The sequence below is a fragment of the Crinia signifera genome, chromosome 6 (assembly GCF_055691185.1).
Source record: "Crinia signifera chromosome 6, ASM5569118v1, whole genome shotgun sequence".
In the NCBI taxonomy this organism is placed as follows: Eukaryota; Metazoa; Chordata; class Amphibia; order Anura; family Myobatrachidae; genus Crinia; species Crinia signifera.
The window spans coordinates 27,267,832-27,339,920 of record NC_139222.1 but is presented as its reverse complement, the minus strand read 5'-3'; the positions used below and the strand labels follow the sequence as shown (position 1 = coordinate 27,339,920).

The window sequence follows — 72,089 nt, the reverse complement described above, 5'->3', positions numbered from 1 at the left end:
ACATGGGCATGTGTGTTCTCTATCCTCTTCTCTTCTCCGCTTCCTGCTTATGGCTTGTTAACAAAAACTGGCTGTATGAGCCTGGAGGCGGGGTTGTAGGGGAGAGGGCCCGGGCATTCTGGGAAAACTTAAAGAGCTTCGCTGATTGGTGCCTCGGACCCCCTGGATCCGCCTACAACCTGATGTCCCCTGTGGTTCCAATGGACTTTAAGGAAAGGGAGTTAACAGAGGTAAGTCTACCATAACTCTCCTTTTCGTCACATTCAACAATCAATCCTGGTCCACCGATGCAGTGCTGTGGCTGCGCCATTATATCCAGGGCACACGCCTCCCTCATCCAGCGGTTGTACAGCACTGTTGTTTTTTTGGAGATGTGGAGCTGCTGCGCACAATACTCTATAGACGTCAGCTCCTGTGCCCACAAGTACAAGAAACGCACCAACGTAAGAAATGGTAAGCGGCAGCCTGGGAACCAGTGCGCCACTCTCAGGCTCACCTTAAGTCAGCAGACCTTTACGTGGCACTGCCACATCGCCTCCTTAACTGCGAGGCGCATTATGTGCCCGTTTGTGCAATTCTGCGCGACTGGAAGAAGTCCGTGGTCTTGAAAAAACCTTTATGGCCTCCTCCTCGGACTGAGGCAACGTAAATCTGTCCAATGATGCTGCCATATCAATTGATTTCAATATCGGATCAATAAAACACCAGGAGCTCTGAGTGATGCTTCCAGTACTCACAGAAAATCACCTCAGAGTGATTCTGAGAGAATCCAACAGGGGGCGGGAATGACAGTGAGCGGGAACGGACTTGGTACTGAAATCGTACGCATCGCATGCCACTATAATTCGGCATGTGATTTCAGTACGGTACCGTACGTAGAAAATCTGGGCGCCGTGCTAGGAAACAAGTACCGGGAAATGTTTTACACTTAAATCCAGTCTTGTTATACACGAGAGGGTACATAGAGGTGAGAAACTATTTTCATGTTCTGAGAGTGGGAAATGTTTTACCAATAAAGTTCATCTAGTTAGACATCAGAGACACCTTTTCCATGCTTGCAGTGTGGGAAATGTTTTATAAATAAATGTATACTTTGTAAATACCAGAATAATAACATTTTGATGAGCTGATCTGCAGTAAAAATGACCATTGATGTGAGGATACCCCTGTTGCCTGCACAGGGATCATCTGAGCGTAGTCTCCACTAAACAATGCAGGCTCTATGCCCCCACTGGAAACTGCGGGGGCATCCATGTTCATCCACAACCAGCCCCCTCTCCAGAGCTGGGCAACAGTGACCCTCCAGCTGTTGATGAACTACACATCCCAGGATTCTTTGCATTCATTAGTTTTGCTATGTGGCCATGCTGAAACTGATGCAAGGCATGCTGGGATGTGTAGTTCATCAACATCTGGAGGCCGCTATTGCCCAGCGCTGCTCTAATCATACTACAGACTCTCAGGCACCAGCTCAGCAGGAAGCCAGGCTACTTCTTGGACATTTACATCCTGGGATACAAACATCCGCCCAATCGCTGCCCAGATCTTATTTTTATTCAGTATTTCTTCTTATTACAATATGCATATGATACAGAGATAAGATGTTACATCCCATCCTTTCCCCTACCTTATATCTGTGCAGTGTATATGTGCTTTATGTCTGACAAGTGATGCCATTATACCGATTATACTAAACTTACATTGTGCCTCATCTATCTCACCTTCTGTATACGGCCATTTATAATAAAGCTATTCCTGTGTAATAGTGTGGATTTGTATAATGTATATGTATTGTTGTGTATACTCCTGTATAAGCCTCATAGAATTCTGACAGCGTCCATCTCTCCCACGTTTGATGACACTTTCTTACATTATTACTGTTGGTGTATGTGTACTTCTCATTATCTACTGTATGGTTTACCAGATGGATCCAGTGGTATAAATCCGGTGCCTCATGCGCCTCCATTTCCCTGCTATTATTACTTTTGCCAGAGCAGCTAGGTTCTCCACCAGCGGTATAAACGGGTCATTGCCCTTACCTGTGGGTTTATGCCCAAAATACATAGTTACATCCAGATATTGTACCGGTAGTCCCACCTTGACCATTATATTTTGGACTTACTCCCCAAATCTCCTTCGCCTATGACACTGCCAAATCCTATGCATACATGTACCCTGCTGTATACTGCATTTTGGGCATAAATCTTTTTTTGTTGTTATCATACTTCCTAAGTGTAGCTGGGGTTACATAGACCCTATGTAGGATACAGAGCTGTACCTGTTGGAATTTTATAGCCATTGTGGCCCTAGTGGATGAAGTGCCCCTTCCCATTCTCTATCCTGGAGGACCTCAATATCTTCTTCCTATGGTTTCCAAATTATGTCTATTTCTTCTTCGGATTCCATGGTTCCCACAGGGTGACATCGGGGTTGTAGGCGGATCCAGAGGACCGTGGCACCAATCAGCAAAGCTTTGGAAGTTTCCCAGGATGCCTGGTCCCTCTCCCCTATAACCCCGCCTCCATGTTCAGCTCCTCAGTTTGTGTTGGTGCCAGCAGGAAGCTGGAGCACCATTTAATTCAGCTGGGTTTACCTCAGGGAGGGAAGCCCAAAGAAGCTTTTATTTTTATTGCTTATTCTTTTTTTTTTTTTTTATAAACTTTTTTATTAAGACATTGCTTTTCATGGTAATTTGCACGTTACATTTGCGTATTGTATACAAATTGCATAAATATTACAAATAAAAACATGAACCATTAATATTTTAAGTCCAATCATCATACAAATCAGAGGAGTAACAAATACGTTTTTGATGGTTAATTTGTAGAGACATTCATTTAAGAGAACAGGAGGGTCTTGGGCAGCCATCCTAGTAAGGTACCATGTTGTAGACTGTAAGCTATCGTGTATCATTTGTATTGAGAGGGAGAGTTGGTATAGAAAAAATTACACATGTTTCCCTCTGTCTACAATTGCATCTAGCCAATCCATGCTAAATAGAAATTGAAGTTTAGTTAGAAATAGGGTGAGTTGTGGTGGTGTAGGGTCAATCCAGCTTTGCAAAATGGTTTTTTTGCCTGCTGCACTCATAGCTAGTAGCAGTTTTGTATTTTCCTTCGTCATCCGTATATTGGGGTCAAAGATGCCCAATATTGCCCATTCTGGACAATGTCTCTGCGGGTGAGGGAAGCAGCGCTGAGAGGACTAGAGGTTGACTGAGTGGAAGGCACACAGCACCCATAGTGCCGGCTGTATCGGGACTTGAACCGCAAGCTGAGCCTGTGCGGACACTTAGCCGGTAAGAGCGCTTGCTTCAATACCCGAATCGTTTTTTTTATTTTTTGAATCGTATCCAATAATATGCCCTCGCATTACTGCTTTGGAGGTGTCCCATAAAAGTTCTGGACGATCCCAGTGTTCTATATTTTCATCTACATTATTCGTCCAGTGATATACAAGGTACGACTTAAAATCCTCTGAAGAGGAGAAATATGGGGAATCTCCAAGTGGCCAGTGGTCAGGGAACTCGGTCCTCATTACCCCACACAGTGCATGTTTTTCTGGTAACCCAGCAGGTGCACAGGTGTACTAATTACTCACAGACACATTTTATAAGGTCCGCAGGTGGAGTTAATTATTTCCCTTGTGATTCTGTGAGGAGACCTGCAAAACATGCACCGCGTGGGGTAATGAGGACCGAGTTCCCTGACCACTGGGTTAGGCAATGGTTAAGATAGATTACATTCATCGCCAGTTGGCAAATAAGTGACTGTACAAAATATACACATATCGAAGAGTGAATTATGCATCTACAATGTCTCACAATAATATTTGTACATTTTTTCCTCAACATCTGAAAAGTTTTGCAATATTTGATGACTGGATAACAATATGAAAAGTATACATAATGTAGGATGAGTTATCCTACAGGATGAGGATGAGTTATCCGTGCAGGATGTAGGATGAGTTATATACGTGCAATGTCTTACATCAACATTTTCAAACTTTTTCTCAAAAACCAAAAAGGGAACTGTGTGCGCCATCTTCATGCAGAGACTCACACCGTGAACTTATCAATCAACAGTTTTAATAAACCTAGACCAGTAGAGGGTCAATAATCTAAATTTTCCCCGCCCGGGGGATGTGATATCAGGAAACAGTTCGTGCTTGTGGTAAAGAAGAGGTTTGCCTATTAGGGGACCTTCTGGGTGATCTATCAGACATGAAGTGAGTTTTTGCTTCTGGATCAGTAAAGAACAAAGACGTACCATTTTCTACCACTCCCAGTTTTGCTAGGTAAAGAAGTGCAAATCGTAAATTATGCCTATTCAGATAAGTACAAATTTCGGAAAATTATTTTCTTTTTGAGCGACTGCTGCTGAAAAGTCTTGAAAAATTAAGATTTTATAATCTCCTACTTTCAATTCTTTAGTTTTGCGATATGCAGTCAGTATACTTTCCTTCATCCTGTAGTCTAAGTAACGGGCAATTACAGGTCGAGAACGGGTGGAGGGTATCTTCACGTAATGCTCCTAACTTGTGTGCCCATTCTATATATGGCAGGTCAATATTTTCTGTTACACCTAGGGCCCTAGGTAGGTCTGTACTAAGGAAGGAAAGAGAGCCTGGCCTGTTATAGATTCAGGGACGCAGATGAATCGTAGATTATTTCTACGTGGTCTGTTTTCCAGATCTTCAAGCTTCTCCTGAAGCTGTTGTATGATCCCCTCCTGAGTACTAGTCTCATCACCATACTTCTGCAAGTCATCCTCCACATCACTGACTCGTGTTTCTATGGCCTTTATATGTGATGCATTAGCTTCTATACGTGCTAATCCTGCATCTACACTGGCTTGTAAATTGTTAAACCTTTGGTCTAAGAGAGGCATCATGAAATCTGAGATCTCTTTGGCTGTGAGGGTGGTGGGACGATCCTCAGGCAGTTCAGAGGTGTCACCCGTAATACTGGGGGAAGGAGGGCCCGATCTTTGGGTAGTTCCCTTGTTTTTCCCTGATTTGCTGGAGGATGCAGGCTGTTTTACAGGCATGTTTTATTACACAAATGTATCCATGCCCCTAAGGCATGGACAATGCAGGGAGATAAGTTGCACTATTAGGTATTTATATTGCAGTAGTCTTAGTTCAAAAAGCCAAGCACAGTGTTGGTCCTGGGCTGGGTAAAAGAAAGGGTATCAAATAAACATAGTTATGTCTAAGACATAGTAATTTGAAATTAAATGAGTTTAAGTTTAGTAATTAGATCTTTAACCACTAGATGTCAGCAGAGAGTCACATACAATAACCCCACACTTCAATCTCTTATATATTTGGCTACATCTGTCACTCAAAGTGTGTCTGGAGATGTAATGCTGGGTGGAGCCTCTGACTCACATGACAGAGAACCAGCCCAGTGAGCCCACAGACAGTGCCAGACACCCTCTGCCTCTCCATGTTACACAGCAAAGACACAGCTACTCACCAGGTGAGCGCCCCACACCTCCATACCTCCCAACATGACCCTCTCCAGGAGGGACAGAATGCTCTGTTTGTGGACTTCCATCTTAATTTATGATTGTCATCACCTGTTTTAAACAGGGTAATTGATAAGAAAGCTGTTTAAGCACAGGTGATGGTAATCCATAAATTAAGAAGAAAGTCCAGAAACAGAGCAATGTGTCCCTCCTGGAGAGGCTCATGTTGGGTATGCACCTCCCTCCCCCCCCCCCATTCACGGCATCCCCACGATTAAATGGCACATGCAAAACACTGACATGGCTATGGTCGACAATGAAAAAGGTTGACAAGATTTATTTTTCACTTTTTCAATGTTTTCATATTCATTCTCATGTGTCGACATGGACACCAATGAAGTGCCACACTTATGTCAACATTTACATATGTTGACCTTTCTGTGTTGATTTTGTCTTGTGGTGATTCGCGGCACCTCCCGCGACCCCCCTCCCGCGATTTGCAGCACACCCCCGGTGACTCCCGCGATTCGCGGCCCCACCCCGTGACACACCCCCCCTCCTGCGATTCGTGGCACCCCGCGACCCCCCCTCCTACGATTCGCGCCAACCCCCGGTCCCCCCTCCCGCGGTTCACGGTGCCCCCCACGACCCCCCCTACCGCGATTCCCCACCCCTGACCCCCCCTCCTGTCATTGCGGCAACCCCCCGCCCCCGCGACCCACCCTCCCGCGATTCACTGCAACCCCCCGCGCCCCCCCTCCCACGATTCGTGGCACCCACACCCCCCCCCCTCCCGCAATTCACAGCATCCACCCACGACCCCTCCTCCCGTGATTCGCGGACACCCCTCACCTCTATGAGGCTATGGTCGACAATGAAAAAGGTTGACATGAGTTTTTGAAGATTTATTTTTCTTTTTTTGAATGTTTTCATATTCATTCTCATGTGTCGACATGGACACCGATGAAGTGCCACACTTATGTCAACATTTACATGTGTTGACCTTTCTGTGTTGATTTTTTTCTTGTAGCAATTTTTTTCCAGTCACAACTATGAACTATGTGCACGTCAACCTACACATCATCAACCAATTCTTTGTATAATATATAACACCTGTTCTGTTTTACTGTAGGTGTTTTAAGTCAGACCTTTTACTGCTACTATTACTGTTTATGTAAATGCATTCTGAATGACAGCAACATCCTACCATCCTTCTACAAGAATATATAACCAACTAGGTGATTCATCGCGCCCCGTGCCCCCCCCCTCCTGCAATTCGCGGACCCCCCTCCCGCGATTTGCAACCCCCCTCGCGCAATTCACGCCCCCTCCCACGCTTTGCGGACCCCCGCCCTCTCCCGCGATTCGCCGAAACCTGCGCCCCCCTCCCTTGATTCACGGCACCCCCCGCAATTCACGGCACCCCTAAACCCCTCATTAGTCCCCCGTATACTCACACACCCCTATCACTACCCAGCTTCCTGCTCTCCTGAACCGTAACTTCCACCACTGGGGAGTCGCTGACGCTGTTTTGCCCACATGCCCCTATCATGCCTCATAGCCCAGCCTCCTGCTCTCATGCACCCGAACTCCCACCCAGTAGGAGGAGACACTGACTAAGGGCCACCATCCTGTATTCCTGTACTGCCACGCTGGACCCTCACCCACTGGCAGAAGCTGCACAGTCTCTCCCACCCTCCTCTTTAGTCCCCCTTATGCCCACACACCCCTATCACTACCCAGCCTCCTGTTTTCCTGTGTCGTGACCTCCGCCAGTGGGGAGCCGCTGACTCAGAAACAACCTACTATACTTTTGCACACACACACCTAAACAGCATGCCCACACAGCCCCCACACCCACAAATGTCACTGTACCCTCCACACTATCAATGTACATCTTACTCTGTAACCGCTTTTTAATTAAACAAAACAATACACACCCCCTTCCACATCATATGCTCTCTATTTAACACATTTCACCTATAACTCAAGTTGCAATACAGGCCATCTTTCATACAATTCTAACCATCTTTCTCATATACAAATGTTCACACATTAAGGGGGCGCAGCCCCTTACGACGGTGTGAAGAGCACCCGTAGGGCACGATGAATCACCTAGTTCTCTATATAAATAGAAAACATGGAATAGAGCACATCACTGTGAAACAAACACACCAATAACCAACCTAACAATAAGGGTACATGTAGAATTTTGAGTATAGTGTCCTTGAGAATATCAAGAAAAGTTGCATATTTAAACTATTAGAGAAATGGAGGCACGTGGCCATGGCAGCGAGGACGTAGGAGGCAAACCTCAGAGCTCCCTGGTCCTATATCCTGTTAATGGCGATTAAATATGACCAAAGAAACACTAAGTGAAAAGCGCAGGTTACGTATTATGTCCGTAACCTGCGTACCCTTTATACCTAGCTACGTGCGAACAAAACGTAGCGCAGCGTAGCGTACCTTTATTGTGTATTATACACAATAGAACCAATACCTTAATAAGAGATCCTTTCGCAGTAATCTGACTCTAATCTGCGAATATACCTTAAAGGACAGTGTCCGTTATATACCTTATCGCTGAATGCGAATAAACAGACACAACCACAGTATTAAAGTAAGGAGATAAGAACTCCGTAAAGAGATGTATTTAAGTCCCTAATGGACAAAAGGGGGTTACAGGAATAGAAAATACAGGTATAACAAGTGATACAATAGACTAACAATGAATATAATAATCAGGCTCTACTAAGGGAAGAAAACAGATACAGGATACAATCATAATCAGCCACATCACATAAAAGGGGAATACGAATGTTACCTTCAGGGGAAATAGCGCAGCGCAGTCCGGTCGGAGCTCACTATGTTCAGGTTTGAACATAGTCCGGTCAATGGTCAGGGAAAGGAAGATGTGCCGAAGTGACCGAGGCCGCCCTGGGTCACCTATCTTATAGGGTCAGAAGGGGGAGGTCAAAGGCCATTCCTATTGGTCAGAGATCGTATGTCAGGTCCACTGTGATTGGGGGTAAGATGATGCATCTGGTTTGAATAGGTGCAGGGGAGTGAACTTTTGGAGTCCTTTGTTTGTTAGTATCGTCGTCAGGGATTGTAAATAGCAGTCAGAACCGGTTTTAATAGATTCCTTTGTTATATACTTTTCAACAGAAACTGTCTTAGGAATATGGATTTTGTCCATAACTATCGGACCGTATGTATTGCGAAATATTCTCGATGACCGGAATAATGCGCATATGAAACGGAACATATCGGTACTAAACATGATACAGACGGATGTATGCAAATGCTAACTAAGCTATGTGTGGCGTTCTAAACCTTTAACTATATTTTATTTAGTGTCAGTATGTTCTTATGAATTTATGTGTGATAGTATGGCTACGCTTCTGGTCCACTTTGTCACACAGACTCGGGTATGGAAACTTTATTTGCGCAATTCTGCGAACCAAAATGGCGGCCATACTATCCTAAAATGGCGTGTATGCAACTCGACTTTAACAATCCTGAAAAATACCCCTGTAATACCGCCTGACCGCAGAGCCCCCTCACCTTTCGCTGCGCTGTGTTGCTGGGACCCCCGAGACTGCGGTGGTGTGGTCTGCCCGTGGGTATCCTGTGCTGGGGAGCTGTGGGATATGGTGCGGCCTGCATACACCTGGGACTTCAGGCCTCCACTTCCGCTCCTGTACATCCGCCCTCCGCCGCCTGTGTGCTACTGTGCGGCTCTCTGCAGAGCCCTGTGACGGGTGGCTTCTGGACAGCACCTCCAACCAGACGCCTGGCGCTCACTGCTCCCGCAGGTGCCGATCCCTCCTACCACTGCCATCTTGCTGCTGAGACCTGCCGGGACCCGCTGAGACCCGCCGGAGCGTGGAGTGGTGAGTGAGCTGTCCCTGCACGTCAGCCCTGAGCTGCCCCCGGTGTGTGCGCTGCTTCCTTGGCTGGCCCCAATACATCACCCCCAGTGTGTCTGCTGCCTCCTTGGCTGGCCCCATTACATCTCCTGGGAGCTGGTGGCAGGGCCCCCCCCCCCCCCCCATCCATACTTGAACGCCTGGGCTTCACCGACGACTTCTGTTTCATTACAACAAATACTGGAGGCCCTTGCTGGCACCGAAAAGTGGCTTACAGACAGGATCGGCCAGGTACAAAGTGATTTATCATTACTAAGACCCGATGTACAGCGCATCCGGGAGAGAGTGGGGAAAGTCGAAACCCGTTTTTCTACTATTGAGGACACTTATGGCCCCCTCAAGGATAATGTGTCTACGCTGACTAGTCAGGTGGCGACCATACAGAATAAGCTACTGGATATGGAGGGGCGTTTACGCCGAAACAATATCAGTTTCGTTGGGCTGCCGGAGGGGGAGGAAGGTGCTACGCCGGAGGCTTTCTTGGAGGCCTGGCTCATGGAGACTTTCGGCAGAGACTCCTTTTCTCCCCATTTACAGTGGAACAGGCTCATAGGGTCCCCTCTCATCCATTGCCCCCAGGCATACAAGCCCCGTACGTTCATTGCTAAACTATGACATTATAAGGACAGAGACGCTGTTCTACGGCTGGGCCGCACTGAGGGGCTGCTGATGCGCAATGGGGTGAGGGTCTCAGCATTCCCGGACTTTGCGGCGGGGATCCAGAAGGACAGGACGCAATTTGCTCCTGTCAAACGGAGACTCCGTGATCTGGATTTAAACTTTTCAATGATCTTCCCTTCCAGGCTTCGTGTGGTTGCAAATGTTGAGACTAAGTTCTTTAACACCCCTCGGGAGGCTGACACCTGGCTGGACCGTTTTGCACCTGCGGCCAGACAGATAGCCCCTGAGTGATAACACTGGCTTATGTAAATAGCCAGTAAATAGTAAATTGGCTCTGCACTTGGGCCATCATTGCAAGACGTGGCTTATGCCATGGGTAATCCTTGCTTGTGCATGCTGGTCTCAGAAATTATGCCTCTGTATTGGGGGTTGACCGCTACGGGAGGTTCTACTGTTGGTTGAGTTGGTTCATTGATACGGCCTTTTGTATTCTTATGCTCATACCTATTTCTGGGGTTATATGATTATTGGGCAAATGTATATTTATATATGCTATAGTTAAATTGATTGGGGGGGGGGTCATATCTGGCTATAAAGGATCAGGGGGCTCCCTCATTTTGGTGGCTGGTACATAGATTTCCCTCAACCTTACTACTAGTCGGGTTATTCCACCTGCGCTGGTAGTTTCCTTGGGTTAGTTATTGGGTAGGATTCTTTTAACCCTCCCTTTTTGGGTGTTGTTAGGGACAGAGTATGCCGTGGTTTGAGATGGTATGCGAGGTGGCTGGGTGGGGTTTTGACTATATTTTTCACTGTTATGTTCTGTTAAACTTAGTTTATTTACAATTTTTTTCCTGGATGTGATGCTATTTGTGCTTCCCCTTCTAACTGCTGCTCAACTGATGGAATTATGTATTCGAGATATGCATCTCGGCTGCCTGCTGGTGGTTGTAAGTTAGGATATGATCCGGCGGCCTTGCTGCCCTAAGCATTATTACCAAAACCTCAGAATGTCTCAGCTCACCTGTTTGACGTGGAATGTCCGCGGTTTGAATGATAAAATCAAACGTTATCTGGTGTTTAAACTGCTTAGGCGGTATAACTCTGATGTGATGTGCCTGGTGGAGACACATTTGGAGGGTTAACACTGAGTGCCAACGGGGTCAGGTGTTTTGGAAATTGCACCCGGCCTGGCTCTTGCAGATGGGGGCGGGCTTAGAACTAGAAGCTTTATGGGAGGATTACTTTAAAGATAATGAGGGCTCTGCTTCGGGGGCTGTGGTGTGGGATGCTTTTAAGGCTTTTATGCGGGGCACTTTGATAAAGCGTGTGGCCGCCTTGAAGGCGTTTAGTAGACAGAGAGGGGAGGAATTGGAGGCCCAGTGTCGCTCCTTGGAGTGTCGATATTTGGTTGATGGGTTGGTGAGCTCTAGGGCTCGCTGGCTTGCTGCCCAGTCTAACTGGCTGCAGTTCCAATCTAATCGCAATTTGCGCAGTTTGCTGTTTAGTTCCCATAAATATTTTATGCACTCTGACAGGCCAAGCAGCTTTCTTGCTCACTTGGTAGAGGCGGATAGACCTGGGGTGACAGTTATGGAACTGCTAGATGACAGGGGAAACTTGGTAGCTACTACCCCAGATATAGTCAAAGTTTTTCTTTCCTACTACCAAACTCTCTATAAATCCCAGCTAGACTGTACCCAGGAGGCCCTACAGACATTTGTGCAGTCAGCACACTTGCCACCTTCTTCTATGTCGGAGGCCATCATCATCTCCCTGATCCCTACTGATGCTAAAATACTAGCTAAGATCCTGGCTATTCGACTGAATTCTGTTATCTCATCTGTTGTACACCCAGACCAAACTAGTTTCATGCCGGAATGTCAACTTGTGTCAACTTCCGATGGGTGTATACTCATCTTCAGGCTCCCCATGGGGAGGAAAGCACTCCGGTACTGGTTTCCTTGGCGCTAAGGCGTTCGACTCCGTGGAGTGGTCCTTTCTGTGGGAAGTCCTGGGGAGTATGGGGTTTGGCCTATCCTTTGTTAAGTGGGTTCGGCTGCTGTACCACCAGCCCCGAGCTAGAATTGCTGTCAATGGCTATGTTTCCCCTCCTTTTCTCTTGGCTAGAGGCACAAGACAGGGTTGCCCTTTATCTTCTACACTGTTTGCCCTCGCTATTGAGCCACTGGCCTGCCTGATACGGAATCACCAGGGTATACAGGGCCTGAGGTTGGATACAAGGACTGATACTATAGCCATGTATGCTGATGATGTCCTCCTCTTTTTGAAGGACTACAGTGTTGCCATGCCACTGGTTCTTTCCACATTTGCTACCTTTAGCACCTACTCAGGTCTCACCATCAACTGGGGTAAGTCAGCTATAATACCACTGCAGGGTGCCCCACCAGCTTGCCTAGTGATCCCGCCTCCCTTGTGTTAGGTGTCCCAATTTATATATTTACGCATTTTTATTAAGAGTACTCCCTCTGATTACACACCTCTTAATCTAGCTCCAATCTTGGCATATATTAAGGATAGATCTGGCCCCTGGTGCAAGCTACCCCTCACGGTGACGGGGAGGGTTAATTTGATAAAGATGGTGGTGTTGCCAAAGCTGCTGTATGTCCTACAGCAGTCCCCTGTGTATATTCCTGTTGCGTTTTTCAGGAAACTAAATAGCATGCTAAATTCACTGATTTGGGCCAACAAGCGACCCAGGATAAAAATGACTAGACCTAGGGTCGCTGGTGGCCTGGCTCTACCACACTTTAGGTATTACTACTATGCCACACAGCTCGTCCATCTTAGGCCGTGGGTTCAGGATGCCAGTGTGGATTCATTACATGCTGCATTTGTTCTTCAAGTAATCCCTAGATGTACTCCGGTGCAGCTGCTCTTGGGGGCCAGGTTGCCTCCTCGCTGCCCCCCTATATTGTCCCAGGCACTAAAGGCAGAACACCGAGGCCCTGGTTAGGTTATCAGATATCGACCCTGAGACTTCCCTGTGGCACTCTACTCAACTCTCCGAGTTGCGACCTCTTGCGGGGAGGCGATTATGGGCCTCCAGGGGATTTATATCGCTAGGCCAATTATACCTGAATGGGGTGTTTAAATCTTTTCAGCAACTAAAAGAGGAATTTGATCTACCACAACATTTCTTCTTTCCATACTTGCAACTAAGGCACGCCTTACAGGCACAGTTAAAAAACTTCCCTCCTACCTTATCTCCTTCCCCCATTAGGTCTTCTTAGATACTCTCAGTGGACGGAAAACAGTTTCCTTAACTTACTCCCTTCTGTTATTCAACCATCATTTAGACCCCCTCACTACACTTAGAGACCAATGGGCGCTTGACCTGGGCCCTATGGATGATTATGATTGGATAGCCGCTAGGGAATTGTGAATCACAAGCATCCTGAAGAAGCCCATTCCCGGGCATTAATTGAATGTTAATTATGTGGATCAGGTGAGCACCATGATTATGGCTACTAAGGTGGCCATACACATGAAGATTTATCTTCAGATCTGACTGGTTGGAACAAAAACATGGTTATGGCTGAGAGCAAATGACAGTTGACCATGTGCTTGGAAATGCTGGAAAACTGACAAACTGTCACTCATCCATAACCATGTTTTTGTTCCAACCAGCCAGATCTGAAGATAAATCTTACTAGTGTATGGGCACCTTAAGGGTATTTAAACCAGACCAGGGCTCTGAGCTAGTCACCTTGAAAAAGCTGCAGATAGCAGCGAAACGCGTAGGTGTTCAGCCCAGCTATCCAGACACCCCTTTGTAAACAATTGCACCCTTACCAGAGGACTGTCTGTTTTTTCCTTATCCAAGAAAAAGGAATTCCATCTCCACCTCGTTTTTTGGTTATTCACTTGCCGATATTGGAGTGAACTCCTGAAGGACCCACATCCATTCTTCTCCAACACAAGGCAAATTCTCCATCTGGAGGCACGCCACCTCCTAAAAAGCCTGACTGAAAAAATCGTGGTGTGGACAGACAAGTCGACTTTTGGGGAATATTCCCTCCATCAATTTGGAATACAAATAAAAGGTGATCCTTACACGAGGCTAAATTCATTCCACCATTGGTACTGGGCACCCCGAAAAAGTTTGGACCTACCATTGGCACTGGGAACCCCTTGTGGACTTACCTCTGGACAATTTGTAGGTGACTATTATCTATTTTAAACTGTCTGGTTACTGTGTATTTTTTATATACTTTTTATTATTGTTATATATTATGCTTAAAATTGTGTCATTAAATTTTCAAATTTTTCACGCACCTGATCCACTTTATATGTAAATATTGCGTTTCTCATTGCACCGCAGTCACACCTCTTCCTATTCTTGTCCTCTCTGACGCTGTCTCCTCGCCCTCTCTGACGCTGTCTCCTCGCCCTCTCTGACGCTGTCTCCTCGCCCTCTCTGACGCTGTCTCCTCGCCCTCTATGATGCTGTCTCCTCGCCCTCTCTGACGCTGTCTCCTCGCCCTCTCTGACGCTGTCTCCTTGCCCTCTCTGACGCTGTCTACTACTCCTCTATGACGCTGTCTCCTCGCCCTCTCTGACGCTCTCTACTACTCCTCTATGACGCTGTCTCCTCGCCCTCTCTGACGCTCTCTACTACTCCTCTATGACGCTTTCTCTTCGCCCTCTCTGAGGCTGTCTACTACTCCTCTATGACGCTGTCTCCTCGCCCTCTCTGACGCTCTCTACTACTCCTCTATGACGCTGTCTCCTCGCCCTCTCTGACTCTCTCTACTACTCCTCTATGACGCTGTCTCCTCGCCCTCTCTGACGCTGTCTACTACTCCTCTATGACGCTGTCTCCTTGCCCTCTCTGACGCTGTCTACTACTCCTCTATGACGCTGTCTCCTCGCCCTCTCTGACGCTGTCTACTACTCCTCTATGATGCTGTCTCCTCGCCCTCTCTGATGCTGTCTACTACTCCTCTATGATGCTGTCTCCTCGCCCTCTCTGACGCTCTCTACTACTCCTCTATGACGCTGTCTCCTCGCCCTCTCTGACGCTGTCTACTACTCCTCTATGACGCTGTCTCCTCGCCCTCTCTGACGCTGTCTACTACTCCTCTATGACGCTGTCTCCTCGCCCTCTCTGAGGCTGTCTACTACTCCTCTATGACGCTTTCTCCTCGCCCTCTCTGAGGCTGTCTACTACTCCTCTATGACGCTTTCTCCTCGCCCTCTCTGAGGCTGTCTACTACTCCTCTATGACGCTTTCTCCTCGCCCTCTCTGACGCTCTCTACTACTCCTCTATGACGCTGTCTCCTCGCCCACTCTGACGCTCTCTACTCCTCTATGATGCTGTCTCCTCGCCCTCTCTGACGCTCTCTACTACTCCTCTATGACGCTGTCTCCTCACCCTCTCTGACGCTCTCTACTACTCCTCTATGACGCTGTCTCCTCACCCTCTCTGACGCTCTCTACTACTCCTCTATGACGCTGTCTCCTCGCCCTCTCTGACGCTCTCTACTACTCCTCTATGACGCTGTCTCCTCGCCCTCTCTGAGGCTGTCTACTACTCCTCTATGACTCTGTCTCCTCGCCCTCTCTGACGCTGTCTACTACTCCTCTATGACGCTGTCTCCTCGCCCTCTCTGACGCTCTCTACTACTCCTCTATGACGCTGTCTCCTCGCCCTCTCTGACGCTCTCTGCTACTCCTCTATGACGCTGTCTCCTTGCCCTCTCTGACGCTGTCTACTACTCCTCTATGACGCTCTCTCCTCGCCCTCTCTGACGCTGTCTACTACTCCTCTATGACGCTGTCTCCTCGCCCTCTCTGACGCTCTCTACTACTCCTCTATGACGCTGTCTCCTCGCCCTCTCTGACACTGTCTACTACTCCTCTATGACGCTGTCTCCTCGCCCTCTCTGACGCTCTCTACTACTCCTCTATGACGCTGTCTCCTCGCCCTCTCTGACGCTGTCTACTACTCCTCTATGACGCTGTCTCCTCACCCTCTCTGACGCTCTCTACTACTCCTCTATGACGCTGTCTCCTCGCCCTCTCTGAGGCTGTCTATTACTCCTCTATGACGCTGTCTCCTCGCCCTCTCTGACGCTGTCTACTACTCCTCTATGACGCTGTCTCCTCGCCCTCTCTGAGGCTGTCTACTACTCCTCTATGACGCTGTCTCCTCGCCCTCTCTGACGCTGTCTACTACTCCTCTATGACGCTGTCTCCTCGCCCTCTCTGACGCTGTCTACTACTCCTCTATGACGCTGTCTCCTCGCCCTCTCTGACGCTGTCTACTACTCCTCTATGACGCTGTCTCCTCGCCCTCTCTGACGCTGTCTACTACTCCTCTATGACGCTGTCTCCTCGCCCTCTCTGACGCTGTCTACTACTCCTCTATGACGCTGTCTCCTCGCCCTCTCTGATGCTGTCTACTACTCCTCTATGACGCTGTCTCCTCGCCCTCTCTGAGGCTGTCTACTACTCCTCTATGACGCTGTCTCCTCGCCTTTTCTGACGCTCTCTACTACTCCTCTATGACGCTGTCTCCTCGCCCTCTCTGACGCTGTCTACTACTCCTCTATGACGCTGTCTCCTCGCCCTCTCTGACGCTCTCTACTACTCCTCTATGACGCTGTCTCCTCGCCCTCTCTGAGGCTGTCTATTACTCCTCTATGACTCTGTCTCCTCGCCCTCTCTTAGGCTGTCTACTACTCCTCTATGACGCTGTCTCCTCGCCCTCTCTGTCGCTCTCTACTACTCCTCTATAACGCTTTCTCCTCGCCCTCTCTGTCGCTCTCTACTACTCCTCTATGACGCTTTCTCCTCGCCCTCTCTGACGCTCTCTACACCTTCTCTATGACGCTGTCTCCTCGCCCTCTCTGACGCTCTCTACTACTCCTCTATGACGCTGTCTCCTCGCCCTCTCTGACGCTCTCTACTACTACTCTATGACGCTGTCTCCTCGCCCTCTCTGACGCTCTCTACTACTCCTCTATGACGCTGTCTCCTCGCCCTCTCTGACGCTCTCTACTACTCCTCTATGACTCTGTCTCCTCGCCCTCTCTGACGCTCTCTATTACTCCTCTATGACGCTGTCTCCTCGCCCTCTCTGACGCTGTCTACTACTCCTCTATGACGCTGTCTCCTCGCCCTCTCTGACGCTCTCTACTACTCCTCTATGACGCTGTCTCCTCGCCCTCTCTGAGGCTGTCTACTACTCCTCTATGGCGCTGTCTCCTCGACTTCTCTGAGGCTGTCTACTACTCCTCTATGACGCTGTCTCCTCGCCCTCTCTGACGCTCTCTACTACTCTTCTATGACGCTTTCTCCTCGCCCTCTCTGACGCTCTCTACTACTCCTCTATGACGCTGTCTCCTCGCCCACTCTGACGCTCTCTACTACTCCTCTATGACGCTGTCTCCTCGCCCTCTCTGACGCGGTCTACTACTCCTCTATGACGCTGTCTCCTCGCCCTCTCTGAGGCTGTCTACTACTCCTCTATGACGCTGTCTCCTCGCCCTCTCTGACGCTCTCTACTACTCCTCTATGACTCTGTCTCCCCCCTCTCTGATGCTCTCTCCTCCCCCTCTGATGCTCTCTCCTTCCCCTCTGATGCTCTCTCATCCCCCTCTCTGATGCTGTCTACTACTCTTCTATGACGCTGTCTCCTCGCCCTCTCTGACGCTGTCTACTACTCCTCTATGACGCTGTCTCCTCGCCCTGTCTGATGCTGTCTACTACTCCTCTATGACGCTGTCTCCTCACCCTCTCTGACGCTCTCTACTACTCCTCTATGACGCTCTCTACTACTCCTCTATGACGCTGTCTCCTCGCCCTCTCTGACGCTCTCTACTACTCCTCTATGACGCTGTCTCCTCACCCTCTCTGACGCTCTCTACTACTCCTCTATAACACTGTCTCCTCGCCCTCTCTGACGCTCTCTACTACTCCTCTATGACGCTGTCTCCTCGCCCTCTCTGACGCTGTCTACTACTCCTCTATGACGCTGTCTCCTTGCCCTCTCTGACGCTGTCTACTACTCCTCTATGACGCTGTCTCCTCGCCCTCTCTGACGCTGTATACTACTCCTCTATGACGCTGTCTCCTTGCCCTCTCTGATGCTGTCTACTACTCCTCTATGACGCTGTCTCCTCGCCCTCTCTGACGCTGTCTACTACTCCTCTATGACGCTGTCTCCTCGCCCTCTCTGACCCTGTCTACTACTCCTCTATGACGCTGTCTCCTTGCCCTCTCTGACGCTGTCTACTACTCCTCTATGATGCTGTCTCCTCGCCCTCTCTGAGGCTGTCTACTACTCCTCTATGACGCTGTCTCCTCGCCCTCTCTGACGCTCTCTACTACTCTATGACGCTGTCTCCTCGCCCTCTCTGACGCTGTCTACTACTCCTCTATGACGCTGTCTCCTCACCCTCTCTGACGCTCTCTACTACTCCTCTATGACGCTCTCTACTACTCCTCTATGACGCTGTCTCCTCGCCCTCTCTGACGCTCTCTACTACTCCTCTATGACGCTGTCTCCTCACCCTCTCTGACGCTCTCTACTACTCCTCTATAACCCTGTCTCCTCGCCCTCTCTGACACTGTCTACTACTCCTCTATGACGCTGTCTCCTCGCCCTCTCTGACGCTGTCTACTACTCCTCTATGACGCTGTCTCCTCGCCCTCTCTGACGCTGTCTACTACTCCTCTATGACGCTGTCTTCTCGCCCTCTCTGACGCTCTCTACTACTCCTCTATGACGCTGTCTCCTCGCCCTCTCTGACGCTGTCTACTACTCCTCTATGATGCTGTCTCCTCGCCCTCTCTGACGCTCTCTACTACTCCTCTATGACGCTGTCTCCTCGCCCTCTCTGACGCTGTCTACTACTCCTCTATGATGCTGTCTCCTCGCCCTCTCTGACGCTGTCTACTACTCCTCTATGATGCTGTCTCCTCGCCCTCTCTGACGCTGTCTACTACTCCTCTATGATGCTGTCTCCTCACCCTCTCTGACGCTCTCTACTACTCTATGACGCTGTCTCCTCGCCCTCTCTGAGCCTGTCTACTACTCCTCTATGACGCTGTCTCCTCGCCCTCTCTGAGGCTGTCTACTACTCCTCTATGACTTTGTCTCCTTACCCTCTCTGACGCTCTCTACTACTCCTCTATGACGCTGTCTCCTCACCCTCTCTGACGCTCTCTACTACTCCTCTATAACCCTGTCTCCTCGCCCTCTCTGACACTGTCTACTACTCCTCTATGACGCTGTCTCCTCGCCCTCTCTGACGCTGTCTACTACTTCTCTATGACGCTGTCTTCTCGCCCTCTCTGACGCTCTCTACTACTCCTCTATGACGCTGTCTCCTCGCCCTCTCTGACGCTCTATACTACTCCTCTATGACGCTGTCTCCTCGCCCTCTCTGACGCTGTCTACTACTCCTCTATGATGCTGTCTCCTCGCCCTCTCTGACGCTCTCTACTACTCCTCTATGACGCTGTCTCCTCGCCCTCTCTGACGCTGTCTACTACTCCTCTATGATGCTGTCTCCTCGCCCTCTCTGACACTGTCTACTACTCCTCTATGATGCTGTCTCCTCACCCTCTCTGACGCTCTCTACTACTCTATGACGCTGTCTCCTCGCCCTCTCTGAGCCTGTCTACTACTCCTCTATGACGCTGTCTCCTCGCCCTCTCTGAGGCTGTCTACTACTCCTCTATGACTCTGTCTCCTCGCCCTCTCTGACGCTGTCTACTACTCCTCTATGACGCTGTCTCCTCGCCCTCTCTGGCGCTGTCTACTACTCCTCTATGACGCTGTCTCCTCGCCCTCTCTGAGGCTGTCTACTACTCCTCTATGACGCTGTCTCCTCGCCCTCTCTGACGCTCTCTACTACTCCTCTATGACGCTGTCTCCTCGCCCTCTCTGACGCTGGCTACTACTCCTCTATGACGCTGTCTCCTCGCCCTCTCTGACGCTCTATACTACTCCTCTATGACGCTGTCTCCTCGCCCTCTCTGAGGCTGTCTACTACTCCTCTATGACGCTGTCTCCTCGCCCTCTCTGAGGCTGTCTACTACTCCTCTATGACGCTGTCTCCTCGCCCTTTCTGATGCTCTCTACTACTCCTCTATGACGCTGTCTCCTCGCCCTCTCTGACGCTATCTACTACTCCTCTATGATGCTGTCTCCTCGCCCTCTCTGACGCTCTCTACTACTCCTCTATGACGCTGTCTCCTCGCCCTCTCTGACGCTGTCTACTACTCCTCTATGATGCTGTCTCCTCGCCCTCTCTGACGCTGTCTACTACTCCTCTATGATGCTGTCTCCTCACCCTCTCTGACGCTCTCTACTACTCTATGACGCTGTCTCCTCGCCCTCTCTGAGCCTGTCTACTACTCCTCTATGACGCTGTCTCCTCGCCCTCTCTGAGGCTGTCTACTACTCCTCTATGACTCTGTCTCCTCGCCCTCTCTGACGCTATCTACTACTCCTCTATGACGCTGTCTCCTCGCCCTCTCTGGCGCTGTCTACTACTCCTCTATGACGCTGTCTCCTCGCCCTCTCTGACGCTCTCTACTACTCTATGACGCTGTCTCCTCGCCCTCTCTGAGGCTGTCTACTACTCCTCTATGACGCTGTCTCCTCGCCCTCTCTGACGCTCTCTACTACTCCTCTATGACGCTGTCTCCTCGCCCTCTCTGACGCTGGCTACTACTCCTCTATGACGCTGTCTCCTCGCCCTCTCTGACGCTCTATACTACTCCTCTATGACGCTGTCTCCTCGCCCTCTCTGAGGCTGTCTACTACTCCTCTATGACGCTGTCTCCTCGCCCTCTCTGAGGCTGTCTACTACTCCTCTATGACGCTGTCTCCTCGCCCTTTCTGATGCTCTCTACTACTCCTCTATGACGCTTTCTCCTCGCCCTCTCTGACGCTCTCTACTACTCCTCTATGACGCTGTCTCCTCGCCCTCTCTGACGCTCTCTACTACTCCTCTATGACTCTGTCTCCTCACCCTCTCTGACGCTCTCTACTACTCCTCTATGACGCTGTCTCCTCGCCCTCTCTGACGCTCTCTACTACTCCTCTATGACGCTGTCTCCTCGCCCTCTCTGATGCTCTCTCCTCCCCCTCTGATGCTCTCTCCTCCCCCTCTCTGACGCTGTATACTACTCCTCTATGACTCTGTCTCCTCCCCCCTCTCTGATGCTGTCTACTACCCTTCTCTGACGCTGTCTACTACTCCTCTATGACTCTGTCTCCTCGCCCTCTCTGGCCCTGTCTCCCCCCTTTCTGACGCTGTCTATTCCCCATCTCTGATGCTGTCTCCCCCCTTCTCTGACGCTGTTTTCTCCCCCTCTTTCTCTAGCGCGGTCTCCTCTCCCTCTTACTCTGAGCCTGTCTCCTCCCCCTCTTTTTCTGATACCATCTCCTCCACCTTTTTCTCTGACGCTGTCTCCTCCCTCTCTTTCTCTGAAGTCGTCTCCATTCACCTCTCTGTAACGATATCTCCTTCCCTTTCTTTCTGACGCTGTCTCCTTCCCCGCCCTCTCTGACGCCATCTCCTCCCCATCTCTATGAAACCGTCGCCTTCAACCCCTCTCTTTGATGCCATCTCCCCCCCCCCCCCCCCCCCCCCCCCTCACTCTGAGGCTGTCTCCTCGCCCTCTCTGATGCTATATTTCCTCCTGCTCTTACTCTGACCCTGTCACCTCGCCCTCTTTCTCTGATGCTGTCTCCTCCACCTTTTAGTCTGACGTTATCTCCATTCACCTCTATGACGATGTCTCCGCCCCTCTCTCTCTCTGACCCCTTCTACTTCCCCCTATCTCTGATGCCGTCTCCTCCCCCCTGTCTCTGACGCCATCTCCTCCCCCTCTCTCTCTGATGCCATCTCCTCCCCCCTCTCTGTATCTTGCTACCATAATGCTGGGAACACACTAAAGCAATTGTCGTGGGAGAACGATAAAGTGCATACATACTGACCGATATCGTTCACAATATCAGTCAGTGATGTCACCCGCCCCCTGCTCCGTACATGCAGCCTCAGACAATACTGTTAGATTCAGCTGCATGTACAGACAACAGACAATGCACATCTTTAACGATATTGACCGTACAAACTCAATGATATTCATGTGATATCGGTATATCGCATGAATATGCACGAGCATATTGTCACCGATAAATCGCCCAGTGTGTACCCAGCGTAGGGGAATTGAAGTGACAATGTGGGGGAAATTTACTGAGACGGGAGTTGTATTTCACATGGGATGTTGCTATGTGCCCGTGTGTGTGTGGGGCCCTTCTCAAGAGTTTGCTATGGGGCCCAAAGCATCCTAGTTATGCCCCTGGCTATTAGGGGGGCAGTTGACATTAGTTTTGCCTAGGATGCCAAGAAACTGGCTCTGACACCTGGTATTATACTGCAGCCTGTGTGAGTAGAACGGGTTGGGATCATTAGGTCGACAGTCATTAGGTCGACACCCATTAGGTCGACATGGGAAAAGGTTGACATTGGTCTAGGTCGACATGGTTCTAGTTTGAAAGGTCAATAGTTTGACAGGTCGTTAGTTCGACAGGTCATTAGTTCGACAATGTCTATGTCGACAGTCAAAAGGTCGACATGGGGTTTTTCACTGTTTTTTTTCCCCCCTGAGTGTCAAGACAGTCGACATGGACACAGTTTCAAGTGCACCGCATCCCCTCGCATTGCTCGCTATGCATCGGCCACGGTGCACATTATTTTATTCTCCCTCCACGCCCTAGTGGATGGTAGGGGATGAAATACCGCCTGTCAGCAAATGTCGGCTCAAAATACAGCGAAAAATCCCATGTCGACCTAGACATTGTCGAACTAATGACCTGTCGAACTAGTGACCTTTCGACCTAGAACTATGTCGAAATTTTCCTATGTCGACCTAGACCTATGTCGACCTAATGGTGTCGACCATCATGCTGTAGACCAAATGACCGCATCCAAGTAGAACAGCAGCTCCCCTCTAAGTGCCCTTATGGCTCACACCCAGCAATCACTACTATGCTGTTACTAGCAGTATAATACCTGGGGTCACCTGGTGCCAGCTGCAGCACTCTCCCTACTGCATGCCATGCACACCAGGAAGGGACGTTTCCCTAGGGATAGCCATCGACCATCGATGATTCAAAATCATCGATGGTTCATGGCCGATGTCGAATACTTTTGCCATCGATGGGGGAGTACCAGATGGTTTCCCTCCATCGATGAAATAGCAAAACGATGGTTTTTTTTTTTTCGAAAGTGCTGGGACACGGAGCATAGCTCCTCCCCCCGACACCCGCGAAGCCCCGCCCCCGTGTTTTGATTGATCCACAGGCCAATCCATCAAACACAATGGATGATCATCGATATGTAAAAATATCGATGGTCATCCACTGCATAGTTAAGCACTATCGATGGCCAGTTGCCGATTTGCCATCGATGGCAACCATCGATGGCAACGATGGCCATCCCTACGTTTCCCTGGTAACACAGCTCCTCCCACTCTGCCCCACACAGGAAATACACTTTGGCTACAGCCGCGGGGAATATGGGAGCTGAGTACAAACCACAAGAAAATGGCCGCTGCTGTATGAGGACACACATTGAGACATCACTACAGGAATGGTTGAAGCGGCAATTGCATTCCGAGAATGCACAGAGAGAGTTCTGAGAAGTGCGGTCATCGGTAGTGGATAGATTCAGTAACTAAATACGACGCCTAGTAAGGCTCCATAAAGAATGTCCCCTGTTTCAGGGAGCGGCGGACATTTTTCAGAAGACCAATACCCGCGCTCAGTCAGTGGCGTCAGCAGCTCGGCTCCCCTGGTCCTGCTGGGGCAGCGCTGCTGATCATACCTGAGGCCTCTCACTTCCAGCAACCACGGTGATTAAGTTACTGGGGACCGAGAGAAGACATTGCTGTATCTGGCAGCAGGTGATGGTATTATGCTGTCCTGGTGTTATTATACAGGGGAGCAGCCTGTGGTGTCCTGTTATACAGGGGGGAGCAGCATGTGGTGTCCTGTTATACAGGGGGGAGCAGCATGTGGTGTCCTGTTTATACAGGGGATGAGCAGCCTGCAGCGTCCTTTTATCCAGAGGCCTGTTACATGTGGGGGAGCGGCCTGTGGCTGACTGTTAAACAGGGGAGAGCCGCCTGTTATACAGGGGTGGAGAGGCCTGTGGTGGACTGTCATACAGGGGGTTATCCTGTTATACAGGGGGAGCGGCCTGCGACATCCTGTTTATGCAGGGGGAGTGTTCTGTGGCATTCTGTTTATACGGTTGTGGTGTCATCATACCCTCCAACTGTACCGATTTTGCCGGTACAGTACCGTTTTTTAACAGTCTGTACCGGCAAAATCAGTTTGTTCCGAATGTACCGTTTTTTTTGTTTCCTTCTTTGTTTTCCTATTCCTCCTCCGCTACTGGCTGTTCCAATCCTGTGCGCGCTGCCCTGCGCCAGCTCTCCCCCTCCATTCTCATGAGTGCATTGCGGGCATGGCGTCATGACATCAGGCACCAGCACCGCACCCTGCGCACTCAAGGGAAGGATGTCTATGTGCCCTCACTGTCTGCGCAGGCGGAGAACTGAGCGAGGGCGCAAATCTCTGTGAGGGAGAGAGGGGTGCAGTGGCCAGTCCCGGCACGCATGGGAGTGCTCAGTGCAGCAAGTAGGTGCCATCTAGACTACAGGTCGCCGTTCGGAGTCTGCCACACATTTGAGTGCAGCAAGTAGGTGCACTAAATCACTCCAGCTGTGTCTGCTATATCCAGCATCGTGTCGCACCTGTTGGCCTGCAGCTCATGTCACATGGTGGCTTGGTGGGCTGCTGGTATATTAAATAAGTATATTGGTACTTATGTAGTATCTGGGCGCCCGATTTTTTGATTGTATGCCTTAAGTTAAGGCATACAATCAGATGCGATGCGATATCGCATCCAAGCGACCATCGGATGCGATGCGATGACCCAATTTTTCCTTAGGAATCAATGTTAAAATGGACTGAGTCCATTTTAACATGGAATTCAATGGGAAAAAGGGGTCCTTTTCATACCCCTACTATCCAAGTGGGCATGGAGTTGGATATAAACCTGTGGCGAGCGCAGCGAGGCGAGCGAACGGTATTCTGTGTCCCCTCGCGGGGCTCGCTACAGGTTTATATCCAACTACATGCCCACTTGGATAGTAGGGGTATGAAAAGGACCCCTTTTTCCCATTGAATTCCATGTTAAAATGGACTCAGTCCATTTTAACATTGATTCCTATGGAAAAATCGGGTCATCGCATCGCATCCGATGGTCGCATGCGATGCGATGTGCCCGATCCGACCCGATTTCTAAATCGGGCGCCTATTTACTACATAAGTACCAGTATATTTAATATACTTATTTATTAAATAAGTATATTAAATATACTTATTTATTTTAATATGCCAGCAGCCCACCAAGCCACCATGTGATATGAGCTGCATCAGACATAAATGTGGGAAAAAAACTGCCCAGAACACATTCGGAAAGGGGACATGGCCACGCCCACTTTACATGTAACTACGCCCACATTACCTGTGACCACGCCCCTTCCTAAATGTGTGTGACCTGTTATTCAGGGGAGAGCGGCCTGTGGCATCCTTTTATGCAGTTGGGGAGGGAGCGACCTGCAGTGTCCTTTTATACATGGGGAGTGGCCTGTGGCGTCCTTTTATACATGGGGAGTGGCCTGTGGCGTCCTGTTATACAGGGGGGGGGGGACGACCTGTGGCGTCCTGTTATACAGGGCGGCAGCGGCCTGCGGCGTCCTGTTATACAGGGGGGGAGCGGCCTGTGGTGGCCTATTATATAGTGCGAGCAGCCTTTGGTGCCCCATTACAATTATTTTGAGAAAATCGTGTACTACAATGGACGTTGTAGTGGTATTCTATAGCGCTTATACTGTACATGTGCCCATTGTTCTCTGTATGATGTGTGTGTGTGTATATATATATATATATATATATATATATAATATATATAGATACTAGGTGATTCATCGCGCCCTACGGGCGCTCTTCACACCATCGTAAGGGGCTGCGCCCCCTTAATTTGTGAACATTTGTATATGAGAAAGATGGTTAGAATTGTATGAAAGATGCCTGTATTGCAACTTCAGTTATAGGTGAAATGTGTTAAATAGAGAGCATATGATGTGGAAGGGGGTATGTATTGTTTTGTTTAATTAAAAACCGGTTACAGAGTAAGATGTACATTGATAGTGTGGAGGGTACAGTGACATTTGTGGGTGTGGGGGGGGCTGTGTGTGCATGTTGTTTAGGTGTGTGTGTGCAATAGTATAGTAGGGTGTTTCTGAGTCAGCGGCTCCCCACTGGCGGAGGTCACGACACAGGAAAACAGGAGGCTGGGTAGTGATAGGGGTGTGTGGGCATAAGGGGGACTCTAAAGAGGAGGGTGGGAGATACTGTGCTGCTTCTGCCAGTGGGTGAGGGTCCAGCGTGGAAGTACAGGATGGTGGCCCTTAGTCAGTGTCTCCTCCTACTGGGTGGGAGTTCGGGTGCATGAGAGCAGGAGGCTGGGCTATGAGGCATGATAGGGGCATGTGGGCAAAACAGCGTCAGCGACTCCCCAGTGGTGGAAGTTACGGTTCAGGAGAGCAGGAAGCTGGGTAGTGATAGGGGTGTGTGAGTATACGGGGGACTAAAGAGGGGCTTAGGGGTGCCGTGAATTGCGGGGGGTGCCGTGAATCAAGGGAGGGGGGGCGCAGGTGTCGGCGAATCGCGGGAGAGGGCGGGGGTCGGCAAAGCGTGGGAGGGGGCGTGAATTGCGGGAGGGGGGTGCGCGGGGGGTCCGTGAATTGCGGGAGGGGGGGGGCACGGGGCGCGATGAATCACCTAGTTGGCTATATATTCTTGTAGAAGGATGGTAGGATGTTGCTGTCATTCAGAACGCATTTACATAAACAGTAATAGTAGCAGTAAAAGGTCTGACTTAAAACACCTACAGTAAAACAGAACAGGTGTTATATATTATACAAAGAATTGGTTGATGATGTGTAGGTTGACGTGCACATAGTTCATAGTTGTGACTGGAAAAAAATTGCAAAAAAAAAAAATCAACACAGAAAGTTCAACACATGTAAATGTTGAGATAAGTGTGGCACTTCATCGGTGTCCATGTCGACACATGAGAATGAATATGAAAATATTGAAAAAGTGTCAGTGTTTTGCATGTGCCATTTAATCGTGGGGATGCCGTGAATGGGGGGGGGGGGAGGGAGGGAGGTGCATACCCAACATGACCCTCTCCAGGAGGGACACATTGCTCTGTTTCTGGACTTTATTCTTAATTTATGGATTACCATTACCTGTGCTTAAACACCTTTCTTATCAATTACCCTGTTTAAAATGACAGGTGATGACAATCATAAATTAAGATGGAAGTCCACAAACAGAGCATTCTGTCCCTCCTGGAGAGGGTCATGTTGGGAGGTATGGAGGTGTGGGGCGCTCACCTGGTGTGTCTGGTGAGTAGCTCTGTCCTTGCTGTGTAACATGGAGAGGCAGAGGGTGTCTGGCACTGTCTGTGGGCTCACTGGGCTGGTTCTCTGTCATGTGAGTCATTCATGTGAGTCAGAGGCTCCACCCAGGGTTATATCTCCAGACACACTTTAACAGTAAACAGAACAGTTGCAATACAGGCCATCTTTCATACAATTCTAACCATCTTTCTCATATACAAATGTTCACAAATTAAGGGGGCACAGCCCCTTATGACGGTGTGAAGAGTGCCCGTAGGGCGCGATGAATCACCTAGTATCTATAGTAATAATACAGGGACGTGACTGGGGAGGTGAGGGGATCTGGGAGCGTCACTGTGACATCACTTATATCTATAGTAATAATACAGGGACGTGACTGGGGAGGTGAGGGGATCTGGGAGCGTCACTGTGACGTCACATATATCTATAGTAATAATACAGGGACGTGACTCGGGAGGTGAGGGGATCTGGGAACGTCACTGTGACATCACTTATATCATTAGTAATAATACAGGGACGTGACTGTGGAGGTGAGGGGATCTGGGAACGTCACAGTGACATTACTTATATCTATAGTAATAATACAGGGACGTGACTGGGGAGGTGAGGGGATCTGGGAGCGTCACTGTGACATCACATATATCTATAGTAATGATACAGGGACATGACTGTGGAGGTGAGGGGGCCTGGGAGTGTCACTGTGACCTCATATATATCTATAGTAATAATACAGGGACGTGACTGGGGAGGTGAGGGGGGATCTGGGAGCGTCACTGTGACATCACTTATATCTATAGTAATAATACAGGGACGTGACTGGGGAGGTGAGGGGATCTGGGAGCGTCACTGTGACATCACTTATATCTATAGTAATAATGCAGGGACGTGACTGGGGAGGTGAGGGGATCTGGGAACGTCACTGTGACATCACTTATATCTATAGTAATAATACAGGGAGGTGACTGGGGAGGTGAGGGGATCTGGGAGTATCACGGTGACATCACTTATATCTATAGTAATACAGGGACGTGACTGTGGAGGTGAGGAGATCTGGGAGTGTCACTGTGACATCACTTACATCTATAGTAATAATACAGGGACGTGACTGGGGTGGTGAGGGGATCTGGGAACGTCACAGTGACATTACTTATATCTATAGTAATAATACAGGGACATGACGGGGAGGTGAGGGGATCTGGGAGCATCACTGTGACATCACTTATATCTATAGTAATAATACAGGGAGGTGACTGGGGAGGTGAGGGGATCTGGGAGTGTCACTGTGACATCACTTATATCTATAGTAATAATACAGGGACGTGACTGGGGACGTGAGGGGATCTGGGAGCGTCACTTATATCTATAGTAATAATACAGGGATGTGACTGGGGAGGTGAGGGGATCTGGGAGTGGCACTGTGACATCACTTATATCTATAGTAATAATACAGGGACGTGACTGGGGAGGTGAGGGGATCTGGGAGCGTCACTGTGACGTCACCTATATCTATATTAATAATACAGGGAGGTGAGGGGATCTGGGAGTGTCACTGTGACATCACTTAAATCTATAGTAATACAGGGATGTGACTGGGGAGGTGAGGGGATCTGGGAGTGTCACTGTGACCCCATATATATCTATAGTAATAATACAGGGACGTGACTGGGGAGGTAAGGGGATCTAGGTACGTCACTGTGACCCCATATATATCTATATTAATAATACAGGGACGTGACTGGGGAGGTGAGGGGATCTGGGAGTGTCACTGTGACATCACTTATACCTATAGTAATAATACAGTGACGTGACTGGTTAGGTAAGGGGATCTGGGAGCGTCACTGTGACATCACTTATATCTATAGTAATAATACAGGGACGTGACTGGGGAGGTGAGGGGATCTGGGAGCGTCACTGTGTCATCACTTATATCTATAGTAATAATACAGGGACATCACTGTGGAGGTGAGGGGATGGAGCGTCACTGTGACATCACTTATATCTATAGTAATAATACAGGGTAGTAATAATACAGGGACATCACTGTGGATGTGAGGGGATTTGGGAGCGTCACTGTGACGTCACTTATATCTATAGTAATAATACAGGGACATCACTGTGGAGGTGAGGTGGATTTGATTGTTAATGAGATATCTGATATATTAACCCCTTCCTGACACAGCATGTTTTTGCCTTCCTGACAGAGCCCTTTTTTTCAAGTGGGGATAACTTTTTTTTGCTTTTACTTATCCCAGTAATTTTGAGATTGTTTTCTCGTGACACATTGTACTTCAAGTTAGTGGTAAATTTGGGTCGATACAGTCTGTGTTTTTTTGTGAAAAATACCAAAATGTCGTAAAAAAATGGAAAATTTAGCGATTTTCAAAATGTTAAATTTTCTGTTTGTGAGACAAATAATCATACCACTCAAAATAGTTAATAACTAACATAGACCATATGTCTACTTTATGTTTCCATCATTATTTCAACCTCCTTTTAATTTTTTTGGACACTAGGAGGCTTAAAATATGAATAGCAAATTCTCAAATTTTCAAGAAAATTTCAAACACTGATTTTTTTAGGGACCAGTTCAGTTCTGATGTGACTTTGAGGGACTTGTATGTGAGACACCCCCATAAATGATGCCATTTCAAAAACTGCACCCCTCACAGTTTTCAAAACATCATTTTGGAAGTTTGTTAACCCTTTAGGTGTTTCACAGGAATTAAAACAAAGTGTAGGTGAAATTTCAAAATTTCATTTTTTTTGCAGATTTGCAATTTTAATACATTTTTCTAAGGAACACAATAGATTTTACTAGAGAAATGTGACTAAAAATTGATTCCCCCAATTCTTTTGTTTTCATAAATATCCTATATGTGGCCCTAGTGTGCACGTTGACCAAACCACAGGCTTCATAATAGAAGGAGCACCTACTTGATTTTGGAGCCTCCTTTTTATGAGATTATTTTTTAGGCACCATGTAGGTTTCTAGGCACCATAAGATGCTAAAAGTTAGGAACCCCCCCACAAGTGACCCCATTTTGCAAACTACACCCCTCAGGGAATTCATCTAGGGGTATAGTGTACATTTCAAACCCCCAGGGGTTTCACCAATTTTGATACAACTGGGCTGTGCAAATGAAAAATTACATTTTTTACACAAAAATGCAGTTCTGGCTCAAAATTTTTCATTTTCACAAGGAATGAAGGAGACAAAGCACCCCAAAATCTGTGCCCCAATTTCTCCCGAGTACGGCAATGCCTCATGTGTGACCAAAAAATGGCAGGACTCAGAAGGGAAGGAGTGATATTTGGATTTTGCAGCACAGATTCTGGTGGAATGTTGGTGGGTGCTATGTCGCATTAGCAAGACCCCCAAAGCAACAATACAGTGGAACCCCCCCACAAGTGACCCCATTTTGCAAACTACACCCCTCAGGGAATTCATCTAGGGGTATAGTGTACATTTCAAACCCCCAGGGGTTTCACCAATTTTGATACAACTGGGCAGTGAAAATGAAAAATTAAATTTTTTACACAAAAATGCAGTTCTGGCTCAATTTTTCATTTTCACAAGGAATGAAGGAGACAAAGCACCCCAAAATCTGTGCCCCAATTTCTCCCGAGTACGGCAATGCCTCATGTGTGACCAAAAAATGGCAGGACTCAGAAGGGAAGGAGTGATATTTGGATTATGCAGCACAGATTCTGGTGGAATATTGGTGGGTGCTATGTCGCATTAGCAAGACCCCCAAAGCACCAATACAGTGGAACCCCCCCACAAGTGACCCCATTTTGCAAACTACACCCCTCAGGGAATTCATCTAGGGGTATAGTGTACATTTCAAACCCCCAGGGGTTTCACCAATTTTGATACAACTGGGCTGTGCAAATGAAAAATTACATTTTTTTACACAAAAATGCAGTTCTGGCTCAAAATTTTTCATTTTCAGAAGGCATGAAGGAGAAAAAGCACCCCAAAATCTGTGCCCCAATTTCTCCCGAGTATGGCAATGCCTCATATGTGACCAAAAAATACCAGTTGGGTGCATGGCAGGACTCAGAAGGGAAGGAGTGATTTTTGGATTTTGCAGCTCAGATTCTGGTGGAATGAATGGTGGGTGCTATGTGGCATTAGCAAGACCCCCGAAGCACGGTGAAATGATGAACCTAATAATCCATAGATGTGTGGTATATTTTAAAACACTCCTTTATACATAGGCCGGGTTTGTCGGGGCAAGTTTCACAGTGGAAAATAGTATCCTTTCTTATTCCCTTTTTATAGCAAACTTTGCACCTTTTTTGTGTCCTGCCCTTTCTTGCAGTGGAGGGGATTTCGTTCGGAAAATGCTGCCCTGGTACAATACGGGGGCCAGTACTAGAAGTACTGGGGCCCTCTGCCTGCTGGTTCCCAAATATTAGGCCCTTTATGACTTCCTCTTGAAAGTGCATAAATGTCCCCCTCTGGCTGGTAGAACGGAATAGCACGTAAGCGTTATACAGTGCCATCTGGATGATATACACGGCCAGCTTCTTGTACCATATTTTTGTTTTCCGCAGGGCACTGTACGGCTTCAGTACCTGATCTGAAAGATCCACTCCGCCCATGTACTTATTGTAATCTAGGATACAATTAGGTTTTGAGGTGTGGGTACTGGTACCTCGTACAGGGATGGAGGTGGTACTGTCTCAATGAATTGTTGTCAGTATAAGGACATCCCTCTTGTCCTTATATTTGACCAACAACATATTTTCGGTGCATATTCCCCTGCTTTCACCCCTTCTCATTACTTGGGCAATGTGTGTTTTTGGGAGGCCTCTTTGGTTCTTGCGCACAGTACCGCAAGCTGCTGTACCTCTTGAACCAAGGGCCTTAAACAGGGGGATGCTAGTGTAAAAGTTATCCACATAGAGGTGATAACCTTTATCCAGGAAGGGGTGCACTAAATCCCAGACAATTTTTCCACTAACACCTACGAGGAAGGGGGGGCATTCTGGCGGTTCAATTCTTGAATCCTTCCCTTCATAAACCCTAAACCTGTGGGTGTACCCTGAGGTGCTTTCACACAGTTTATACATTTTTATGCCATACCTTGCCCTCTTACTGGGAAGGTACTGGCGGAATTTAACCCTTCCTTTAAAATGTATAAGGGACTCGTCGATACAAATAAATTTTTCAGGGATGTACATCTCTGCAAATTTGGCACTGAAATGATCAATGACCGGCCTGACTTTGAATAGCCGGTCAAAGGTGGGATCATCTCTGGGTGGGCACTGTGCATTATCGGTGTAATGTATAAATTTAAGGATTGTTTCAAAACGAGTTCGAGTCATGGCCATACGGTAAAATGGGGTGCTGTACAGAACATCTGTACTCCAATATTGCCTAATTTCTGGCTTTTTTACTATACCCATATGTAACACCAGACCCCAAAACGTCATCATCTCTACTGCATCTACAGGGGTCCACCTAGCAAATGATGACGTGGGGTTTTGAGCAATAAACTGCTGGGCATATAAATTACTTTGGTCCACCATTAAATTTATAAAATCATCAGAGAAAAATAATTTGAAAAAGTCAATTTCTCTGAGACCTGTTGAATCACATTGGATTCCTGGGATGGCCAAAAACTCAGGAACCTGGGGCTCAAAATTGTCTGGTGGTGGCGTCCATACGGGATCAATCATTTGGGGGGGGGTCTCAGCTGCTCTACGGGGGCGTCTTTGAGGGGGTCCCTCATCACTAGAGGAGGAAGAGGAGCTTAAGACGAATCCTTCAAATTCCCCGCTTGCCTCACTGGCTGTGTCAGAGTCAGAGGCAAGCATGGCATATGCCTCCTCCGCTGAATACATTCTTCTGGATGACTGGGATGACATTTGGGATGCCATTTTTATTTTTGTGTTTCTGTAAGTGTAATGTTTCAACACGTGTATAGTGTAGGGGGGGTGCAAACTTCATTTCAACACGGGGGGAATGTAGTGTGTAGTGTGTATGTAGTGCAGAAAAAAAAATACTTTATACAGGAATTTGATCCCAATTAAAAAAAAAAAAAAAATTGAAGGGGTTAAAAAAAAAAGGTCCTGCGCCAAAAATTGAGCACAGATGTTGGTCAGTAACGACCGTCACTGAACAGCGGCCACAGGACACCCACAAAAGCAACGTGGGTGTAAAAACAATTAAAAAAAATATACCACAGCACTCTCCAAAAAAAAAAAAACAATTTAAAAAAACTGCAGAAAAAAAATTATATCAACCCTGTGCCAAAAATGCTGTTCAGTGATTGTACGTCACTGATCAGCGCTCAGCGGCCACAGGACACCCACAAAAGCAACGTGGGTGTAAAAACAAAACCCCACTGCACTCTCCAAAAAAAAACAACTGCAGATCAGTGATGCAACACTGATTAGCAGTGAGGGGCAGCAGGCACACAACTGTGGGTGCAACCTGACAGGGTATATATAAAAAAAAAAAACCTGGACCCCCAAAAAGTTGCTGATTAATTTAAACTAATCAGCACAAAAGGGGGGGCAGCAGGGGGGGCAGCAGTCAGTTGCACAGGCAGCACAACCTTTGGTGCAACTGACAGGTGTATATATATAAAAAAAAACCTCTGCACCCCCAAAAAGTTGCTGATCAGCTCAGATATAGTGATCAGCACAAAAGGGGGTGCAGCAGACACAAAATATAGCACTCTCTATCACTCTCTATCACTCTCTATCACTATCTCTCACTATCTCTCACTATCTCTGACTATCTCTGACTATCTATCACTATCTGTGACTCTATGACACTGCAGCAGCAGCACACAGGAAGTCACAAGATCCAGGAAGCATCCAGCTGCTGGCAGCACGCTACCAGCGGTGATCAGGTAAGTATCAGGCAAGGTTCAGGTATGTATAGCAGGACAGAGTGGCCGGTGACCGCTCTGCACGCAATTCCAGACCGGAATGGCGTCTGCAGCGCAGTCACCATTAGTTTAAATGGCGCGCCATGGCTGTGATTGTTCCGTCGGTCCGACGGACCAATCACAGCCTTGGGGGCAGGTGGGGTGAGGTGTCGTCGTCACCGATGACCCCCTCATGCCCCCTCACACCCGGCGGTGATTGACACCTGTGTTACCGAGCGTCTGATTCGCCGGTAACACAGGAAAACGCTGCGAATGGCTGTTCACATTGAACAGCAAATCACAGCGATCGCCGACGGGACATGTCTGCTGTCAAGGACAGCAGACATCGTCCCTCTGTCACTGCGTCTCTAGACGCAGTGGCACTTTGAAGTCATGACGTATATATACGTCATGTGTCGGGAAGTACATCCCGGCCATGACGTATATATACGTCAAATGTCGGGAAGGGGTTAATACTACAGTGACATGATTGGTGGATCTTGTGAATTACATCTCATAGCACTAATATAGGGTCATGACTGGGAGTGTATGCAGTAATAGTATATTTTCCAATACACAGGGTTACATATTAGTGAAGAAGACATCCAGTGACCATGAGACACGCGGTTACCATCCCTGTGTGTCAGGAGAACTGAGCAGGACCCAGAGTTCCATCACAGTGCCTCCACCTCACTCACTGATACATGGGAGAGACAAGGAGCAGAAGATCCTGGAACTCACCAACAAGATCATCCAGCTGCTGACCAGAGGTGACTGCTGGGAATGGGACATTATACAGTAACACCGGGGGCTGTGACCAGAGAGGTGACTGCTGGGAATGGGGCATTATACAGTAACACCCGGGGATGTGACCAGAGAGGTGACTGCTGGGAATGGGGCATTATACTGTAACACCGGGGGATGTGATCGGAGAGGTGACTGCTGGGAATGGGGCATTATACTGTAACACCGCGAGATGTGATCGGAGAGGTTACTGCTGGGAATGGGGCATTATACAGTAACACCGGGGGATGTGATCGGAGAGGTGACTGCTTGGAATGGGCCATTATACAGTAACACCGGGGGATGTGATCGGAGAGGTGACTGCTGGGAATGGGGCATTATACAGTAACACGGGGGGATGTGATCGGAGAGGTGACTGCTGGGAATGGGACATTATAGAGTAACACCGGGGGATATGATCGGAGAGGTGACTGCTGGGAATGGGACATTATAGAGTAACACCGGGGGATGTGATCGGAGAGGTGACTGCTGGGAATGGGGCGTTATACAGTAACACCGGGGGATGTGACCGGAGAGGTGACTGCTGGGAATGGGGCGTTATACAGTAACACCAGGGGATGTGACCAGAGAGGTGACTGCTGGGAATAGGGCATTATACAGTAACACCAGGGGATGTGACCGGCGAGGTGACTGTTGGGAATGAGACCTTATACAGTAACACCGGGGGATGTGACCGGATAGGTGACTGCTGGGAATGGGACATTATACAGTAACACCGGGGGATGTGTCTGGGTGATGACTGTATAACTGTGTGTGTCGGTTTCCTAGAAGGTGTCAGGATGTCACTGTCTATTTCTCTATGCAGGAGGGGGGATATATAGAGGAACACAAGGGTCTGTGCAGGAATGTTATGATGGAGAATCACCGGCCCCTCACATCACTGGGTAAGAGGAGACTTCATTTTATTGTGCAGGGGAGAGCTTGTATGGGGGTCGCCTATATACACGTATCATCTGCTAATCCACATGTACAATATATTCAGTCACTGTGTGTCTCCTATAGATGGGCCCAGTAACAGAGATTCCCCAGAGAGATGTCCCCGTCCTCTGTATTCCCAGCACTGTACAGAGGAGACTCACGGGACCCCACAGGAGGATCAGGTAGGTGGGAATAAGGGTCTCCCTAATATACCTAAGTGACTGTCGCTATATGAATTGCAACAGGTGTGTGTGTGTGTATTATACATCAGTTATCTACTGTGTAAGCTCAATACTGTCAGACATTATTTATGTGATATTTATTTGTAGGTTCAATCTGAAGCTATGTCTGATATTAAGGTTGAAGTAATAAAGGGAGAAGAGGAGACGGATGTGACTGACATTAAGGCAGAAGACACAAAGGAAGAAGAGACGTATGTGACTGACATTAAGGCAGAAGATACAGAGGAAGAAGAGACGTATGTGACTGACATTAAGGCAGAAGACACAGAGGAAGAAGAGACGTATGTGACTGACATTAAGGCAGAAGACACAGAGGAAGAAGAGACGTATGTGACGGATATGAAGATAAGAGAAGAGTCTTATGTGTCTGATAAGAAAGAAGATACAGAGACAGAAGACACACATATGAGGGGTGATCAGCAGTGTAAGAAGGAGGAAATCCCTACAGATCCCAGCACAGGTGAGGAATAATCACTTATTGCATACAGTATTTTCCTTGTTCTTTTTGTTCTAAACAAGCGCCTGAAACTGGAGGTTGTGTATTAGTGGGAATATTAAAATATAATGTGCCGCCATGGTTAGACAAAAAGTAAGGTCAGCAATCAACAATAAAACAAGAGGATTTAAACTTTATAAAAGTAACTTAGATGTGTCACCAAATATAAGGAATCAAACAAAACTTGTAAAGAGGTAATCAAGGCAGCTAAAAGACCATATGAGGTACGAATAGCTACTGAAAGCAAATCCAACACCAACATTTTTTTTATGAACTATGTGATTCATCGCGCCCTACGGACACTCTTCACACCGTCGTAAGGGGCTGCGCCCCCTTAATTTGTGAACATTTGTATATGAGAAATATGGTTAGAATTATATGAAAGATGCCTGTATTGCAACTTGAGTTATAGGTGAAATGTGTTAAATAAAGAGCATATGATGTGGAAGGGGGTGTGTATTGTTTTGTTTAATTAAAAAGCGGTTACAGAGAAAGATGTACATTGATAGTGTGGATGGTACAGTGACATTTGTGGGTGTGGGGGGGGCTGTGTGTGCATGTTGTTTAGGTGTGTGTGTGCAATAGTATTGTAGGGTGTTTCTGAGTCAGCGGCTCCCCACTGGCAGAGGTCACGACACAGGAAAACAGGAGGCTGGGTAGTGATAGGGGTGTGTGGGCATAAGGGGGACTAAAGAGGAGGGTGAGAGATACTGTGCAGCTTCTGCCAGTGGGTGAGGGTCCAGCGTGGCAGTACAGGAGTACAGGATGGTGGCCCTTAGTCAGTGTCTCCTCCTACTGGGTGGGAGTTCGGGTGCATGAGAGCAGGATGCTGGGCTATGAGGCATGATAGGGGCATGTGGGCAAAACAGCGTCAGCGACTCCCCAGTGGTGGAAGTTACGGTTCAGGAGAGCAGGAAGCTGGGTAGTGATAGGGGTGTGTGAGTATACGGGGGACTAAAGAGGGGCTTAGGGGTGCCGTGAATTGCGTGGGGGGTGCCGTGAATCAAGGGAGGGTGGGCACGGGGCGCGATGAATCACCTAGTTGGTTATATATTCTTGTAGAAGGATGGTAGGATTTTGCTGTCATTCAGAATGCATTTACATAAACAGTAATAGTAACAGTAAAAGGTCTGACTTAAAACACCTACAGTAAAACAGGAAAGGTGTTATATATTATACAAAGAATTGGTTGATGATGTGTAGGTTGACGTGCACATAGTTAATAGTTGTGACTGGAAAAAAATTGCTACAAGAAAAAAATCAACACAGAAAGGTCAACACATGTAAATGTTGACATAAGTGTGGCACTTCATCGGTGTCCATGTTGACACATGAGAATGAATATGAAAACATTCAAAAAAAGAAAAATAAATCCACAAAAACTCATGTCAACCTTTTTCATTGTCGACTATAGCCTCATAGAGGTGGGGGTGTCCGCGAATCACGGGAGGAGGGGTCGTGGGTGGATGCCGTGAATTGCGGGAGGGGGGTCGCGGGGGGGGTGTGTGGGTGCCGCGAATCGTGGGAGGGGGGGTTGCAGTGAATCGCGGGAGGCGGGGGGTTGCCGCAATGACAGGAGGGGGGTCAGGGGTGGGGAATCGCGGTAGGGGGCACCGTGAACCGCGGGAGGGGGGGCCCGGGGGGTTGGCGCGAATCGTGGGAGGGGGAGTCGTGGGGTGCCGCGAATCACAGGAGGGGGGGTGTCACGGCGTGGGGCCGTGAATCGCGGGGGTACCGCGAATTGCGGGGGTTGTGCTGCAAATCGCGGGAGGGGGGTCGCGGGGTGTGCCACGTATCGCCACAAGAAAAAATTAACACAGAAAGGTCAACACATGTAAATGTTGACATAAGTGTGGCACTTCATTGGTGTCCATGTCGACACATGAGAATGAATATGAAAACATTGAAAAAGTGAAAAATAAATCTTGTCAACCTTTTTCATTGTCGACCATAGCCGTGCCAGTGTTTTGCATGTGCCATTTAATCCTGGGGTTGCCGTGAATCACGTGCGGGGGAGGTGAGGGGTGTCCGCGAATCACGGGAGGAGGGTTCGTGGTTGGATGCCGTGAATTGCGGGAGGGGGGTCGCGGGGGAGGGGTGGGGGTGCCGTGAATCGTGGGATGGGGGGGGGGCGCGGGGGGTTGCAGTGAATCGCAGGAGGGTGGGTCGGGGTTGCCGCAATGACAGGAGGGGGGATCAGGGGTGGGGAATCGCGGTAGGGGGGGTCGTGGGGGGCACCGTGAACCGCGGGAGGGGGGGCCGGGGGGTCGGCGCGAATCGTGGGAGGGGGGGTGTCACGGGGTGGGGCCGCGAATCGCGGGGGGTGTGCTGCAAATCGCGGGAGGGGGGTCGCGGTGGGTGCCGCGAATCGCCACAAGAAAAAAATCAACACAGAAAGGTCAACACATGTAAATGTTGACATAAGTGTGGCACTTCATTGGTGTCCATGTCGACACATGAGAATGAATATGAAAACATTGAAAAAGTGAAAAATAAATCTTGTCAACCTTTTTCATTGTCGACAATAGCCATGTCAGTGTTTTGCATGTGCCATTTAATCGTGGGGATACCGTGAATGGGGGGGGGGGATGTGGCCACTCTGCCGATGTTGCCAAGGTGGGAATGGGACGTTCCCCATATAAATATAAATATATTAGGGGCCAATACAAGGAACTGTCTAAGACCCTTTTTTCTTCTAGAACGGAAAATAGGAGCCAGGGGCAAGAGTATAGACTAGAAGAAAAAAGATTTTCTTCAGCGGGCAGGAAAAATTTCTTTACGGTTAGAGCTGTCAAACTCTGGCAATCTCTTTCGGGCGAGGTGGTATCATCGACCACAATAAATACGTTCAAAATAAGGTTCGACAAACATTTATTGGCTAAAAATATCCAGGGTTATATCTAAGTAACATAATCAGTCTTTAAATTAAAATAACATAAAATACAGCATACCAGGCTGAACCAGATGGACGCAAGTCTTTTTTCAGCCTTACCTACTATGTAACTGCATGCCAAAACAACAAAATAAAAACAAGATAAAACAATTCTAAAATAAGTAAAACAGTTGCAATGGCAATGAATGTTTACAACTCCTTTTTAAAGTTTTTTTTGGGATGTTCCGTTGGGGACCGCTGGCTGTTGTCACTTTTTTTTAGCCGGTTAGACAGAGTTTCCAGGCCGGGGCATAGGCAGGCAATGGGAGGGTATGGTTTTCCCTATTCTTACCTCTCCTCCGATAGCTGGTGGCCAAGTTTGGGGCAGCGGCGTATTCTCTGTCTTCGCACGCTGCTTGTTCCGTCACAGGAAGTTGCAGTCTGTGCTTCCGGCTATTGCGGTGTGCGGCTCTAGCGTCTTCCCCTGCTTCTCCAACGCATTTCGAGGCACTCGGCCTCTTTGTCAAGGATTTTCCTTGTTCTGTTAATCCAGCGATCTCAGAAATCAGGAGCCATCGGGCCCTATTATACTCCTGCTCTCCCCCTCACATCATGTCACTGTGTGTTACCAGCCCAGAGATATGACTAGTCTCCTCCCCTCACTCTCTGGTGTATCTCATACATCAGGAGCCATCATCCCCTATTATACTCCTGCTCTCCCCCTCACATCATGTCACTGTGTGTTACCAGCCCATAGATCTGACCAGTCTCCTCCCCACACTCTCTGGTGCATCTCATACATCAGGAGCCATCAGCCCCTATTATACTCCTGCTCTCCCCCTCACATCATGTCACTGTGTGTTACCAGCTCAGAGATCTGACCAGTCTCCTCCCCACACTCTCTGGTGTATCTCGTACATCAGGAGCCATCATCCCGTATTATACTCCTGCTTTCCCCCTCACATCATGTCACTGTGTGTTACCAGCCCAGAGATATGACTAGTCTCCTCCCCTCACTCTCTGGTGTATCTCATACATCAGGAGCCATCAGCCCCTATTATACTCCTGCTCTCCCCTCACATCATGTCACTGTGTGTTACCAGCCCAGAGATCTGACCAGTCTCCTCCCCTCACTCTCTGGTGTATCTCATACATCAGGAGCCATCATCCCCTATTATACTCCTGCTCTCCCCTCACATCATGTCACTGTGTGTTACCAGCCCAGAGATCTGACCAGTCTCCTCCCCTCACTCTCTGGTGTATCTCATACATCAGGAGCCATCAGTCCCTATTATACTCCTGCTCTCCCCCTCACATCATGTCACTGTGTGTTACCAGCCCAGAGATCTGACCAGTCTCCTCCCCTCACTCTCTGGTGTATCTCATACATCAGGAGCCATCATCCCCTATTATACTCCTGCTCTCCCCTCACATCATGTCACTGTGTGTTACCAGCCCAGAGATCTGACCAGTCTCCTCCCCTCACTCTCTGGTGTATCTCATACATCAGGAGCCATCAGTCCCTATTATACTCCTGCTCTCCCCCTCACATAATGTCACTGTGTGTTACCAGCCCAGAGATCTGACCAGTCTCCTCCCCACACTCTCTGGTGTATCTCATACATCAGGATCCATCAGCCCCTATTATACTCCTGCTCTCCCCTCACATCATGTCACTGTGTGTTACCAGCCCAGAGATCTGACCAGTCTCCTCCCCACACTCTCTGGTGTATCTCATACATCAGGAGCCATCAGCCCCTATTATACTCCTGCTCTCCCCTCACATCATGTCACCGTGTTTTACCAGCCCAGATATATGACCAGTCTCCTCCCCACACTCTCTGGTGTATCTCATACATCTGGAGCCATCATCCCCTATTATACTCCTGCTCTCCCCCTCACATCATGTCACTGTGTGTTACCAGCCCAGATATATGACCAGTCTCCTCCCCACACTCTCTGGTGTATCTCATACATCTGGAGCCATCAGCCCCTATTATACTCCTGCTCTCCCCCTCACATCATGTCACTGTGTGTTACCAGCCCAGAGATCTGACCAGTCTCCTCCCCTCACTCTCTGGTGTATCTCATACATCAGCAGCCATCAGCCCCTATTATACTCCTGGTCTCCCCCTCACATCATGTCACTGTGTGTTACCAGCCCAGAGATCTGACCAGTCTCCTCCCCTCACTCTCTGGTGTATCTCATACATCAGGAGCCATCAGCCCCTATTATACTCCTGCTCTCCCCTCACATCATGTCACTGTGTGTTACCAGCCCAGAGATCTGACCAGTCTCCTCCCCTCACTCTCTGGTGTATCTCATACTTCAGGAGCCATCAGCCCCTATTATACTCCTGCTCTCCCCTCACATCATGTCACCGTGTTTTACCAGCCCAGATATGTGACCAGTCTCCTCCCCACACTCTCTGGTGTATCTCATACATCTGGAGCCATCAGCCCCTATTATACTCCTGCTCTCCCCCTCACATCATGTCACTGTGTGTTACCAGCCCAGAGATCTGACCAGTCTCCTCCCCTCACTCTCTGGTGTATCTCATACATCAGGAGCCATCATCCCCTATTATACTCCTGCTCTCCCCCTCACATCATGTCACTGTGTGTTACCAGCCCAGAGATCTGACCAGTCTCCTCCCCTCACTCTCTGGTGTATCTCATACATCAGGAGCCATCATCCCCTATTATACTCCTGCTCTCCCCCTCACATCATGTCACTGTGTGTTACCAGCCCATAGATCTGACCAGTCTCCTCCCCACACTCTCTGGTGCATCTCATACATCAGGAGCCATCAGCCCCTATTATACTCCTGCTCTCCCCCTCACATCATGTCACTGTGTGTTACCAGAGATCTGACCAGTCTCCTCCCCACACTCTCTGGTGTATCTCCTACATCAGGAGCCATCAGCCCCTATTATGCTTCTCCTCTCCCCTCACATCATGTCACTGTGTGTTACCAGCCCAGAGATCTGACCAGTCTCCTCCCCACACTCTCTGGTGTATCTCATACATCAGGAGCCATCAGTCCCTATTATACTCCTGCTCTCCCCCTCACATCATGTCACTGTGTGTTACCAGCCCAGAGATCTGACCAGTCTCCTCCCCACACTCTCTGGTGTATCTCATACATCAGGATCCATCAGCCCCTATTATACTCCTGCTCTCCCCTCACATCATGTCACTGTGTGTTACCAGCCCAGAGATCTGACCAGTCTCCTCCCCACACTCTCTGGTGTATCTCATACATCAGGAGCCATCAGCCCCTATTATACTCCTGCTCTCCCCTCACATCATGTCACCGTGTTTTACCAGCCCAGATATATGACCAGTCTCCTCCCCACACTCTCTGGTGTATCTCATACATCTGGAGCCATCAGCCCCTATTATACTCCTGCTCTCCCCCTCACATCATGTCACTGTGTGTTACCAGCCCAGAGATCTGACCAGTCTCCTCCCCTCACTCTCTGGTGTATCTCATACATCAGCAGCCATCAGCCCCTATTATACTCCTGGTCTCCCCCTCACATCATGTCACTGTGTGTTACCAGCCCAGAGATCTGACCAGTCTCCTCCCCTCACTCTCTGGTGTATCTCATACATCAGGAGCCATCAGCCCCTATTATACTCCTGCTCTCCCCTCACATCATGTCACTGTGTGTTACCAGCCCAGAGATCTGACCAGTCTCCTCCCCTCACTCTCTGGTGTATCTCATACATCAGCCCCTATTATACTCCTGCTCTCCCCTCACATCATGTCACCGTGTTTTACCAGCCCAGATATGTGACCAGTCTCCTCCCCACACTCTCTGGTGTATCTCATACATCTGGAGCCATCAGCCCCTATTATACTCCTGCTCTCCCCCTCACATCATGTCACTGTGTGTTACCAGCCCAGAGATCTGACTAGTCTCCTCCGCTCACTCTCTGGTGTATCTCATACATCAGGAGCCATCAGCCCCTATTATACTCCTTTTTTTCTGGAAAAGTGGAATCAAAGTGGGGCGCTCCAATAATTCTGCTGCCTTTATTTCCAAACCCGTGGATCAATCCCTATTGATCCATTGATAGAAGTGAAAAAATGGGGGGGTGGGGTTTTGAAAAAGGTGGCGCTGAATGAAAAAAGAATTAAATACTTATCTTCTCATGGAAATCTCTTTCGACTTCTGATACTTTTTACTTCCTTATTCGTCTCTCAATGGGGTAGATAACATGAAAAGATAAGATTTTGACAAAAAAAAGAGGGATGTGATGGTCTACTCTTTTGTAAAGGGTGTTTAGAAAAACATCCACCGTCTGCAAGGGGGCGTAGCTTACTTACAGTGAGATGTTGTAAGGTACATATTTAACGGTATCTTTTCCAAATGATGGGTGCGTACCCGTACTCACGGAGTATTAGGCGATGACACTCCTTGAAAGGTTTCTTTCAAATATCCTCATTCATATAGAAAGAAAAGGTGGTGTGCACTTCTCTTATAATAAGTATAAATTTATTTTATAAGCAACACACGTCCAAATGTTAAAAAATTTTTTTTACATTAAAATATATATATATCCTTTACTCTTTCAGTGAAATGAGGGAGGTAAGGAGATCCGGTCTCGATCCACAGTGTAATACCGGTATACACCCAGATGTTATGTGGTGGGATCTTACCTTTTCTCCAACCTTCACCTCACTCACTTGCAGATTAAAAGGCAATGTCCTCCTGCCAACGCGTTTCGAGCTGTGGCTCTTTATCAAGGCATGCCTATTATACTCCTGCTCTCCCCCTCACATCATGTCACTGTGTGTTACCAGCCCAGAGATCTGACCAGTCTCCTCCCCTCACTCTCTGGTGTATCTCATACATCAGGAGCCATCATCCCCTATTATACTCCTGCTCTCCCCCTCACATCATGTCACTGTGTGTTACCAGCCCATAGATCTGACCAGTCTCCTCCCCACACTCTCTGGTGCATCTCATACATCAGGAGCCATCAGCCCCTATTATGCTCCTGCTCTCCCCCTCACATCATGTCACTGTGTGTTACCAGAGATCTGACCAGTCTCCTCCCCACACTCTCTGGTGTATCTCCTACATCAGGAGCCATCAGCCCCTATTATACTCCTCCTCTCCCCTCACATCATGTCACTGTGTGTTACCAGACCAGAGATCTGACCAGTCTCCTCCCCTCACTCTCTGGTGTATCTTATACATCAGGAGCCATCATCCCCTATTATACTCCTGCTCTCCCCCTCACATCATGTCACTGTGTGTTACCAGCCCAGAGATCTGACCAGTCTCCTCCCCTCACTCTCTGGTGTATCTCATACATCAGGAGCCATCATCCCCTATTATACTCCTGCTCTCCCCCTCACATCATGTCACTGTGTGTTACCAGCCCAGAGATCTGACTAGTCTCCTCCCCTCACTCTCTGGTGTATCTCATACATCAGGATCCATCAGCCCCTATTATACTCCTGCTCTCCCCTCACATCATGTCACTGTGTGTTACCAGCCCAGAGATCTGACCAGTCTCCTCCCCACACTCTCTGGTGTATCTCATACATCAGGAGCCATCAGCCCCTATTATACTCCTACTCTCCCCTCACATCATGTCACTGTGTGTTACCAGCCCAGAGATCTGACCAGTCTCCTCCCCTCACTCTCTGGTGTATCTCATACATCAGGATCCATCAGCCCCTATTATACTCCTGCTCTCCCCTCACATCATGTCACTGTGTGTTACCAGCCCAGAGATCTGACCAGTCTCCTCCCCACACTCTCTGGTGTATCTCATACATCAGGATCCATCAGCCCCTATTATACTCCTGCTCTCCCCTCACATCATGTCACTGTGTGTTACCAGCCCAGAGATCTGACCAGTCTCCTCCCCACACTCTCTGGTGTATCTCATACATCAGGAGCCATCAGCCCCTATTATACTCCTGCTCTCCCCTCACATCATGTCACTGTGTGTTACCAGCCCAGAGATCTGACCAGTCTCCTCCCCTCACTCTCTGGTGTATCTCATACATCAGGAGCCATCAGTCCCTATTATTCTCCTGCTCTCCCCCTCACATCATGTCACTGTGTGTTACCAGCCCAGAGATCTGACCAGTCTCCTCCCCTCACTCTCTGGTGTATCTCATACATCAGGAGCCATCATCCCCTATTATTCTCCTGCTCTCCCCCTCACATCATGTCACTGTGTGTTACCAGCCCAGAGATCTGACCAGTCTCCTCCCCTCACTCTCTGGTGTATCTCATACATCAGGAGCCATCATCCCCTATTATACTCCTGCTCTCCCCCTCACATCATGTCACTGTGTGTTACCAGCCCAGAGATCTGACTAGTCTCCTCCCCTCACTCTCTGGTGTATCTCATACATCAGGAGCCATCAGTCCCTATTATACTCCTGCTCTCCCCCTCACATAATGTCACTGTGTGTTACCAGCCCAGAGATCTGACCAGTCTCCTCCCCACACTCTCTGGTGTATCTCATACATCAGGAGCCATCAGCCCCTATTATACTCCTGCTCTCCCCCTCACATAATGTCACCGTGTTTTACCAGCCCAGATATATGACCAGTCTCCTCCCCACACTCTCTGGTGTATCTCATACATCTGGAGCCATCAGCCCCTATTATACTCCTGCTCTCCCCCTCACATCATGTCACTGTGTGTTACCAGCCCAGAGATCTGACCAGTCTCCTCCCCTCACTCTCTGGTGTATCTCATACATCAGCAGCCATCAGCCCCTATTATACTCCTGGTCTCCCCCTCACATCATGTCACTGTGTGTTACCAGCCCAGAGATCTGACCAGTCTCCTCCCCTCACTCTCTGGTGTATCTCATACATCAGGAGCCATCAGCCCCTATTATACTCCTGCTCTCCCCTCACATCATGTCACTGTGTGTTACCAGCCCAGAGATCTGACCAGTCTCCTCCCCTCACTCTCTGGTGTATCTCATACATCAGGAGCCATCATCCCCTATTATACTCCTGCTCTCCCCCTCACATCATGTCACTGTGTGTTACCAGCCCATAGATCTGACCAGTCTCCTCCCCACACTCTCTGGTGCATCTCATACATCAGGAGCCATCAGCCCCTATTATGCTCCTGCTCTCCCCCTCACATCATGTCACTGTGTGTTACCAGAGATCTGACCAGTCTCCTCCCCACACTCTCTGGTGTATCTCCTACATCAGGAGCCATCAGCCCCTATTATACTCCTCCTCTCCCCTCACATCATGTCACTGTGTGTTACCAGACCAGAGATCTGACCAGTCTCCTCCCCTCACTCTCTGGTGTATCTTATACATCAGGAGCCATCATCCCCTATTATACTCCTGCTCTCCCCCTCACATCATGTCACTGTGTGTTACCAGCCCAGAGATCTGACCAGTCTCCTCCCCTCACTCTCTGGTGTATCTCATACATCAGGAGCCATCATCCCCTATTATACTCCTGCTCTCCCCCTCACATCATGTCACTGTGTGTTACCAGCCCAGAGATCTGACTAGTCTCCTCCCCTCACTCTCTGGTGTATCTCATACATCAGGATCCATCAGCCCCTATTATACTCCTGCTCTCCCCTCACATCATGTCACTGTGTGTTACCAGCCCAGAGATCTGACCAGTCTCCTCCCCACACTCTCTGGTGTATCTCATACATCAGGAGCCATCAGCCCCTATTATACTCCTACTCTCCCCTCACATCATGTCACTGTGTGTTACCAGCCCAGACATCTGACCAGTCTCCTCCCCTCACTCTCTGGTGTATCTCATACATCAGGATCCATCAGCCCCTATTATACTCCTGCTCTCCCCTCACATCATGTCACTGTGTGTTACCAGCCCAGAGATCTGACCAGTCTCCTCCCCACACTCTCTGGTGTATCTCATACATCAGGATCCATCAGCCCCTATTATACTCCTGCTCTCCCCTCACATCATGTCACTGTGTGTTACCAGCCCAGAGATCTGACCAGTCTCCTCCCCACACTCTCTGGTGTATCTCATACATCAGGAGCCATCAGCCCCTATTATACTCCTGCTCTCCCCTCACATCATGTCACTGTGTGTTACCAGCCCAGAGATCTGACCAGTCTCCTCCCCTCACTCTCTGGTGTATCTCATACATCAGGAGCCATCAGTCCCTATTATTCTCCTGCTCTCCCCCTCACATCATGTCACTGTGTGTTACCAGCCCAGAGATCTGACCAGTCTCCTCCCCTCACTCTCTGGTGTATCTCATACATCAGGAGCCATCATCCCCTATTATTCTCCTGCTCTCCCCCTCACATCATGTCACTGTGTGTTACCAGCCCAGAGATCTGACCAGTCTCCTCCCCTCACTCTCTGGTGTATCTCATACATCAGGAGCCATCATCCCCTATTATACTCCTGCTCTCCCCCTCACATCATGTCACTGTGTGTTACCAGCCCAGAGATCTGACTAGTCTCCTCCCCTCACTCTCTGGTGTATCTCATACATCAGGAGCCATCAGTCCCTATTATACTCCTGCTCTCCCCCTCACATAATGTCACTGTGTGTTACCAGCCCAGAGATCTGACCAGTCTCCTCCCCACACTCTCTGGTGTATCTCATACATCAGGAGCCATCAGCCCCTATTATACTCCTGCTCTCCCCTCACATCATGTCACCGTGTTTTACCAGCCCAGATATATGACCAGTCTCCTCCCCACACTCTCTGGTGTATCTCATACATCTGGAGCCATCAGCCCCTATTATACTCCTGCTCTCCCCCTCACATCATGTCACTGTGTGTTACCAGCCCAGAGATCTGACCAGTCTCCTCCCCTCACTCTCTGGTGTATCTCATACATCAGCAGCCATCAGCCCCTATTATACTCCTGGTCTCCCCCTCACATCATGTCACTGTGTGTTACCAGCCCAGAGATCTGACCAGTCTCCTCCCCTCACTCTCTGGTGTATCTCATACATCAGGAGCCATCAGCCCCTATTATACTCCTGCTCTCCCCTCACATCATGTCACTGTGTGTTACCAGCCCAGAGATCTGACCAGTCTCCTCCCCTCACTCTCTGGTGTATCTCATACATCAGGAGCCATCATCCCCTATTATACTCCTGCTCTCCCCCTCACATCATGTCACTGTGTGTTACCAGCCCATAGATCTGACCAGTCTCCTCCCCACACTCTCTGGTGCATCTCATACATCAGGAGCCATCAGCCCCTATTATGCTCCTGCTCTCCCCCTCACATCATGTCACTGTGTGTTACCAGAGATCTGACCAGTCTCCTCCCCACACTCTCTGGTGTATCTCCTACATCAGGAGCCATCAGCCCCTATTATACTCCTCCTCTCCCCTCACAGCATGTCACTGTGTGTTACCAGACCAGAGATCTGACCAGTCTCCTCCCCACACTCTCTGGTGTATCTCATACATCAGGAGCCATCATCCCCTATTATTCTCCTGCTCTCCCCCTCACATCATGTCACTGTGTGTTACCAGCCCAGAGATCTGACCAGTCTCCTCCCCACACTCTCTGGTGTATCTCATACATCAGGATCCATCAGCCCCTATTATACTCCTGCTCTCCCCTCACATCATGTCACCGTGTTTTACCAGCCCAGATATATGACCAGTCTCCTCCCCACACTCTCTGGTGTATCTCATACATCTGGAGCCATCAGCCCCTATTATACTCCTGCTCTCCCCCTCACATCATGTCACTGTGTGTTACCAGCCCAGAGATCTGACCAGTCTCCTCCCCTCACTCTCTGGTGTATCTCATACATCAGCAGCCATCAGCCCCTATTATACTCCTGCTCTCCCCTCACATCATGTCACCGTGTTTTACCAGCCCAGATATATGACCAGTCTCCTCCCCACACTCTCTGGTGTATCTCATACATCTGGAGCCATCAGCCCCTATTATACTCCTGCTCTCCCCCTCACATCATGTCACTGTGCGTTACCAGCCCAGAGATCTGACTAGTCTCCTCCCCTCACTCTCTGGTGTATCTCATACATCAGCAGCCATCATCCCCTATTATACTCCTGCTCTCCCCCTCACATCATGTCACTGTGTGTTACCAGCCCAGAGATCTGACCAGTCTCCTCCCCTCACTCTCTGGTGTATCTCATACATCAGGAGCCATCATCCCCTATTATACTCCTGCTCTCCCCCTCACATCATGTCACTGTGTGTTACCAGCCCATAGATCTGACCAGTCTCCTCCCCACACTCTCTGGTGCATCTCATACATCAGGAGCCATCAGCCCCTATTATGCTCCTGCTCTCCCCCTCACATCATGTCACTGTGTGTTACCAGAGATCTGACCAGTCTCCTCCCCACACTCTCTGGTGTATCTCCTACATCAGGAGCCATCAGCCCCTATTATTCTCCTCCTCTCCCCTCACATCATGTCACTGTGTGTTACCAGACCAGAGATCTGACCAGTCTCCTCCCCACACTCTCTGGTGTATCTCATACATCAGGAGCCATCATCCCCTATTATTCTCCTGCTCTCCCCCTCACATCATGTCACTGTGTGTTACCAGCCCAGAGATCTGACCAGTCTCCTCCCCACACTCTCTGGTGTATCTCATACATCAGGATCTATCAGCCCCTATTATACTCCTGCTCTCCCCTCACATCATGTCACTGTGTGTTACCAGCCCAGAGATCTGACCAGTCTCCTCCCCACACTCTCTGGTGTATCTCATACATCAGGAGCCATCAGCCCCTATTATACTCCTGCTCTCCCCTCACATCATGTCACCGTGTTTTACCAGCCCAGATATATGACCAGTCTCCTCCCCACACTCTCTGGTGTATCTCATACATCTGGAGCCATCAGCCCCTATTATACTCCTGCTCTCCCCCTCACATCATGTCACTGTGTGTTACCAGCCCAGAGATCTGACCAGTCTCCTCCCCTCACTCTCTGTTGTATCTCATACATCAGGAGCCATCATCCCCTATTATACTCCTGCTCTCCCCCTCACATCATGTCACTGTGTGTTACCAGCCCATAGATCTGACCAGTCTCCTCCCCTCACTCTCTGGTGTATCTCCTACATCAGGAGCCATCAGCCCCTATTATACTCCTGCTCTCCCCTCACATCATGTCACTGTGTTACACCAGCCCAGAGATCTGACCAGTCTCCTCCCCTCACTCTCTGGTGTATCTCATACATCAGGAGCCATCATCCCCTATTATACTCCTGCTCTCCCCCTCACATCATGTCACTGTGTGTTACCAGCCCAGAGATCTGACTAGTCTCCTCCCCTCACTCTCTGGTGTATCTCATACATCAGGAGCCATCAGCCCCTATTATACTCCTGCTCTCCCCTCACATCATATCACTGTGTGTTACCAGAGATCTGACCAGTCTCCTCCCCACACTCTCTGGTGTATCTCCTACATCAGGACCCATCAGCCCCTATTATACTCCTCCTCTCCCCTCACATCATGTCACTGTGTTACCAGACCAGAGATCTGACCAGTCTCCTCCCACACTCTCTGGTGTATCTCATACATCAGGAGCCATCATCCCCTATTATACTCCTGCTCCCCCTCACATCATGTCACTGTGTGTTACCAGCCCAGAGATCTGACCAGTCTCCTACCCACACTCTCTGGTGTATCTCATACATCAGCAGCCATCAGCCCCTATTATACTCCTGCTCTCCCCTCACATCGTGTCACTGTGTGTTACCAGCCCAGAGATCTGACCAGTCTCCTACCCACACTCTCTGGTGTATCTCATACATCAGGTGCCATCAGCGCCTATTATACTCCTGCTCTCCCCTCAAATCATGTCACTGTGTGTTACCAGCACAGAAATCTGACCAGTCTCCTCCCCACACTCTCTGGTGTATCTCATACATCTGGAGCCATCAGCCCCTATTATACTCCTGCTCTCCCCCTCACATCATGTCACTGTGTGTTACCAGCCCAGAGATCTGACCAGTCTCCTCTCCACACTCTCTGGTGTATCTCATACATCAGGAGCCATCATCCCCTATTATACTCCTGCTCTCCCCCTCACATCATGTCACTGTGTGTTACCAGCCCATAGATCTGACCAGTCTCCTCCCCTCACTCTCTGGTGTATCTCATACATCAGGAGCCATCAGCCCCTATTATACTCCTGCTCTCCCCCTCACATCATGTCACTGTGTGTTACCAGAGATCTGACCAGTCTCCTGCCCCCACACTCTGAGAAAAGGATTTACCGGTAGGTAATTAAAATCCTCTTTTCCACCAAAGTATGAATATGAATCTGGTATGAATCTCACCGCACTCATATATACTTATATCCTTACCTCACATACGTTCATTCTCCTCGGACACAGCTTTTAGTTAACTGAGGTGTGGAGGAGGAAGTAGAGGGGAGGAGCCAGTACACCCACTGTGAAGAGTTTTATGTGCCTGTCTCCTGCGGAGGACCTCTTCTTCCCCATTGTATTGAGAACCCAGTATACCATATGGAAGATAGAGAAAAGGATAATCAGGCGCTAATGCTTTATATTAAAAATATATTAATCAATCAATCAAAATGAATGCTGTCTAACGAGGTAATTCTAAGATGACTTATTGCAGCTCCCAAAAGGTATTCTTTATAACTTAATTAGACACAAAATAACTAATTAAGAGAGCGCTATAACAAAAGTATAGATTACTTTATTAGCATTAAAAAGTAAATAAAAACATATTAGGTGTACATATTTGCCACTATAATAATAATTCCCACAGATATAATCTTCTGTAGGTGGTTACTGTAATTGCATTTTGCATTCATATCCCACCGTGTGTATGCTGACAGAACAGATCCGTACCACCATCACTAGTGCTGATCCTGTAAGGTGCATATACGCAGCTCAGTAGCCAGAAGCCAATTATTTTATATTGATAGAATAGGAGAATGATACTTTTAGACAAAAGCGGCTACAGTACAGTATAGTATAACTGCGTCTAAGCAGCATCTGGATAAGGAGGTAATGAGAGAGAGAGAGACTAGGGGCAGAGATAAAGAGATGGGGCAGAAGGAAGAGAGCAGGGGAGAGGAGGGCAGATGGGGTGGAGGAGAGAGAGAAGGGGACTGGGAGAGAGTGAAAAGTAGGAAAGGGTGGGAGCAGAAAGGGGAGGTGACTGGGGGCAAGGTGATGTGGTAAGATGAGGTGCTGGGGGGGGAGGCAGGTCTCTATTTCTTACCAGTATCGGTGGGCCTCCGGTTCACCGGTGCCGGGCTCCCCTACAAGTTCTCCTCTCCCCCTGCCTGATCCATTGTGACTAACATCACAGCTGGGTGGGCACCTTTACATGCTCCCGCCCATTTCAGCTGGCAATCACCGCAGGTTCCTGCAGCGGGTTATATGGGCACATCGCCTGTACACATAGGGCCCGATTCTAGTCCTTTTGGGCCCCCGCATATTCTGACGGGGGGGGCTGATAGTGGTGCCCTAAGCATAATCAGTTATGTGCATGTGCAGGGCTTCTGTGCGAGTGCCCTCGCCTGCTTGCACTTTTGTCGTGGCGCCCGAACCGGGGGGGGAGGGGGCGTGGACGGGGACATTGTCGGTGATGGCCATGGGCATTCATGGCATTCCCATGTAAATTCCAGTGGGGCGCCAGGGGCGGGTGGCTGACATCACATGACGTCAGCCGCCCTGAGCCCTGGAGATATTATTTCAATGATCTCTACAGCATTGGGCACATGCGAGGGGATCCGGAGAGGGGGGGTAGCGGCTTTTCATCAGGGCGGGCACTGTGGGACTTGGTACCAGTTTAACCAGAAACAGGCCCATAGCACGATGCACCAATATATCGGCCATCGGCTCTGTTGCACAGCTCACGTTGGTTACAGACATATTGCTGGTACTCATTGGCTGACGGACCAGCGATATATCGGCCACTGTGTGCGCAGCATTAGACATGTTCAGTGTAAGTGATAAAACATCCATGAACATTTCCTTCTCAATGTAAACAATTCTGTCTGTTGTCATTCATCTGTTTCCAGTAGATGGGCGCACAAGCAGGAATACCTCGGAGGGAGATCTCATCGTGTCTCCAGATTATATACTAGAAGATAAGAACATCAGACAAGATTCTCCAGAAGAAAACCCCATTATCCCCAATACACACCCAACATTTCCCAGTGCAGATATGTCATCTGGTCCCTCTAGTCATGAGGAACCTTCTCCTGATCATTCAGACCTTACTACATACAGTACAGACCATAAAGATGATACAATATCATCCAGTTCTATAAGTCAGTCAGTTTTCGCTTTACATCAGAGACCTCACACAGGGGAGAAACCATTTTCATGCTCTGACTGTGGGAAATGTTTTACACAGAAATCCAATCTTGTTGCACATGAGAGGTTACATACAGGTGATAAACCATTTTCATGCTCTGAATGTGGGAAATGTTTTACACAGAAATCCAGTCTTGTTAAACATGAGAGGATACATACAGGTGAGAAACCATTTTCATGTTCTGAATGTGAGAAATGTTTTACAAATAAATCTCATCTTGTTGAACATGAGAGGTTACATACAGGTGCTAAACCATTTTCATGCTCTGAATGTGGGAAATGTTTTACACAGAAATCCAGTCTTGTTCAACATGAGAGGATACATACAGGTGAGAAACCATTTTCATGTTCTGAATGTGAGAAATGTTTTACAAATAAATCTCAACTTGTTCAACATGAGAGGGTACATACAGGTGATAAACCATTTTCATGCTCTGAATGTGGGAAATGTTATAGGAATAAATCCAGTCTTGTTAAACATGAGAGGATACATACAGGTGAGAAACCATTTTCATGTTCTGAATGTGGGAAAGGTTTTACACTTAAATCCTATCTTGTAAAACATGACAGGATACATACAGGTGAGAAACCATTTTCATGTTCTGAATGTGGGAAATGTTTTACAAATAAATCTCATCTTGTTGCACATGAGAGGTTACATACAGGTGATAAACCATTTTCATGCTCTGAATGTGGGAAATGTTTTACACTTAAATCCTATCTTTTTATACATGAGAGAGTACATACAGGTGAGAAACCATTTTCATGTTCTGAATGTGGGAAATGTTTTACAGATAAATCTAATCTTGTTACACATGAGAGGGTACATACAGGTGAGAAACCATTTTCATGTTCTGAATGTGGGAAATGTTTCGCAAATAAATCTCATCTTGTTGCACATGAGAGGTTACATACAGGTGATAAACCATTTTCATGCTCTGAATGTGGGAAATGTTTTACACAGAAATCCAATCTTGTTACACATGAGAGGGTACATACAGGTGAGAAACCATTTTCATGCTGAGTGGGGGAAATGTTTTACACTTAAATCCAGTCTTGCTATACATGAGAGGGTACATACAAGTGAGAAACCATTTTCATGCTCTGAGTGTGGGAAATGGGTACTTGTATCCTAGCACGGCGCCCACTAAGCTAATTGAATATCCCACAAGCGCCTGAATATCCCTTTTGCTTTTAGCAAAAATACCAGTTTAGCGTTAACACATGTCGTCATTACTGTGTCAGATATATGATAATGCAGGTGTGAAAGTGTTCCTAAAACACCTCCACTATCCAACTCCACCCCGAAGCGTGGCGAGCGCCGGCGGAATGCGTCCTCCGACCTTTTCATACCACCACTTATCCACGTCGGCGTGGAGTTGATTTTATATAGTGTGGGGAGAGCAGCGAGCCACCGAGCCCCACGAGGGGACGGGGATTGCTTTACATGTATTCCGCGTCCTCACGCCACGCTTCATATCGTATCGCTTGCAAAATGCCCAAAATCGTATACTATCGCTTACGATTTTATATCGGATGCGATGTATGTAATTTATTCACTGCTCTCTGGCAGTGAATAAGTTACATACATCGCATCCGATATAAAATCGTAAGCGATAGTATACGATTTTGGGCATTTTGCAAGCGATACGATATGAAGCGTGGCGTGAGGACGCGGAATACATGTAAAGCAATCCCCGTCCCCTCGTGGGGCTCGGTGGCTCGCTGCTCTCCCCACACTATATAAAATCAACTCCACGCCGACGTGGATAAGTGGTGGTATGAAAAGGTCGGAGGACGCATTCCGCCGGCGCTCGCCACGCTTCGGGGTGGAGTTGGATAGTGGAGGTGTTTTAGGAACACTTTCACACCTGCATTATCATATATCTGACACAGTAATGACGACATGTGTTAACGCTAAACTGGTATTTTTGCTAAAAGCAAAAGGGATATTCAGGCGCTTGTTGGAAGGTATGGGGGTTGGGGGGATGGGGATGGTGGAAGAGCAGGTATAGTGGAATTAAGAATAAGAGGAATATAGCAAACAATGAAAAAATGAAATAGAATGAAAATTGGAATAAAAAATGATAAAGAATAAATAATAAAAACAAAAACAACAATAAATAATAATAAAAATAAATAAATTAAAATAAAACGTGCATAATTGTTTACACTCTTTTGTATAGTTAGAGGGAGCGACAGTCCAGTTTTTTGTATAGTACTAGCTTGCCCTAGCAATCTGACCTGTTCTACAGGGGAAGACAGCAGCGTTCTGCTGTGCGGTGTCTTCCGTGTGCTGCGGGCGGGAGGTGACGTCACCCAAAGGGGCTCAATACTCTAACTATACAAAAGAGTGTAAACAGTTACGTTTTATTTTCATTTTTTTATTTTTATTATTATTTTTATTTATTTTTTATTTTCATTGTTGTTTTTGTCTTTGTTTTTATTTTTTTATTCTTTATCATTTTTTATTCCAATTTTCATTCTATTTCATTTTTTCATTGTTTGCTATATTCCTCTTATTCTTAATTCCACTATACCTGCTCTTCCACCATCCCCCCAACCCCCATCCCCCAGACCTTCCAACAAGTCCCTGAATATCCCTTTTGCTTTTAGCAAAAAATACCTCACATGCTATAGATAAATCCCATTTGGGCTGCTTCAACATCCAGCGCAGTATCGTTTGGGGAATCCCCAAAATTTGCACGTCTACTTTATTGTTAAACGATCTGCTGCTAAAATGGCACACACCTCTTCACATATCACACACACCAACAAAAGAGATATGATAGAAGATATTTTCTCTATAAATACCACGAAAAATATACCACAAACCGCAGAGGAAGAAGGGTTCTGCGAACAATTCTTAAAATTAGAAAAATTATATATCACAGAAATAAAACAATGGTGGGAAATAACAACCCTATCAAAGTACTTAGAACAAAACCTTAACTTTTGAATCAGAAGATGGGAACTTCAAAACAAAATGGAACAATGCCCTAACAAAATGCTCAAGAGAACTTCTAGCAATAATTATAGAAGACCGAAAAGTATCACTACAAAGAATAAATGAATCAATAAAAGAAAAAGAGAAAAAATTTGAACCTCTGAATTCAATGGAAGACTTCAAAAATCTCATGCAGATGACAAACTCAAAAATGGAAAAAATTGAAGACAACATTATTCTAATAAAACAAAGAAAATTTCAGCGGGATCGAGAAGAAAAAGAAAACATGTCCACACAGCAAACAAAAAGACCGACACAGAAAAAAACAAGAAATCAATCATATGGACCAGCAAAAAGAAAATATACACAACAAAGAAAACCATCTACATATGTGCATCACTACCAGAAACCATTGAAGGAAACCCACACTAGAAATAACCCTGAACAACATAAAAAAAATCCTTACAAACTGATAAGAAAATCTTTCCAAGAGGGAGTACAACAAGCAAAAGAGGAAGAATCATCCAGCTTCATGAACCTCCTAAAGAAAATTGAAAACAAAAAACAAGAAAAGAACTCACGCAAAAGAAACTATACAGAGGATAAAGAAAGCGATGAAGACTATGAAGATGATAACGAAGAAGATGAAGCTTTTTTAGAGGCAATCTGGCAGAACGAGAAACCACCAGACTATGTACAATCAGCACAGAAGAGGAGAAAAAACAATACATAGAAAAACCAACAAGAGGCAAACGGGGAGGAGTCAAAAAAAGAAAAAAGAAGAAAACATTTCCAGCAGATGATACAGAAACTGTTTTCAATCTAAGCAAAAAAGAACTAACCCCGATAGAACTGCAAGTTCTTTTTTTTTTGAACATTAAAATTTTATTGCAAGAAATTTCGTCTGAAAGACATTTTGTATGGGGGGGGGGGGGGTACAGAAAGGAAAAAGGGAGGGAAGGGGGGAACATGTACAGGAGAGACATACAGAGAGCATTTGCATCAAATTGCTTATCTAATAACAGTCATATTTGTACAAATAGGTTTCTCTGATCTAGGAGAAGGAAAAGGAAGACATACCAGTATTTCAATCAGTTGATGTACCGTCTGACTCTAGAGGTATATAGGGTAACAATATATAATATAGGTCAAAGGCTAAGACCCAACAGAGGAAGAGGTTAGAGTTGAGGCCTCAGAAGGATCGCTTAAGAGGTTTGTGGCACCCACCTTATCACAGTAGAGGGACCATCCAAACCATTTCATCAGGATTGAATTTGATGCAGAGGAGTATTTCGCTCCAGTGGTTTCAAAGGTATAATGTTTGTGGATTTTTTTACGAATGGAGTCTACTGTCGGAATGACCTCTGATTTCCACTGTTTGGCGATCATAGCTTTGGTGGCTATGAGCACATGTCCAACTAAATATCTGTCCGCAGCAGAGAGATAGGGTGGAAAAATGTGAAGCAGTGCAAATTCTGGGGCTATGGGGCGGGTAAGTATAATGCCTATCAGGAGAAATACTTCCGCCCAGAGAGGCCGCAAAGCCGGGCACTCCCAGAAGACATGGATAAGGTCTCCAACCAATCCACATCCCCTCCAACAGAGGTTCGTGGTGGATGGCCAGATCCTATGCAACCTCTCCGGGGTGAAGTAGGCTCTGTGGATGAGTTTAAAAAACATTTCAGAGTGGTGTAGGCAGCGTGAGATCTTGAAGCACGACTTGAAGATATCATCCCAATCCTCCTCAGAGAGGGACATTTTTAGGTCTCTTTCCCACTGTGTTTGGGAAGGTGATTTATGCCCATCCGAGGCTGGGGTGAGCTGGGTATACCATCTAGAGATTCCTCCCTTGTGGGAAGGGGCACTCGCTAAATTTTTTAAATATGTGGGAAGGAAGGGGGACCGGCTTGATGCTGGTAGGTGTGCTTGGAGCCAGCTTCTTAGTTGTAAATATATAAAGAAGTCCTGCTTTGGAATATTAAAATTATTCTGTATATCCGTGAACGACCGGAGGTGTCCTCCTATGTAGAGATCGCCCACTGAGGATATGCCCTGAGCAATCCATCTATTCAGCTGAGGTATAGGGATTAGAGACTTAAGGGTCTTAAGTGACAAAGGAGGGGCTGGTAGGGTTGCCCTATCTGTAGATCCTACCACTTTATGCCAAGCGTCAAGTGTTACTTGGATAGATTTACACTGTGCTGCGAGTTTACGCGATATCGTAGGGGGTAGCCACAACAAGTCTACCAATGGGATGGGGTGGGAGTAGGAGCTTTCCAGGACTACCCAGGATTTTTGATCAAGAGGTGACATCCAGTCCCTAATTTGATTAAGGATACAGGAAGCAAGGTAACGCTCTAAATCAGGGAATGCCACACCTCCACTTGTTTTGGGTTTTATTAGGGTTTTCTTTGCTATCTTCGGTCTAGCCCCCTTCCAGACATATTAAGTTACTAGTTGGTTGAATCTTTGAATAACGGACTTAGAGGGAAGTCTAGGGATAGACCTGAAAAGGTACATTAATTTTGGAAGGAGAACCATTTTGGCAGCCGCAATTCTCCCCAGCCATGAAACATCGTGCAGCATCCAATCTCTAGTTAATTCTGAGAATACCTTTAATAGGGGGTTGTAATTACACTCAATGATATGTTTTCCGGGAGCCAATTGAATTCCTAAGTATTTTAAAGAACAGGACTGCCAGGAGTAGTTGTAGTTTTCTTTCAACTGGGTGACCAGGTCTGGCGGGAGGCCTAATGGTAGGGCCTCTGTCTTACTAGTATTGAGTTTATAGTATGAAACTTCGGAATATTCTCGCAATACCTTATGTAGGGCAGGAAGGGAGTTTATGGGATCTAGGATGCATAATAGAACATCGTCGGCGAATAAACTGATCTTATGGGAAAGATTGCCAATCGTCGGACCTAGAATAGAGTCTTCGCATCTAATGCGTTCAGCTAGTGGCTCAATTGCGAGAGCGAATATTAAGGGGGATAGGGGACACCCTTGGCGAGTGCCATTGGTGATTTGGAAGCTTCGTGATGTACAGCCATTGGTGAATACCCTAGCTGAGGGTTGAGAGTAAAGGGCCAATATAGAATCTAATATACGTCCCTGGAAGCCAAACCTCTCTAGAGCTGATTGCATAAAGCCCCAGTGGAGCCTATTAAATGCCTTCTCGGCGTCCAACGACAGGACCAATAGGGGGATCTTTTCTGCCGAGCAGTGTTCAATAACGTCTATTACTCTGCGCGTGTTATCTGGGGCCTGTCTATTTAAGACAAATCCTACCTGGTCATTTTTAATGAGGGAGGGGAGGAGAGGGCTTATTCTATTTGCAACAAGTTTAGCATAGAGCTTCAGGTCCGAATTGAGAAGCGCAATGGGTCTATAATTTTGGACCGAGGTAGGAGGTTTACCTGGTTTGGGTATAGTGACTATGCGGGATTCAAGCATTTCTGAGGGGAAACTCTTAGTTTCAGAGGCCTCATTGAAAACTTTGACAAGTAAGGGGGATAGTTGGGATTTAAATGTTTTATAAAAATTTGATGGGAAGCCATCTGGTCCCGGGGCCTTGTCATTTGGAAGTGAGTCAATGGCGCACTGGACCTCCTCCGAAGTCCAGGGGGCATTAAAGAATAAAACGGGCCTCCGGGGACAGAGTAGGTAGGGAGATTTTGTCAAAGAAACTCTCCATTCCCCCAGCGTCAGGCTGGGGGGTGGTGGGATCCCCCCGCAGATTATAGAGTTTAGAATAGTATGTCGAGAAAACATTGGCTATCTCGTTTGGATCATATACTTTCGCTCCATGTTCTGAGTATATCAGGTGGATCTTTTCTTTGGCTCTCTTGCCCCTCAACTTCCTAGCCAGCATCCTTCCCGTCCTGTCGCCGAGGAGGTAGTATTTTTGGTTCAGCCTAGCAATATTGCGGTGTATCGTGGCTAGATAGTGACCATTAACCTTGTCTCTGGTTTCGTTTAGGCACTTAAAGAGGGATTTGTCAGTCGGGTCGGCCTTATGGGCCGCCTCCAAGGAGGCAAGGGCAGCTTCTTCTTGTTCTAAGGCTTTCCTATATTCTTTTTTAAGCTTTGCCGCTATCTGAATCGCGGATCCTCTTACCACCGCCTTAAGGGCACACCAGTGAGTGAATATGGAGGTGTCCCCTGGGGAATTTTCTGAGAGATAGTGCTCTACGGATTCCTGAATCACTTTGTGGGACACTGGCTGGGTGAGGCTTTGAGAGCCTAGCCTCCAAGGACCCGGGGTGATTTTCCTATTGGCTATGTCCCACTTCAGAAACAGCGGAGAGTGGTCCGACCACGTTCTAGGGAGTATTTTGACCTGGTGGAAAGAATTAATAGACCACTTATACGAGAGAGCAAGATCAATTCTTGAATAAGTACTGTGGGGGTGTGAAAAGAAAGTGTAGTCCTTCACCGTTGGATTTTTAACCCGCAATAAGTCATATAGGTCATAATCAATGAGTAGCTGCTTGATGCTCTTCGAGGGGGGGAGGGGATGTCTACGTGGCGAGGAATGGTTACGAGAGCTATCTATTGATGGGTCTGGTACTAAATTAAAGTCTCCTAGTAGTAGTAGGGCTCCTTTAGCTAACTGCTGGATCTTGGTGAAGAGTTTCCTGCAGAATGTAATTTGCTTAGTGTTGGGGGCATAGCAAGATGCTATAGTAACTTCCTTATTGTCTAAGAGGCCCGTTAAAATCAAAAATCTGCCTTCAGGGTCAGAGAATTGGGAAGTGAGGGAGAAGGGGCATTGTTGGGAGATCAAAATTGCAACTCCAGCTTTCTTGGCTGGGCCATTGGCTGTATAACAGTGAGGGAAGTGTCTATCATGAAACATCGGAGGGGCGGAGGCCATAAAATGCGTTTCTTGTACAGCCACAACATTGGCTCTCTGTTTGTGGAAGTATTCTAGTGCTAACCTCCTCTTATTTGGTGAATTGAGGCCCTTGGCATTGATAGAGAGACAGTTAACCATAGTCTAAATATGGGTACATAATATACGATACCATAGTCAGATATAGTGGCGAAAATAGCTGGTATGTGGAGTGAATGACAGGGGAGCAAGGTTGAGGGGAAGGAGAGCAAAGGGGTTGGGTGGGATAGAAACCCCCTGCAGGGGGGATGGTAGGATGCCAAACCACGGCAACTCGGCACATCGGTGGGGGGGGTAGTGGATGTCCAGGCGCGGAATCACCACACCTGGACATTTTTCAGGGTTTAGAAGATGGATAGAGAAGAAGAGAGAGAGGACATGGAAGACAAAAAGAAACAAATACAATAACCTGTCTGAAATAAAGACACTTTCAACATTGAAAAAATATGGTAAATAAAGAGTCTCTGGGCCACCCGGGTTTCAGCACTAAATACTGCGAGGTATCGACAGACTGTATATCTGGCGGCGGTGTCTTGTCCTCCAGGGAGGTCAAATCAACATTTTTAAGTAAATAGACTAATTAAACTAACTTTACTAGATAAATTCAAGTTTTATAACTAGCGGTAACATGCCCATGAGGACCTTAGGGGAAAATATAACAAAAAGTACCGCTTCTAGTGATCCGTGCTCGGGGCAGACCAGTCCAGCTGAAGTCCACTCCCAGACGGAAGGCCTGGCGACGATCTAGCAGAGTTCAAGGTTGATAAAAAATGCTTCCCTTCTTCAATAGTTGAGAGGACTACTGTAGATCCGCCTCTATTTATCAGCAATTTGGTAGGGTAGCCCCATCTGTAGAGGATATTTTCCTTTCTGAGAGCAGCAGTGATGGGATAGAAGGAACGTCTTTTGGCCAGCGTTTCTCGGGAGAGATCCCCGAAGATTTGAAGGGGACCTAGGGCTTTGGCTGATTCCTCCGATGGTCTTGCTGCTTTGAGAATTGCCTCCTTAATGTGAAAGAAGTGGATCCTCATGAGGACGTCGCGAGGGGCTTCAGACGGGGCACCCTTGTTTTTGGGCAGTCTATGGATCCGATCAATCAGTAGATCTGAGGATGAGGTATTTGGAAGGAGTTTCCGGAAAATATCCGTGGCGAAATCGCTCAGGCTGCTGTTGGAAATTGTTCCCGGAACCCCTCGGAGTTTGATATTGTTTCGACGAGACCTGTCCTCCGGTTCTGAGAGCTTGTCTCGCAGGGAAGCGACCTCGGCCTGCAATGCTTCGTGGGACGAGATCAGAACATTGTGTGAAGAGTCAAACTCACCCATTTTGGATTCCATATGATCCGTACGGTCCCCCAAGTCATCAATCGATTTCTGGCATTCTTGTAAGGTGATCCTAAATTCCTCCGACACGTCTTTCTTAAATTGAGATAAAAGAAGCTTCATGGTGCCTACTGTAAGGGCTTGGTTGTCATCCAAGGCCTTTGCATCTGAAGGAGGGGGATCCATCGATGACGAGGTGGACTGCGTAAAGGAGGAGGAGTGAGGATTAGGTGAATGTGACCTCGTCTCACTTCCCTTCTTAGAGCCCAGGGAGGGGGACTTAAATAAGTCCACCTGTGGCACAGGTTTGGGAGTCTTGCTGCGTTTGCCAGGCATTCTTGGGGCCGACAGCGCTTCCCCGGCTGGGTTGGGGGGAGATCAGGATCTAGTAAATAGAGGCGGGTAGATTGGACGTGACAGGTGTTGGATCACATAGAGGGCTTGTCCAGGTGTGCAGGTATCCGCCTAGGGCATAACTTCTAGAAAAGCATTCAGATTATAGGATGCAGTTATGACCGGCTCCCCTAGGTGGCGCCCCAGTCCTAGGGATCCCTGGGTCAGTGATATAGTATTAGTAACAGTGCGGGCAGTATGGAGGTTTGCTGAATATAAGAATATTCAATGGGGGTGAGGGACACTGGCCTTGTAGGAGGTAAATACCTCACTAAGTCCAAATGTGTTCTGAATGAAATGAGCCAGCATAAGATACTGGGTTGCTGCAGGGATCAATGGAGAGCCCCAGGGGGGCTGTGAACACAGTCTGGATAGAGGTACCTGAATGCTTGCAGGGTTTTTGGTGGGCTGAGGTCCTGTGTGTCTCCTCAGGGCTTTAGGATCATTCCAGGGGTGCCCCCAAGTCTGGGCAGGTGTCCGCTGGGCCTGGGGAGAAGTGTGGAGGCTTGGGGTCTCCCCCTCCGCCTCCCTGGGCCTGTGGAGCTCACAAAGCGGCTGCGGATGGAAATTGAGGCCCCGGCTTCTAGTTCGCGGTAGGCCCCCGATTCCGGGCCTCCGCCAGACAGTGCTTGCCTCCCCAGTTCCCTCCCTCACGATCCGGTGGGCACAGGGGTGGTCGGGGGAAGCCCCCAGAGGCTGCAGGGAGCACTTGAGGGTGCTGTACCGGCGCGAGCGGCCGGATCTAAGATGGCTGCCGCGACTTGGTCTGAGGGAGGGCGCCCCCGCACCTCCCGTCTACGGAGCCCTCACTCGGCGCGGCAGCAAGGAGGCGGCGGGTACTCTCACTGCCCACCGCTCCCAGAAGAGACCGCCCGACTGGCAGCTCCGGGGGACCGGTAGGCGATTCTCCGAGGCTGTGGAGCCTCCTCTCCAGACGCTGACTTTCACTTGAGGCCGCGGCTTCAAGGCAGCTGGGGGCCGCAACCCGCAGGGAGAGATTTCTCCCCCCCCGGCTCCGCAGCTCCGCCAGCCGCCTATCCGAGGTCACCCGAGGCAACTCCGGACTGCAGGTGAGGTGGTCTCAAGGTATGCTGGGCAGCAAGGGGCACTTTTAAGGGTAAAACTGCAGGAGCTCCCTATAATGGCATCCTGTCTCTTGTACAGCTAGGCCACGCCCCCCCTGAACTGCAAGTTCTTAAAAAAGGATTGAAATTTGCACCTCATTCGAAAATTGACGAATTTGAACTGTATATCGACACAAAAATTCATAAGAAAATTGTGTATCAAGAAATTCTTCACGGATAAAGAAACACAACCGTCTACAAGTCAGACTACAGAATTCATACACACCAACTTTAAGCCGACCTCAGTCTTTTATCCAAGTCACATAAAAGGACCACACATCGCAACATTTCAAAAACTAATGGAGAAAGACATCAATAACATCAACAAGAAAGAGAAAATAAACTACAATTTCACAAAAGAAGAACAAAAAGCACTTAAAAACCTTCAAGGAGACACATCAATAGTAATAAAATCAGCAGACAAGGGAGGAGGAGTGGTAATTCAAGATAAAACAAACTATGAAAAAGAATCAGAAAAACTCCTGTATGATGTGAACACCTACAGAAAATTAGATAGTGACCCAACAGCCAGATACCAACAACTCCTTCAACAACAACTCCAAGAAGGCCTCGAGATGGGCATCATTAACCAAAAAGAATACGACTACATCTATACCAAATTTCTGAAAATTCCGACATTTTACCATTTACCAAAAATACATAAAGACCCAGAAAACCCACCCGGAAGACCAATTGTGTCAGGTATCGGATCATTAACATCAAACCTTTCAAAATACATTGACTATTATCTGCAAACTCTAGTAAAAGAACAAAAAAGCTTCCTAAAAGATACTACAAGCATCCTCCAAACCTTAGAAACAATCGAATGGAAAGACACATATACACTCTGTACCAGCGACATCAAGTCATTATATACTGTCATCAATCACGAATCAGGCTGTGAAGCAACAAGACACTACCTGACAGAACAATCAAACATCTCCAATCAACAAATCAATTTTCTCATGGACAGTATAGACTTCATCTTAAGACATAATTACTTTTGGTACAACGGCGAGTTTTTCAATCAGGAACAAGGGACCGCCATGGGAACATCTTTTGCACCAAGTTATGCAAATTTATTCGTATCATGGTGGGAGGACACAAACATCTGGTCCAACAATCAATATTTAACGAAAATAAAATGCTGGAAACGTTATATTGACGACCTATTCTTCATATGGGATGGGACACAAGATGAATTAACAGAATTCAAGGAGTACATGAACAGCAACAATTTGAACCTTGACTTTACAAAAACTAGCAGCAAGGAAATGGTAATTTACCTTGATCTAGAGATATACATCAAAGAAAATGAAAAAAAGATACAAACACGCACACATATAAAAAAGGTGAATGGAAATAATATGCTGGATTACAGCAGCAACCACCACCACCAATGGAAGAAAAACATTCCAGGCGGCCAATTCCGTCGAATACGCAGAAACTGTACTGAAGACCAGACGTTTGAGATGCAAAGCAAAGACTTAGAGTTAAAATTCCTACAGAAAGGATACAACGAAAATTTCCTCAAAGAACAAATTGACAAAACAAAAACACTGAAAAGAGAAGAATTGATTGAATACAAAACAAAATCCCAAAAAGAAATGCCAATAACTTTTATTACAAAATACAGCAGCAACCACAAAGATCTGGAGCACATACTGAACCAACACTGGCACATCCTGATGCTCGACAATCAACTGTGTCAAATTTTGCCCGAAAAACTGAAAATCGTTTATCGAAAGGCAAAAAATTTAAAACAAGCCCTCACCAACAGCTACCTCCCAATAGAAGAAAAAGAGAAGAAAAAAAACAACAAAAGGTTTCTTCCACTGCATGCAATGTAAAGGATGTAAAAACCAAAACCAAACCAGCACTAAACCAATTAAAAACCTCTCTTCTAACCAAAACAAAAAGAAGTTTCAAATAAATGGACACTTCTCATGCGAAACTGAAGGCGCAATATATCTTCTGGAATGTCCGTGCGGCCTTCAGTACGTCGGAGAGACAAAAAGAAAAATAAAAACCAGAATTTCAGAACACCTTTATAATATAAGAAGAGGATTAAAAACACATAGTGTCTCAGCACACTTTTTAGAAAGACATGACAAAGACCCCAAAGGCTTAACCTTCATGGGAATACAAAATATAAAATCCCATTGGAGAGGAGAAGATCTGGTTACTTCCCTAAAAAAAACGGAAACCAAATGGATATTCTTGCTGGACACTTTAGAACCAAAGGGGCTCAATATAGATATTGAGTTGAAAGCCTTCCTGTGAAGCAAAAAATTGAGCTATTCCCACTGCTCCCTTTCCCCATCCCTCCATGCCTATTCATCTACTTCTACCTTATCTTTATCTTTTTTATCCTCTTCTTATTTTTATTATTTTTACTTTTATTTTATTTTTATATTTATTTTTATTTTTTATTATTTTTTATTTATTTTTTATTTTCCGTGCAAAATTTCCATAGGGAATTAAACCCCTATTTTTATTAAGACAGACAACCATGAGGTTGCCGCTCAAACGGAAGTCACCAAGATGTGACCATTTCAGTTTTTATCAATAAAGTTCCTATAAATAAAAAAATTAGTTTTAAAAGAATTATCCTTGATAAAGCATCTCTATAGATGTGAAACGCGTTGGAGCCATTAGAGGGGACATCAGGACAGCAAGAAGGACATTTGCCACCCGCTCCAGCTACTGCCGCAAGTCACGAACAGAAGCCGGAGAATCGGGTGACGTCACCTCCCGCCCGCAGCACACGGAAGACGCCGCACAGCAGAACGCTGCTGTCTTCCCCTGTAGAACAGGTCAGATTGCTAGGGCAAGCTAGTACTATACAAAAAACTGGACTGTCGCTCCCTCTAACTATACAAAAGAGTGTAAACAATTATGCACGTTTTATTTTAATTTATTTATTTTTATTATTATTTTTATTTTTATTTATTTTTTTATTTTTATTGTTTTTGTTTTTGTTGTTTGTTTTTATTTTTTTATTCTTTATCATTTTTTATTCCAATTTTCATTCTATTTCATTTTTTCATTGTTTGCTATATTCCTCTTATTCTTAATTCCACTATACCTGCTCTTCCACCATCCCCATCCCCCCCATCCCCCAGACCTTCCAACAAGCGCCTGAATATCCCTTTTGCTTTTAGCAAAAAATACCTCACATGATATTTACTTAAATTATTTCATTTCATTAAATAATCATAAATAATTAATAACATCGATTAGAACAATTAATGATAATATTAAGAAAACATGAACTTTTAAGAAGACAATATTAATCAACAAATGTAAACACACTTCATCGTCCTTGGGGAGCAGTTTAAGTGCTTCCACAATGCGTTTGAAAGGCTCCTCAGCTTCCAATGTCTTTCGCCACATGAACTCGGTTAGATATGATTTCAGCTCGTGTCTCGCTGTTCCTCTTTGGCGCTTGTTGCGCCATTTACATTGGCCCCACAATCTCTCAACAGTTTGCGTGTGAACCCCTGTTGCTGGGTCCATGAAATTGTATCTGTGATTCACAGTAAAATGGTGGTATCCTGCCAGTTATAACTGTTGAGTGCTATATGCCCTCCAGCAGTCTGTGTACACATTTTTACCCGGCTCTATATTATGGGTAATGCAGTTCATCAATGTGGTCGCATCACGGCTGGCCACCATTTTCAAGAAACACTGTCCGGCATTTGCCACCGAAAATCCACTGTTGTGGCAAAATTCGGTATTTTTGCGCTTGACAAATAATGTTTCCTTTTCAGGGTCCATGAGTCCCACAGGGGACATCGGGTTGTAGGCGGATCCAGGGCATCCGAGGCACCAATCAGCGAAGCTCTTTAAGTTTTCCCAGAATGCCCGACGCACCTTTATATCAGCACGGATTACCTCACTGAGGTAATCCCATAAGAAGCTTTTTTTTTTTTTTGCCGCCTTAGCAGCAGAAGCCAATTTGCGGCTGAGGACGCTCACCGCCGTTAGTCACTGATGGCGGAGCGAGCGGCCGCAACACTCCTCCCGGCGCCGACATCCCCCAACGACGCGAGTCAAGCAGGGTAGACCGATGGGGGAGACTGCACTGCCGGATATCTCCCCCAGGCAGCGTGGCCAGACTGGGAGCAGGTAAGGCTTCGTTAGGAAGCAAAAAACGCTGCCTTGCCGCACGCATGGGCTGGGAGACGCCCGCTGTAGCTGGCGTGGGCACTCGGTTCGGCTAGGGATCCCACTAGACCACCGGGGACTGAGCGCAGGCCTGGGTAGGCGGACCCATTTTTAATCATAGGCTCCTTGGCGCTCCGGTGGGGGAAGTCTAGCAAGGGGAGGTGGCTCTTGGCCTGCAGTCCCTCCCCCAACTTTGGTGCCAATCTCCTTAGAGATCTGCCTTCCATTAGCTGTCTACACACTGTGCCCGCCCCCCCTCTCTCAGACCAGCGCCATTTCTGCAGCACGCAAGTCTTCCAGAGATGGGCACATTTCTCCCCTGTGAAACCGTCTACAGGCTGAGTAGTAGCTTTCACAGCCACCCGAAATCCTCCTTTGCTCCATAGAGTACAGAGGTTGATACAGGGTGTGTTAGCTTTTAAATAGGCTATTAGTGTGTATGTGACTATTGTGCTAGTGCTTTTTTTTTCCCTCTGTCAGTATTTCTTACTGTCCACATTATTTTCAATATCTTCTCAGAAAGATTATTGAGGTTTACCTCAAAGGTCACATACATCCAGTGATATCACTCTAGATTTTCCGTGGTTGAAGTTACCTATTGTGCACTGTATCCCCCCCCCTTGTTGGGTGTGCTGACACTATGTCCAAAAGGGGGCACAACCAGATAGTCTCCTCAGCTCCTGTCTTGCAAGAGCTGTGCTGCAGGTCTGTCTGATATGGATGTTATCCAGAACGGGTTATGTGTCAATTGCTTTATCCCACCTGGCCAGTCCTCTGCCACGGCAGTCCCTCAGCAACCACCCTGGGCAGCTTTCCAACAATTATAAGGCACCCTAGTGGATCGCACCCCCTGTAGTCCAGCCCCCTCCACCTTGGGTGGATGCTCTGTCGACCACGGTGCAGACCTTGCAGCAGACTACGGTAGCTATGCAAAAGCTGCTGCTCAACCTAGTAGACCCCTGTTAACACCATTGCTACATGTAACTCAGGATGACACTGATGATGGCGGGGATGATAATGCGGATGATCACATCAATTTGGATGATCCTATGCCCACTGACACTCCTGCTTCTCAGGCAGAGACTCCTGATGTGGCAGCTCTTATTCACGCTATCCGTGAAGTACTACTGTCAGATGCAGATGAGCCTGAACCTACTGCCAAGACCAGAGATGTCTTTAAAAAGCAGAAGGTAGTCAAGGCCCAATTCCCACACTCTGATCATTTAACTGAGAACAGAAAGGACCAATGGGAAGGTATTGTCTAGATATCCGCTTCCACCTGAGGATTGTAATCCATGGGAGATTCCCCCTTCAGTGGATTTGCATGTCACAAGACTGGTTAAACCTTCAGTTCTCCCAGTCACTTCAGGGTCAACTTTGAGGGATCAAACAGATCGGCGCCTGGAGAACGCTCTTAAGGCCATATTCTCTTATACAGGCGCAGCACAGAGGCCCACTATTGCAGCAACATGGGCGGGAAAAGCCATTATGCCTTGGATACAGGCTCTGGAGGAGGAGCTTACTCCCGATGCATCGGAGGATGCCAAATAGTGTATTCATCATATTAAACAAGCAGCATCGTATATTATGGAAGCTATGTTGGAGGGAGGCAGACTTCTATTCTTTGCCCAACAATGGCTATCCACAACAAAGGATGCCTGGGTGAGGGAAGTGGTGTCTCGGGGTTACTCCAACTCATTCAAAAAGCCTCCCCCAAGGAAGTTTTTCTGCACAGGTCTTCCTCACGACCCACACAAGGCAGAACACCTACAAATAATCTTGAGGTCCCTGCTTCAGTCTTGAGTTATTGTCCCAGTACGGTCACAACAAAGAAAGCTCGGCTTCTATTCAACGTTGTTCCTGGTTACCAAACGGAACGTTCCGACCCATTTTGAACCTAAAATCTCTCAACAAGGTGGTAAAGGTTTCAAAATTCCAGATGGAAACGCTGAGGACTATAATTCTAGCCTTGGAAGAAGGGAATTACATGGTCTCATTAGACATCCGTGACGCTTACCTTCACATCCCCATTCTGCCAGCACACCAGAAATACCTGAGGTTTGCTATTCTCAACAGGCGTTACCAATTCCAGGCTCTCCCATTTGGGCTAGCCACTGCACCCAGGATTGTCACAAAAATCATGGCAGTAATGGCGGAACATCTACACTGACAAGGTATCAGTCTTCCCATACTTGGACGATCTATTGCTAGTGGCCAAATTCCCGGAAGTAGTGTTATCGCACCTGCAGATAACAATCACAACTTTGCAGAGTCACAGGTGGCTACTAAATTGGGAGAAGTCTTCCCTGATTCCTTCTCAGCGGATGCTACATCTGGGAGCCCTTCTGAATACCAGGTTGTTGAGGTTGTTTCTTCCCAGAGACAAGTGTATGGATCTCCAACTTTGGATTCAGTCTAAGCCCAAGAGTCTCCGTACACTGGGCAATGAGGATCCTGGGCCGGATGGTATCCACATTTGACATGGTCAAGTGGGCCCAGTTCCACTCTCGCCTGCTTCACCGTCTCATACTGTTGAAGTTGGACGGTTTACCTCAACACATCTGGTCAATTTTCTTCACATTGACCCAGGAGATATAGACTTCTCTTCTGTGGTGGATGCAGACAGAACATCTCACACAGGGCTGTCCTTTCTGGTTCAAAGAGTGGCTGATCCTAACATCAGACACCAGCCTCAGAGGCTGGGGGGCGATAGTAGGATCCCAATCCTTGCAAGGCGTGTGGACGATGCAAGAATCCCGCCTTTCCATCAATGTCTTGGAGCTACGAGCAGCCTCCAACGCCCTAATCTGGTCGCAAGACCTGCTCCAGGGGAAACAAGTACAGATCCGGTCAGACAATGCCACGGCCGTGGCATACATCAATCGCCAGGGAGGGACTTGCAGCAGCGCTGCTCTCCGGGAAGTGTCCAGGATCCTAGCCTTGGCAGAACAGCACCTCCTGGCTCTGTCGGCGGTCTTCATCCCAGGCGTTCTAAATTGGGAAGCAGACTTCCTAAGCCGCCAAGATATCCATCCGGGGGAGTGGTCTCTACATCCAGAAGTGTTTGCTATTCTGATAGACCGTTGGGGCCTGCCGGATGTGGACCTAATGGCGTCCAGACACAA

At 47.6% G+C, this 72,089-nt stretch overlaps 2 protein-coding genes across 2 annotated transcripts in view; both read left to right on the top strand.

Moving 5' to 3' along the window:
• LOC146010144 (uncharacterized) overlaps window positions 1-1,720 on the top strand; it is a 44,108-nt gene extending 42,388 nt beyond the window's left edge. Inside the window, 1 exon segment of the mRNA XM_083151091.1 lies at window positions 1-1,720. This exon segment is cut by the window's left edge and continues 6,271 nt beyond it. The gene's annotated coding sequence lies outside the window, so the exon portion shown is untranslated.
• Window positions 1,721-23,579: 21,859 nt separating this feature from the next.
• Window positions 23,580-55,340, top strand: LOC146010162 (uncharacterized). Its single transcript, XM_083151125.1, is given in 7 exon segments — window positions 23,580-23,978; window positions 35,043-35,232; window positions 36,072-36,150; window positions 36,269-36,366; window positions 36,514-36,886; window positions 53,817-55,134; window positions 55,136-55,340. Coding segments are annotated over 5 exon segments (1,938 nt in total). The 5' UTR covers window positions 23,580-23,978; window positions 35,043-35,232; window positions 36,072-36,116; the 3' UTR covers window positions 55,251-55,340.
• Window positions 55,341-72,089: the final 16,749 nt, after the last annotated feature.